This window comes from Dryobates pubescens, unplaced genomic scaffold, assembly GCF_014839835.1.
Source record: "Dryobates pubescens isolate bDryPub1 unplaced genomic scaffold, bDryPub1.pri scaffold_74_arrow_ctg1, whole genome shotgun sequence".
In the NCBI taxonomy this organism is placed as follows: Eukaryota; Metazoa; Chordata; class Aves; order Piciformes; family Picidae; genus Dryobates; species Dryobates pubescens.
In genome coordinates this window covers 21,763-90,576 of record NW_026530793.1, presented here as the reverse complement: position 1 = coordinate 90,576, position 68,814 = coordinate 21,763, and the positions used below count along the sequence as shown (strand labels likewise).

General features: G+C 56.3%; 4 protein-coding genes across 4 annotated transcripts; 1 reads left to right on the top strand and 3 right to left on the bottom strand.

Moving 5' to 3' along the window:
• Positions 1–11,595: 11,595 nt before the first annotated feature.
• LOC104296846 (olfactory receptor 14A16) lies at positions 11,596–12,540 on the bottom strand. The gene has a single exon (XM_009896702.2). The coding sequence runs from the start codon at positions 12,526–12,528 to the stop codon at positions 11,596–11,598; it is 933 nt and encodes a 310-aa protein (XP_009895004.1). The 5' UTR covers positions 12,529–12,540.
• Positions 12,541–20,844: 8,304 nt separating this feature from the next.
• LOC104297595 (gastrula zinc finger protein XlCGF26.1) lies at positions 20,845–44,829 on the bottom strand. The gene is made up of 3 exons (XM_054179518.1): positions 44,588–44,829; positions 39,077–40,113; positions 20,845–21,536 (listed from the first exon to the last, which is right to left on the bottom strand). The coding sequence occupies exons 1-3, from the start codon at positions 44,827–44,829 to the stop codon at positions 20,845–20,847; spliced, it is 1,971 nt and encodes a 656-aa protein (XP_054035493.1).
• Positions 44,830–59,018: 14,189 nt separating this feature from the next.
• On the top strand, positions 59,019–60,908 carry LOC104303256 (gastrula zinc finger protein XlCGF26.1-like). The gene is made up of 2 exons (XM_054179517.1): positions 59,019–59,214; positions 59,332–60,908. Exons 1-2 carry the CDS (start codon positions 59,019–59,021, stop codon positions 60,906–60,908), a joined length of 1,773 nt encoding a protein of 590 aa, XP_054035492.1.
• A 5,810-nt stretch (positions 60,909–66,718) lies between these two features.
• On the bottom strand, positions 66,719–67,678 carry LOC128899814 (olfactory receptor 14J1-like). The gene has a single exon (XM_054179520.1). The coding sequence runs from the start codon at positions 67,649–67,651 to the stop codon at positions 66,719–66,721; it is 933 nt and encodes a 310-aa protein (XP_054035495.1). The 5' UTR covers positions 67,652–67,678.
• Between the last annotated feature and the right edge of the window lie 1,136 nt (positions 67,679–68,814).

The window sequence follows — 68,814 nt, the reverse complement described above, 5'->3', positions numbered from 1 at the left end:
CCACTGCCACCTCTCATTCTTTCAGCCCCAGTGTGGAGCATTGTCCATTACTCCTTTGGGAAGGGCTGAAGAGCAGCTGTCTCCCTCCTGACACCAAGACACTCAGTCACGCTGCTGTCCCTATTGCCCATGCCACCCACTGTCCTCCCATCTCCCAGTGCTCCCAAGAAGAGGGGTCAGTCTCAGCACCAAAGTTCCCCAGGGGGCTGGAGAGGGGTCAGAGATAGCTCTTAGTGACCCTGGGTTTGAGTTTGGTGTCGTCTCTGGAGCAGTCCCAGAGGGAAAGACTGGGCTGGGGGGTGAGGGAGACTGGCAGGTGGCAGTGCTGGGAAATGAGGGGCACTGGGAGATGGGGGAGGAGGGTCTGGGTTTGGGAGTCTTCATGTTGAAGCAGTGAGTGGTCACCATAGGCTGTCCATCTGTCAGCAGTGCTTTATCCACCCTCCCCTCTCCCAGTGCCCCCAGATGCCTGGGCTGCTTGATTTGCAGCTGCCCCATGCAGGAAGCTGGAGAGATGCTAAGGAAGGTGGACGGATCCGTGCCTGAGGTGAGGATGACTCTGTGCCAGGGCTGGGCTTGTTGCCAGGGCTGGTGCCACTGCCAAGCCTGCCTTTGCCCTGGGGGCTCTCAGGAGGAGAAAGGAGGAGTCCTGGGAGGGATAAATCTGCCCCTCACCTTCTCCAGCTTCACCCAGGACTCCGCACACCGCAGAGGAAAATGAAGGTGGCAGTGGTCGGCGTGGCTCTGCTCTTCACCATCCTGCTGTGCACCCCAGCAGATGCCAAGGTGAGACCCCGGTGCCACGGGGAGGGGCTCAAGGCTGGGGGTGGGTCAAGGCTGCATGACACATGGAATGGAATTGCAGTGGTGAGGAGGAAACCCCTTGACTTGGCCTCTCCCTTTCCCAACCAAGAGGCTCCTCCAAGCTCCCCTGCCTCTCCAGCCCCTGACCATGCAGCTCTCTCCCTTCCCACAGCTCCATCTCTTCCCTCCACTTCTTGTGCCCAAGGCCTGAGTTCCTCAGTGAATGCCTGGAGCTGTTCCCTCCCTGGGAAGGTGCAACACAAACACTGGGAAGGCTCCCACCAGTTTCTTATCTTGCTGACCTTGCATCCCTCCCTTCTGCAACCCCCCCCATCCATCCCATGCTTTTGCTCCCCTTGGACATCTCCTGCCTGGGATCTCACCCATGTCCTATCTAATGTCCCCACATGCCCTCCCTTTGATCTCTGCTGGTGCCTGCCTTTCCATCTTGCCCCTCAGCCCTTTGCCTTTCATCCTCTCCATTGCAGTAGTCACCAAAACCCTCTTCCTGCCATAGCCATTCCCAAACCCTCTCCCGGTCCCCTTGGTTTCCTCCTCCCCAGTCCTCTTCCTTCTGCCCCCTCCAACCACCTCTCTTGACGTCCCCATGTCCCCTCATCTTCAATTCTTTCCCCCTCACTTGCATCCCACACTGTCCTGTCCCTTCAACACCTCCAGCCCAGTCCATTTGGGTTCACTAATTCATCCCCAGTGCTCTGCCTTTGGGACCCCTTCCTCCTCAACTTCATCCTCTTTGGAGGCCCTGAATTTCCCACACTCTTCTTGTCTCCATCCCCACCCCTGGTCCCTGCACGGAGAAGCATCCCAGGAGAACCTTAAGCAATGAGGCCAAGGGGAGCAGAAGGAATTTTCCCCTTCAGACCAGAGGGAAGCCATTGGCCTGCTGGGACTGAGGACAGTTGTGCCCCACCCAGAGCCCCACTGAGGTTCCCTCCAGGTCACCTCTTTGCTCTCCCTCCCTAGGCACTGCTGGAAGGCATTGAGGAAAATACTCAACTGGAGGTAAGTAGTGAGGTGGACTTGGAGGGCATCCAGTCTGGGGAACTGGAGGGCATTTTGGTCCTCCCATCTCTTGCTGGGACTGGAGGGATCCCAGTGACCAGTGAGGTCTCATGGTCTCTCTGCAGGTGAACGCAGCCAACCCTGGGCCATTGGAGAGTGTCGAGGTGGGGACCACGAGTTCTGCTGGCCCTAGACCCTCCCTTCCCATGGCCACAACACTCCAGAGCATCCCAGGGTGCTCCAGCACACCCCAGTGCATCCCACTGCAACTCCAGACAATACCCCAGCAACCCCAGGGCTTTCCAAGGGAGGGCCTCTCCCCCAGGGCCCCCTTTGCATCCCCATCCATCCCAGTACACCCCAGGATGCCCCAGGAAACCACCACACAGCCAGCTGGGCCCCTCCTCAGGACCCTCACTGCCTTCTGTGTGCCACCACCCAAGCTCATCTGTCCCAGAAGCAACTTCCCCAAGCATCCCCTTGCTTCCCCCATCCTCCCAGTACACCCCAGTGCACCCAGCCTTGTCCCTAACCTCCCTTTCTCCCCAGCTGCCCGCGGTTGATGCCCTGCTGGAGCGTGTGCGCCAGAAGCGCCTGGCTGTGGCTGCTAAAGCTGCTGTCTAGGTGAGCAGCACCAGGGCATGCCCAGCCCCACAAAGAATCCTGGGCCCTGGGGCATCCCTGAGCCTTCTGGAGCGGGCAGACCTTAGGTGTGGGAGAGAGAAACAGAGGTCACTCTCCCTGATCCATGCCCCAGGGTACACAGCACAGAGCTGGCTCTGTGCCTCTGCTTGAACTCAGTGGAGCTCTACCAGACCCGGAGGGTCACTGTGCAGGCCAAGCATAGCCCACAGGCACAGTGAGAGCTGGGCAGGACTCTGGGAGATTTAGAGGCATCCCAGGGTAACAGCATACTGGGCCAGGGGCTCTGGTGACATCTAGATCTCAGGAGAGCCAAATCCTGCCCAGAGTATATTGAAAGCTGCAATTCCTTTCTCCTTCCTCAGGTCTCTGCAAAGAGACGTGGTGGGGACAAGGTTCCTCTCATGTCCCAGCTCACACTGGGGGTCTCCCTCTTTCAGGACTGGAACTGCTGGTGACACCTCTGTCCTGTCCCCCCTCCAGTGGTATGAGGAGATGATGATCCCTGGATGACCCCACCTGATCCCCTGTGAGCCCTGGGCCACATCCCTCTCGTGATCAATAAACCCCCTCAGCAAATCTGCGCTCTGTGTGTCCAGCTCCATGGTGCCCTTCCTCTGCCACTGCCCCAACACCTGCACCCTCTGGCAGCACCATGGTGAGGAGCAGACTGGCCAAGGGGAGGGCTGGGAGCCTGGATGCCTGGGGGCCTCTGTGCAGAGAAGGTTCCCCTGGAGCATCCTGCCATGAGGCTGGGAGATGCAGGCAGCAGCAGTGCCAGGCCTTGGGCACGTGGTGCTTGGGAGGGGTGAAACACTCTGGTGTTTTGAAGTGAGGGCAGGTGAGGAGCATTGAGAGCCAGCTGGGACCCCTGGGTCCTCTGCCCCACTCTGGCAGGGGTGGTGGTTCCCTGTCCCAGGGGCTCAGCATTCCTGAGCTGACAGGAGAATTCAGAGCCCCATGCAAGGCCCAGGGGCCTTCCTGGGCCTCAGCCCACACTCTTCTCTGGAATACCCCATCACGGGCCAGAAGGGCAGGCCATGGGCACCAGACACTGGTTGGATGTTCCTCTGTCCTCTGCCACTTGTGGCCCAGCTCTGTGGACTTTGAGACACTTAAAGGTGTCCAGAGAAGGGCAACAAGGCTGGGGAGAGGCCTTGAGCACAGCCCAGAGAATGGACACAATGTCCTTCTTAAACTGAGGGGCCCAGAACTGGACACAGGACTCCAGGTGTGGCCTAACCAGTGCAGTGTACAGGGGCAGAATGACCTCCCTGCTCCTGCTGGCCACACTGTTCCTGATGCAGGCCAGGATGCCATTGGCCCTCTTAGCTGCCTGGGCACACTGCAGGCTCATGTTCAGTCTACTGTCGACCAGCACCCCCAGGTCCCTCTCAGCCTGACTGCTCTCCAGCCACTCTGACCCCAGCCTGTAGCTCTGCATGGGGTTGCTGTGGCCAATGTGCAGCACCTGGCACTTGGATGTGTTCAGTCTCATGCCCTTGGACTCTGCCCATCTGCCCAGCCTGTCGAGGTCCCTCTGCAGAGCCTCTCTACCCTCCAGCAGCTCAACTCCTGCCCCCAGCTTGGTGTCATCAGCAAATTTACTGATGATGGACTCGATGCCCTCGTCCAGATCATCAATAAAGATGTTAAAGAGCATGGGGCCCAGCACTGATCCCTGGGGCACACCACTGGTGACTGGCTGCCAGCTGGCTGTGGCACCATTCACCACCACTCTCTGGGCTCGGCCCTCCAGCCAGTTCCTAACCCATCGCAGTGTGCTCCCATCCAAGCCAGGGGCTGACAGCTTGGCCAAGAGTTTGCTGTGGGGGACGGTGTCAAAGGCCTTGCTGAAGCCCAGGCAGACCACATCCACAGCCTGCCCCACATCCACCAGGCAGTCACCTGATCACAGAAGGAGATCAGGTTGGTCAGGCAGGACCTGCCCTTCCTAAACCCATGCTGGCTGGGCCCGATCCCTTGGCCATCCTGTAAGTGCACTCAAGATGCCCTGTTCCATAACCTTGCCTGGCACTGAGGTCAGGCTGCCAGGCCTATATTTCCCTGGCTCATCCAACCGGCCCTTCTTGTGGATAGGCACCACCTTGGCCAGCTTCCAGTCATCTTCCAGTCATCTGGCCACCTTCATCCAGAGGATGAAGATGAGGAAGGCTATTGCTGGGCAGGGGGTGTGCGACCCCCTGAGTGGGCTGTGTGCATGGGCAGTGTTGTGTGAGGTTACATAATGCAATTGCAAAACATGAGAAGGGCTTTGGCTCCAAGCCCCAGCCCAGCCTCCTGTGACTGGCCTAGCCCCGCAGCACAGGACATAGGCTCCTTAAAAAACCCTAAAGGTCACTACTGAGTGTGCTGCTGTTTGCTCCAACAAGCCAAGATTTGGTCTCACAAGGACACCTGCCTGGGTGGCAGGTGGTCAGCTCCACCACTATGTGATCTTCAGTACCGCCGTGGTCATTATAGGGTGTCCAGTTCTGGGCCCCTCAGTTTAGGAAGGAGGTTGACTTGCTGGAACGAGTCCAGAGAAGAGCAACAAAGTTGGTGAGGGGCTTGGAACACAGCCCTGTGAGGAGAGGCTGAGGGAGCTGGGGTTGCTTAGCCTGGAGAAGAGGAGACTCAGGGGTGACCTTATTGCTCTCTACAACTACCTGAAGGGAGGTTGTAGACAGACGGATGTTGGTCTCTTCTCCCAGGCAAGCAGTACCAGAACAAGAGGACACAGTCTCAGGCTGCGCCAGGGGAGGTTCAGGCTGGATGTTAGGAAAAGGTTCTATACAGAAAGAGTGATTGCCCATGGGAATGGGCTGCCTGGGGAGGTGGTGGAGTCGCCCTCACTGGAGGTGTTCAGGAGGAGACTTGATGGGGTGCTTGGTGCTGTGGGTTAGTTGCTTGGGCGGTGTTGGATTGGTTGATGGGTTGGACGCCATGATCTTGAAGGTCTCTTCCAACCTGGTTTATTCTATTCTATGTATTCTATGCTTCTCACTAGGACCCTTTGCTGTGGGCACCTGATCAGAATAACCAAAATCCTGACCAGGAGCAGATAGGTCCATGAAAGATTCAGTCCATGTCATGATGTGTTCCTGGGAATGTTGTGAGTTATTATTTCTTTCAATTGCTCTTCTGATTTCCCTTAGTGTACATGATTTTTAAATCCACTGGTAGACCACATATCAGAGCTGTAAGTCATGCTGGACTGACTGGATGGCAACAGCTGGATACAGCATCTCCCCCAGTCAGATATCCCTCAAGAACGACCTTTGCCAAAGTCCAGGACCAAGTCAGACTTCTGCAGGCTCAGTTCTTGTTTGCTGAGAATGCCAAAGCTTTGTGAGTGTTTGCTTTGAGCTCAAACAGAGGAAACTGAACTCTAGGTCATCCTCCCTGCCAGCCACCTCTCCACCTCTTCTGTGTGTTTGGACATACACCTTTGCTGCCATCAGGGTTGGGGATTCTATCTGGCTCTGGACACAGCTCTGTCTGTCCCTGTTTGTGCGCTTTGTGGTTCCTTCCAGGCACAGCCATAGAAATTGATTTGAATTCAGGATCTCTTGCAGTTACTGACAGCCTTGCCCTCATCCACTCTGTAATCAAGTGGCTGTTTGATTATAACATTCTGCTGAACCACCTTAGGAACTGCATATTGGTTAATGGTAAATGGCTGCTACTTCATCTACTTCTCGCTCTCAAGAAATCCTGACTGGCTGATAAATCATAACCAGCTCATAACTTGGGTTTCCCACATAAGCCTAGAGAGGCAACCTGCTGAGAGACAGCTGAGCAAATGGTTCCAGAGGGGTTGGATTGCTGATGGAACCTCCTCAGGTTTTACTTTGCTTTGCTTCCAAACATCAACAATTCTTCTGTGGCTGTGCAGCCATTTCTCTAAGGAGAGCAAGGGGCAGCTGGTTCCGTGGAGCTCTGAGCTCCGGCTGCACGGAGCAGTGGAGAAGTCTGATGCAAGGAGCAGTGATGTAACCCCACAGGGCTAATGAGAGGCCTGGGGAAGGTGAGGAACAGAGTTGTCCATACAGTGTCAGAGGTGCAGGGACAGATTTTCCTGCAAGTACATAGAATACATAGAATACATAGAATAAACCAGGTTGGAAGAGACCTTCAAGATCATGGCGTCCAACCCATCAACCAATCCAACACCGCCCAAGCAACTAACCCACAGCACCAAGCACCCTGTCAAGTCTTCTCCTAAAAACCTCCAGTGATGGCGACTCCACCACCTCCCCAGGCAGCCCATTCCAATGTGCAATCACTCTTTCTGTATAGAACTTTTTTCTAACATCCAGCCTGAACCTCCCCTGGCGCAGCCTGAGACTGTGTCCTCTTGTTCTGGTACTGCTTGCCTGGGAGAAGAGACCAACATCCATCTGTCTCCAACCTCCCTTCAGGTAGTTGTAGAGAGTAATAAGGTCACCCCTGAGTCTCCTCTTCTCCAGGCTAAGCAACCCCAGCTCCCTCAGCCTCTCCTCGTAGGGCTTATGTTCCAAACCCCTCACCAACTTTGTTGCTCTTCTCTGGACTCGTTCCAGCAAGTCAACCTCCTTCCTAAACTGAGGGGCCCAGAACTGGACACAGGACTCGAGGTGCGGCCTAACCAGTGCAGTGTACAGGGGCAGAATGACCTCCCTGCTCCTGCTGGCCACACTGTTCCTGATGCAGGCCAGGATGCCATTGGCCCTCTTAGCTGCCTGGGCACACTGCAGGCTCATGTTCAGTCTACCGTCGACCAGCACCCCCAGGTCCCTCTCAGCCTGACTGCTCTCCAGCCACTCTGACCCCAGCCTGTAGCTCTGCCTGGGGTTGCTGTGGCCAATGTGCAGAACCCGGCACTTGGATGTGTTCAATCTCCTGCCCTTGGACTCTGCCCATCTGCCCAGCCTGTCGAGGTCCCTCTGCAGAGCCTCTCTACCCTCCAGCAGATCAACTCCTGCCCCCAGCTTGGTGTCGTCAGCAAATTTACTGATGATGGACTCGATGCCCTCGTCCAGATCATCAATAAAGATGTTGAAGAGCATGGGGCCCAGTACTGATCCCTGGGGCACACCACTGGTGACTGGCTGCCAGCTGGATGTGGCACCATTCACTACCACTCTCTGGGCTCAGCCCTCCAGCCAGTTCCTAACCCATCGCAGTGTGCTCCCATCCAAGCCATGGGCTGACAGCTTGGCCAGGAGTTTGCTATGGGGAACGGTGTCAAAGGCCTTGCTGAGGTCCAGGTAGACTACATCCACAGCCTGCCCCACATCCACCAGGCGGGTCACCTGATCATAGAAGGAGATCAGGTTGGTCAGGCAGGACCTGCCCTTCCTAAACCCATGCTGGCTGGGCCTGATCCCTTGGCCATCCTCTAAGTGCTGTGTGATTGCACTCAGGATGACCTGCTCCATAATCTTTCCTGGCACTGAGGTCAGGCTGACAGCCCTGTAATTCCCTGGCTCATCCAACCGGCCCTTCTTGTGGATGGGCACCACGTTGGCAGCTTCCAGTCAGCTGGGATCTCTCCAGTGAGCCAGGACTGATGAAAAATCATGGAGAGTGGCTTGGCAGCTCATCTGCCAGCTCTCTCAGCACCCTAGGATGGATCCCATCTGGTCCCATGGACTTGTGGGGGTCCAAGCTGCTGAGGAGAGCTCCTATCACTTGCTCATGGAACACAGGGAAACCATGCAGCTCCCTGGCTCCCTCTGCCAGCTCTGCAGGCCAGCTGTCTGGTAGACTTTCTTTCCAGCTAGTAAAAACTGAGGTAAAGAAGGTGTTAAGTACCTCTGCCTTTTCCTCATCCTGTGTTACAACATTTCCTTCCATGTCAACCAAGGAGTGGAGGTTGTCCCTGCCCTTCCTCTTGCTATTAATATATTTATAGAAGGACTTTTTGTTGTCCTTCACATCAGAGGCCAGTTTGAGTTCCAAATATGCTTTTGCCTCCCTAATTTTCCTCCTACATGCCCTAGCAACCTCTTTAAACATTCCATGGGTTGCCTGGTATATATATTGTATATATATTGTAGTCAATATTCAGTATCACTAAGGTTGGAAGAGACCTCAAAGATCCTCGAGTCCAACCTGTCACCACAGACCTCATGACTAGAGTAGGGAGGACACCAGTGCCCACTGCAGGCTTGAACTCACGACCCTCCCATTAAGGGTTTTATGTGCTACCAACTGGTGAGAGAGCCTGGGGCAGTGTTACTTGGTGAATTCTCTCCTCTGATCTGAACTGAAAACTACTCAAATATTTTACCTTTGACATAACAAAAAGGTCTTCATTATGTGGAGTTTGACATCTTGAAGGAAATTACAGAGAGTCAAACAGCTCCTTAGGGCACTTGAAGCTCATTACATGAAGCTGAGATACTGAGAGAAGAGTGAAGGAACTGATCAAGAAGTCAGAAGCAAAGCACAAAGTACCTTGAAGTATTAATGGGTCCCACTGAGGGTTGTTACTGCTAAAGTCTCCCAGGGACTTGTTAGAGCAGCTCATTGGAGGTGATAATTGCAGGTAGACAAAGGTAAAGTTCAAGTGAGAAAACCTTGGGTTTCCTTTATGGAGCTGAAAGTCCAAGGACTGACCACAACCTCATGGCAGGCAGATCCTGTCTCATGTGTGGGTCCAGGCTGCACACTACAGTTTGTGCTGTCCTGACAGCTGTTCCTGTTTCCTTGCAGGGTGTAGACACTCATCTCACTTCCCCACCCTGGCATTTCCATACCTTCAGTGACCTCTGTCTGCACTCAAAACCCTGCCCATTTGAACACCAAAGGATGAACTAATCCCAGACTTTTGGAGAACTACTCATACCACAGAACAACCCTTTGAGTGAGGTCTCTTGCTCCTTATATCAAATCTTCACCTGCCCAGCTGCATCATTTGGCAGTGTTTCTCTTCCCTGCTGTTTCCTTGTCCATCTGGGAAAGAACCCTTCAAGCAGGCACCCAACCCATCAGCCCTCCTGTGTCCTTTCAGCTGGTCAGACAGAAGCGGCCTCACCGTGAGCTCCCAAGGCTGTTGGCCTTGCAGCTTCTCAGGTAGACACCACCAAGCCTTGTGCCTGCCCTGGCATGTCATGGACTCAGGCAGCAGAGACCTAGCAACCAAACCATAAGCCCCTTCTTGGAGTGAGCCCAGATCCTTTGGCAGAGGGCATCTCACAGTTACTGTGCCAGCCAGGTGCCTTCTGCTGGCCCGGCAGAGACAATTTCAGATGGGAACTCAAAAGCACATCTGCCAGCCATCAGCCAAGGGCTGCCCTGTCAGCTCCTGCTGCCAGAACTGACCTCACAGTCCCTTTCCCAGCCATGGTGCTGCTGCTGGTCAATCCCCTCCTGATGCAGAAGTGACCTCACAGCCTCTTCACAGCCTTTAGGTTCCTACTAAATTGTGAGTTCCTGAGACACAACTGACCACAAGATCCCATAACCAATCACCACCCTCTTGTGGCCAGACCCTGAGCAGATCAGAGGTTCAGGGAGGTGATCATCCCCCTGTACTCAGCAGTGGAGGGGCCATACCTTAAGTGTTGTGTGCAGTTCTGGGCCTCTCACTAAAGGAAAGACATTGAGGTTCTGAAATGTGTCCAGAGAAGGGTAATGAGGCTTGAGAAGGGCCTGGAGCACATGGCCTGTGAAGGCCATCTGAGGGAGCTGGGGTTGTTCAGTCAGGAGAAGAGGTTGAGGGGAAACCTCATTGCTGTCTACAGCTCCCTGAAGGGAGGTTGGAGCAAGGAGCGGGCAGCCTCTTCTCGTTGGTGACAAGGGCCATGGTTTCAAGCTGCACCAGGCAGCACTCAGCATGTTCTCTGATTACTGATTACTGATTACTGATTACTGATTACTGATTATTGATTCTCAAATATTGGAGTGGTCTGCCCTGCACAGACAAATTCACCATCCTTGGGGGTCTTCAAGCAGTTTGTGGATCTGCTGCTGAGGGACATGGTTTTGCGCTGACCCTTCAGTGATGGGTCGAGGGTTGGACTGGATGAGCTTTGAGATCTCTCCCAACCAGTTTTGTTATGAAGGCAAAAATGGTGACTTTATTGCAATACCATAACACCTCAGGTTTGAACATGGACTAGGACAAACTGGAGGAATGACCCAAAATGTGCAAACTGTCAGTGGAACAAAGTAAAAATCTCCCATGGACACCCAGGATGTGTATTCCCCATGGGAGACTTTCCAGGCTGCCAAGCTGCTTTTGTGTGGAGAGGGAGAGAAGCAAGCAAAGACAGCGGGCAAACAGGCAGCCAGCAGGCCAGCAAGCCTCTCTCCATAGAAGAACTCTACTTATGCCCCTGCCAGTCTGAGCTGGGCTCAGTTTTTGAAAGAACTGGAAGAGTGAGTCCCAGACTGAGGGGCACCAGCAAGCTTGGCTCAAGGTCTATCTGGGCTCTGCTGGGGGTCGGGCAGTTTGCACCTGCCACACACAGATGGGATTCTGGGCTTGATCCAGCAGCTGGCTTCCCACCAACAACCTCATGCATTCCTTCAGTCCAGCTCTCATCAGTCTGGCTCTAAAGAGACTGTGGGAGACCATGGCAAAGCCCTGACACAAAACATCCCCTTCCTGCCCTTACCCATATGGGTTCAGTGATCCCTCTCTTCTCCTGCAAGGCCCTGTTGCAGGGAAGTTTGACCTCTCACCTTCCCAGGGACTGGAATTTGCCACATGCTCCTTCTTGGCCTTCTTGAAGATGCCTTTTCCAAGGACCCAGGACTTCCCTGATGGCTCTGTGCCTATTTCAAGGCACAGTCCAGAAAGGGTAACATGGACAGACAAGGACATTTGCAATGAGCCTGTGCAAAGCACCTGAGATGAATCTCGTTGGGGCAGAGAGGCTCATCAGCACTGCCCTGGAGGAACAATCTCTTGGAAAAAAATATTACTCAGAGGCTCTTTATTTTGTTTAAACAAGCAAGGAACAGAGGTTCTGTTACACAAACTCTTAGTTAGAAAAGCAGAGTGAATTATGAAGGGGATGATGATGATGTTAAAAACAGTAAAAATCCACCCTCACCACTAAACACTTGAGAAGCCAGGCTGGGCCTGCAGTGAGTGACACCAGAACTGCTCTGCAGGAGAAGACAAAGAGTTTATTGTTTCTGAAGGCATCCAGTGATCAGTTTGCTCAGGGCAACCTTCAGCTCCTGGTTCCTCAGGCTGTAGATGAGAGGGTTCACTGCTGGAGGCACCACGGAGTACAGAACTGCGACCACCAGATCCAGGGATGGGGAGGAGATGGAGTGGGGCTTCATGTAGGCGAAGATGCCAGTGCTTATAAACAGGGAGACCACAGCCAGGTGAGGCAGGCAGGTGGCAAATGCTTTGTGGCGTCCCTGCTGAGAGGGGATCCTCAGCACAGCTCTGAAGATCTGCACATAGGACACCACAATGAACACAAAACCTCCCACAAATGGAAAAGTACTAAAAGCAAGGAGCCAAACTTCCCTGAGGTAGGATGAGGAGCAAGACAGCTTGAGGATCTGGGGGATTTCACAGAAAAACTGGTCCACAGCACTGCCCTGGCAGAGGGGCAGGGAAAATGTACCGGCCGTGTGCAGCACAGCATTGAGAATGCCACAGGCCCAGGCAGCTGCTGCCAGGTGGACACAGACTCTGCTGCCCAGGAGGGTCTCATAGTGCAGGGGTCTGCAAATGGCAGCGTAGCGATCGTAGGACATGATGGTGAGGAGATAAAACTCTCCTGAAAGAAAGATGGTAAAGAAAAACACTTGAGAAGCACATCCTGCATAGGAGATGTCCCTGGTGTCCCAGAGGAAATTGACCATGGATTTGGGGACAGTAGTGGAGATGGCACCCAGGTCAATGAGGGAGAGGTTCAGGAGAAAGAAATACATGGGGGTGTGCAGATGCTGGTCACAGGCTATGGTGGTGATGATGAGGCTGTTACCCAGCAGGGCAGCCAGGTAGATGGCCAGGAAGAGCCAGAAGTGCAGGAGCTGCAGCTGCCAAGTGTCTGTGAATGCCAGGAGGAGGAAGTGGGTGATGGAGCTGCTGTTGGACATTGTCTGTCTCTGGGCATGGAGGGCTGTTGAAAGAGGAGAAGGCATCACACAGGTTAGGACATCATTCCTTCAGACAATTCCATGGCTATTTCCCAGACAATCCTCTCAAAATTACTTCTCTTTCCTTGGAGGAACTTTGTGCACTCCCAGCTTCACAGCCTTGCAGTCATCCCAGCAGAAGGCAGATGTCATGTCCTGTGACTCTGATGGTGCAGATGGGAAGCTCTGCTCTGGAGCATCTCCTCCTCCTGCTCCTCTGTAGAAGAGAGATCCCAGAGGCTGTGGGATGTGGCAGCTTTACAAGCTCCAGGAACTGCAAATCCCTTGTCCTGCAGCAGAGACTCACCATGTCCAGGGCTGTGAAGGTTGCTTCTCTTTGAGCTCTCAACACCCCCCCAGTCCTGGCCACCTTGAAGCTCTCTCTGCCTTTCTCATCTCCCCGAGAACCCCTAACAGTGCCCACAGCCCTGCTGTGCTGTGCAAAGGAGCTACTCCTGGGCAGAGCTGCCCATTTGCCAGCACCTCCCTCCAGCCTAGGAGCCTGACCCAGCTCAGCAGCAAATCAAGGTATTTTAAGGACTGGTGGCTTTGGTGTGGAGTCCAGAGCCTCCAAGACTGAGAGGAAGCTGCAGGAATCTCTCAGGAGGTCAGATGCAAACAGCAAATTAAGCTGGAGTGTTAATAGGTCCCACTAAGAACCATCACTGACAAAGCCTCCCCAGGGGCTTGTTAGAGTCAAAACCAGAAGCAAGAACAACAACAGGGAGCTCAAGGCAATGTCAAGATCATGCTGATGCCGAGGAAACCTGGATGGGTTTTGTCAAGCCAAAAGGCCAATCCTTGGCCATCCAGCCCATAGGAAAGGAAATCCTGTTCCTCACACATGGCTCAGGGCATGGCTTCCATCCTGAGTGGGATGTGAGGATGTACAATGGCTGGAGCAGGTCTATGGTGTGACACTGCTGGGTGGGGCAAGGAGGCAATGAATTCTTTGTGAATAAAGCTCAGCTACCTTCTGGTTGCAGAGAACAATGGCCACAGCCATGGTGATGAGGGCTTTCGGCTTTGCCACAGCCCTCGCTTGTTTCCACCACAAGCTGACCTATGTTGTCCAGTACCTGTGCCTCTTTCTTTGAAGACACCAAATCCTCTCTTCAAGTCTAGCTCAAGATCTCATAACTTTCACTGATATCTCTCTGTCCTTCCTGCCTATTTCTTAAGAGAGAAAGCCATGGGCTGGGGCAGCCTCCCTCTGAATGCCCTCTTGTACCACCTCACTGCCCTTGTGTGGTGAAGGCACATTATGCCCAGATACTGAATCTTGTCCCAGCATGTGGACAAGTTCCCCCTCCTTCAGGAGGAAGACAAAAGCCAAGGCATTAGCCAGGCCAGCTGTGGTGAAGAGGGAGGTTATTGCTTTATTACTCATGATTTATGAAAATTAATTTTTTAATTATTATTATAAAATTGTCAATAACCGATGAATCACCAACTTATATACATGTTCTAGTGCACGTTCGTGAAATATATCCCAGAACTGGCTTAGTATTATGATTAGAACTTATTTGAGCTGATTACAAGCTATTTCTGTATTTATATGCAAGAAGGGTGCAGTTCCGCCGCTTGGCCACTAGATGGCGACTCGACGGGACGTGCACGGCTCCTGGTCGAGCTCAGACGGAGCTCTGTCCTGTGTGCCGCCGGTTCGAGACTGGGGTCTCGCAGAGCTGGCTTGCACGAGAGGATGATCTCCTTCTATGATCAGGTGACTGCCTGGTGGATGTGGGGCAGGCTGTGGATGTAGTCTACCTGGACCTCAGCAAGGCCTTTGACACCGTTCCCCATAGCAAACTCCTGGCCAAGCTGTCAGCCCATGGCTTGGATGGGAGCACACTGCGATGGGTTAGGAACTGGCTGGAGGGCCGAGCCCAGAGAGTGGTGGTGAATGGTGCCACATCCAGCTGGCAGCCAGTCACCAGTGGTGTGCCCCAGGGATCAGTGCTGGGCCCCATGCTCTTTAACATCTTTATTGATGATCTGGACGAGGGCATCGAGTCCATCATCAGTAAATTTGCTGACGACACCAAGCTGGGGGCAGGAGTTGATCTGCTGGAGGGCAGAGAGGCTCTGCAGAGGGACCTGGACAGGCTGGGCAGATGGGCAGAGTCCAACGGCATGAGATTGAACACATCCAAGTGCTGGGTTCTGCACATTGGCCACAGCAACCCCATGCAGAGCTACAGGCTGGGGTCAGAGTGGCTGGAGAGCAGCCAGGCAGAGAGGGACCTGGGGGTGCTGGTCGACGGTAGACTGAACATGAGCCTGCAGTGTGCCCAGGCAGCTAAGAGGGCCAATGGCATCCTGGCCTGCATCAGGAACAGTGTGGCCAGCAGGAGCAGGGAGGTCATTCTGCCCCTGTACACTGCACTGGTTAGGCCGCACCTCGAGTCCTGTGTCCAGTTCTGGGCCCCTCAGTTTAGGAAGGAGGTTGACTTGCTGGAACGAGTCCAGAGAAGAGCAACAAAGTTGGTGAGGGGTTTGGAACATAAGCCCTACAAGGAGAGGCTGAGGGAGCTGGGGTTGCTTAGCCTGGAGAAGAGGAGACTCAGGGGTGACCTTATTACTCTCTACAACTACCTGAAGGGAGGTTGTAGACAGACGGATGTTGGTCTCTTCTCCCAGGCAAGCAGTACCAGAACAAGAGGACACAGTCTCAGGCTGCGCCAGGGGAGATTCAGGCTGGATGTTAGGACAAAGTTCTATACAGAAAGAGTGATTGCCCATGGGAATGGGCTGCCTGGGGAGGTGGTGGAGTCGCCATCACTGGAGGTTTTTAGGAGAAGACTTGACGGGGTGCTTGGTGCTGTGGGTTAGTTGCTTGGGCGGTGTTGGATTGGTTGATGGGTTGGACGCGATGATCTTGAAGGTCTCTTCCAACCTGGTTTATTCTATGTATTCTATGTATATGTATTCTATGTATGATGGAATGGCAGGGCTGGTCCGGAGACGAGCTGGCCCTCAGAGTTGATCCGCACCGCACGGCGGGACGGCGATCGCCGGCAGGCTTGCCCGGGGGACGCGGCAGTACGCGGGTCTGCAGGGGCGGCCCCGGGAGTGAGGAATATCGGCGGGGTGGACCCGGCTCGGCAAGTCCTCAGGCAGCAGCTTCTCGTCTGCTGGGCTCAAAGCAACAGCAGGATACCCGGAGCGGTCCGGGGGGAGTTCAGTGCAGTGTAAGCACGAATGCTGCTGAGGAATCCCTGGAGTTAACAGGGCTCGGAGCGGCACGTGGCGCTCTTCTCTCCACTGTGGTGGGGTTAAGCAATTGCGCGGGGACCTGGCACGGTCAAGTCCCTTCTCCCCGATAATTAGGCAGATCTTACCCTCGGGGGTTGATCCAGTCCAGGCAGTAGCGACGGGGGGGGGGTTCCTCTCCCGGTCAGTGGGACTGGCTGTGGCAACGCTAGCTTCTCAGCTTAGCGTGGTATCCTTCCTCTATGGAAGTAATTCCTCCAGTCGCTTCTCACATGCAGATGCCTTGATATGCGTGCATGTATGTAACAGAAGCTAAACAATAAACTCAGGTGCAGAGGCAGTGGCTCGGACTTAACTCTCGAGCTAGCACAGAGACAGAAATGGAGGAGGAAGGCAGGAAGGCAGGAAAAGCACTTGTTTACTCACTGGGGTAATACTTATAGAATACCTCAAGGCTGGGTTTGACCAATGGGCATTCTCATAAACAACTGGCTTCAGCCTATGGGAAAGCATGAAGCTAGAATTCTTCCATATTTGGAGAATGCACGAGCACAGCATGCACCAGCAGCGTGCTAGCCTGGCTTTTGTCTTCCTCCTGAGGGAGGGGGAGCTTGCCCACATGCTGGGGCAAGATTCAATGTCTCGGCACAATGTGCCTTCACCACACCAGCGCAGGCAGTGCTCGTGCAAATACCAAGTATGGCATAATTCTAGCTTCACGCTTTCTATAGGCTGAAGCCAGTTGTTTATGAGAGTGCCCACTGGTCAAACCCAGCCTCGAGGAATCTACAAGTATCACCCCAGTTGGTAAACAAGTTGCCCCCTCGTTCGCTTTGTCTCTGTGCTTGCTCGAGAGAGCAACTCTCGAGCCATAGCCTCTGCCATTGAGCTGATTGTTGTTAGCTTCTGTCACACCTGCATGCATATTGAAAGCCTCTGCACCGTGAGAAGCAATCGTGAGGATCATCTCCAGAGGGAGGACCTTCGCTGAGCCCAAGAAGCCCAGCATCACCACAGCCAGTTGTACCGACCGGGAGAGCCCACCGTGCCACCGGAGGACTGGACCAGCCCCCGAGGGTAAGACCTGCCCAGCTGCCGGGGAGAAGGGACTTGATCGACACCGAGTCCACATATGCCTAGCCCTGCCGTAGCGGGAGAGGAGCTGCCACGTGTGCCACGTATGAACAGGGCACTGCCAACACCAGGATTAATCCAATCAGCAATATTCCCAGCCCAGTTTGTAGTACTCTTATGTCTATGTTTAGAATGATCACTTCAGTGTGTACAACACAGACCACCACATTCTGTCCAGCCCTGACCGGGAGCTGAGAACAAAGAACCAACAGCAGCTCGATTTTGCAGCCTGGCAGGGCTGACACTCTCCACATCAGTGGCTAATTCAAGCAACACTTTTGATGTTTCCTTGTCTTGTTTTGCAACCCAAGATGCCAGTTCCCTTAGCTGAGCTGGTGCTTTGCTGTAGCAATTTGAAGCAAGATTATCCTGGCTGCTATGTGTTCAGCTTTGTTCTCCAAACCTCCATGATCATCTCATTCAGCTGTTAGGCTAAGCCTGCATGGCTTTAAGGCAAAGTGAGTGTGATTAGAGATCATAGTACTGTATCAGCTCCAGATGTATGCTGCAGGTACACACAGCTTTCTGCTTGTAAGCTCCCTAAAATATCTACTTCTTGGGGCTCTAATGGGGCAAAGAGCAAATTATCATCCCACACATCCTGATGCTCAAAACACCTTACTGGTCTGTTACAATTTAGTTTTGACAGGCATTTAAATTCCAGGTTTGAGGGGAGGTTTAGGTTGGATGTGAGGAAGAAGTTCTATACAGAGAGAGTGATTGCCCATTGGAATGGGCTGCCTGGGGAGGTGGTGGAGTCACTGTCATTGGTGGTTTTCAGGAAGAGACTTGATAGGGTGCTTGGTGCCACGGGCTAGTTGTTTAGGTGGGGTGGATTGGTTGAGGGGTTGGATGCGATGATCTTGAAGGTCTCTTCCAACACAGTTTATTCTATTCTATTCTATTCTATTCTATTCTATTCTATTCTAATGCATGCAGCAGTGCTGCCCAAATGTTTTGCTATCCCATGGAGTTAGTTGATGGGGGCTGAGGGCATTGTTTCCATTGATCGTGCTCTGGAGTAGTCCAAACACAACAAACAGAGACCCGCTGGACCCTGGCATCTGTGGAAACACAAGCACAGCCATGGCCCCAGGTCACAAGATCCCAGGGGCCTTCCCAATCAAGGGTCTGTAAATTGCAGACCAGCATCAGGGCCTTTTGTGCCAAAGGATTGCTCACAGACTGTAATGACAAGAAATGAGTTACTGTGACAGGGTTCATACCGCTCTGAGAGGTGGTTAAGCAATTCATCCACTACAGTGAGTGAAACGTCTGTGGTGACATCCACTCCAGCACTGCCGCTGGTTCTTGCTTGCAACTGACCCCATAAGCCTGAAAGGTGCCGTGGGGAGGCACTTGTGCCTGTGTGCAGGCTCCCATGGTGCTCTGCTTCCTGTTTCCTGAATTATTTCTCGGGTGAGGAGGTTGTCTTGGGTTATTAAACTCAAAGCAGCCATCTTTAGGGAGGTTTCATTCTTGCCATATTGTGCACAGGGGGCAGAGAGGAACAGGCTCCCATGCCCTTTATTGCCATTAGCTTTTCGTGGACAGGACTTCTTCTAATGTCCCAGCTGCCCACATCTGAAACAAGGTTTTCATACACGAACAGCAGCAGCAAACGATTTCACCAAAGCCTCCACCTGACAAGCAGTGGTGGTGTAGGAGAAGGGTTATTTTCAGATAGCATTGGGACAGCTATGGTTTGTCTTGAGTCCAGGGATGTACACCTTATCAGGGACTGAAAAGAAAGACCAGGCAGGATTGGGCTGGATCTGTTCAGAAGCTGTTTGCTAGCGTTAAGCTATTGTATGCTTTGCTTAAGTGCATGTCAGTAGAAATGTAACCAATCAGAGTGTGGCAACACTGCATTAGAAGAATCTGTAAGTTAACTGTAACACAAGAAATGGCTTTGCTGGGCTTCACAATAAAGGTCTTCACTTGGAACCATCTTGGCTTGGAAGCCATGCTTGTGGTGACCCTGTGCCACCACAAACTGACCCTGTGTGTTACTACACCAAGGGGCTTTCCACTACCCTGTCAGTGGCTTTGCTGTTTACTGTGGACACTGTGCTTCCAGCAGGAATTCTGCTGCCCCACTGATGCCCTTCAGTCATTCCAGGGAGTGTGAGGCAGGAGACTGAAACCTGAAAGGTGTTCTATCTCAACCTTCTGTCACAGCAGTGAAGGTTCTTTTAAGGATCCCCCCAAATAAAACCAAGATGGAACCAAGGAGCTGTTGTCAAACACACTTTAATCTTATCTTTGCTTCTCAGTGCCAAGGGAAAAGTGAGAAGTATAGGAAAGGAGGAGAAGCTGGGAATCCTAAAGCATGGCATTCATGGCATCAGTAGAATCCAGCCCTGTGTACAAACTAAAGCATGCTCCAATCAAAGGTGCCAGCACGTCTGGCTTATGCAGGATGTTGTTCTTGGCTCACACAGGAAAACAACTTTGCAGCTTGGAGTTGGTCAGCAGAGAATCAGAGGCTCTACACACGGCCCAGCGACTGCCCTGGTTTGCAGAACAGCAGCTGCAGGACAGGAGAGGAGGAGAGGCAGGGAATTCTAAAGCAAGGGATCAGCAGCACCTGGCATCCAGCGCTGGCTCACCAGCCCTAAAGGCTTCCCACGGTGGGACAGCTCTCACAGTTTCATAGTAGCATCAAAGTATCAGTCAGGGTTGGAAGGCACAACAAGGATCATCTAGGTCCAACCCTCCTGCCATGGGCAGGGACATCCCACACTAGATCAGGCTGGCCACAGCCTCATCCAGCCTGGGCTTAAACACCTCCAGGGATGGGGCCTCAACCACCTCCCTGGACAACTCATTCCAGGGCTTCACCACTCTCATGGGGAAGAACTTCCTCCTCACCTCCAGCCTGAATCTCCCTACCTCCAGCTTCATTCCATTCCCCCTAGTCCTGTCACTACCTGAGATCCTGAGAAGTCCCTCCCCAGCCTTCTTGTAGGCCCCCTTCATATACTAGAAGGCCACAATTAGGTCACCTTGGAGACTTCTCTTCTCCAGAGTGAACAGCCCCAACTCCTTCAGTCTGTCCTCATAGGAGAGGTGCTCCAGCCCTCTGACACCTTCCAGCACATCCATATTACTCTTGTAATAGGGATTTGAGATTAGTTTGAGAGTTTTCCAGTCCCACCTGCAGTGACAGTGGGTGGAAAGCCTGGGGGAAGCCCCAGGTCAGCAGGAATGCATCAGGAACACTGCTGAGCTAAGGAGAAGGCTTTTGGAAGCCCAAGGATTACTGGGAAGCAGCTGAGTCCCTTAGTGGGAAGCTGACAGAAGCTTTCCAAGCGCTTCCAAAGAACTCCCTGAGATCCCCTCTACACCCTCCAATGATTCTGAAAATCAATCCTAGAACTCTCCAGGTCCCCCAAAACACCTAACATCCCTTGACACAATGAAAAAACACACTCTGAGATGTCCCTGAGAACAATCCCAGCAAGACACGCTCAAGACTCTTCTGAGAACCTCACTTTTACCTTCCTGAACTGGGCACACAGTTCCAGCCCCATTCCTAGGGAGCAAATGCCCTCAGCATTTAGGCATTGTGGGCAGGAATGTCTGAAACACAAACAAACAGGCAGGATTTGGGTAACTTTAGCCTTGTATCAACACAACTGGGCAATGGACAGAGGGATTTTTACCCCAGGAAGACAGAAACTGGGGAGGAGCCAGACAAACCCTGGCAAAGCTCAGCCCAGTTCTAACAGCAGCTCCAGCTGTGCTGACTCAGCACTGTAATTGTTCTCATCAGAACTAATTTGGTGTTCAGGAGGGCAGGAGGTGTTTGTCCCTGCTGGAGCCCCCAGCCTCTGAGAAATGCAGAGGAAAGAGAGGAGAGTTTGGTGTTGAGAAAAGGCCTCTCAGGTGGATCACGATGATCCCAACAAAATCTGGGTGGATCTACTTATGCTTCCCAACCAGTGTGGCCTGATCACCGGCGCGGGTGCAGCGGTGCTTGTTGAAGTTTCCCTTCTGGGTGAAGCTCTTGCCGCAGGCAGCACAGGTGAACGGTTTCTCACCCGTGTGCACACGACGGTGCTGGGTGAGATAGGAGCTGCAGGTGAAACTCTTGCCGCAGTCAGGGCAGGTGAAAGCCTTCTCTCCGCCGTGCACAAGACTGTGCCTGTTGAGGTTGGAGATCCGGTTGAAGCTCTTGCCGCAGTCGGCGCAGCTGTACGGTTTGTCCCCGCTGTGGGTGACTTGGTGCCGCATGGCTGCAGTGGTTGTGGTGAAGCTCTTGCCGCACTCAGCACAGGGGAACAGCTTCTCTCCCGTGTGGATGCGGCGGTGGATGGTGAGATTGATGCTGGTTTTGAAGCTCTTGCCGCAGTCCCTGCAGGTGAAGGACTTCTCAGTGCTGTGCACACTGCGGTGCTGGCTGAGGGCAGAGCTGTAAGTGAAACACTTACCGCAGTCAGCACAGCTGTATGACCTCTCCCTCCTGTGGCTGCGGCGGTGCCGGTTGAGAGTGGAGTTCCTGCTGAAGCTCTCGCCACACTCACCACAGATGAAAGGCCTCTCTCCAGTGTGGGTGAGGCGGTGCCGGATCAGCTCAGAGTTCCATCTGAACCACTTGCCACAGTCACCACAGAAGAAGGGCCGGGTGCCAGGGTGGGGGCAGTGGTGCTTCACCACCTTTGAGCCAGGAGGGAAGCTCTGCCCATACTCAGGGCACTGATTCAGCCAAATCGGTGGCGCTGAGGGACCTGCTCTGGCTTCATCCTTGTCCTCATCCTGGTCACCTTCATCTTCCTCCTTCTCATACTCATCATTCTCATAGTTATCATTCTTCTCCATCCTGTCCTCCTCTTCCTCCTCCTCTCCCTTGGGGCTGCACTTGGGCTCCTCCAGCTTGATCTCTGGGTGGTGCTTCTCCTCCCACATCTTCTCTGGGTCCTTCTGTGAGGCCATATTGTGGCAGGAAGGGGTCACAGCTGTGCAACAAAAGAGATGGAAGCACCTGAGCCCAGGACCTAAAACCTTCAGATCCTGCCTGGGTGATGACTGTGCCTGACTCCCAACACCTCCCAGCACCCACCTGGAGGAAAGGATGCAGAGGGGACCTCAAAGCTTCAGTTTCTGCCACAGTGTGGGCTCAGACCTCTAATACCTGTGCTGAGACCCCAGGTTCCTGTGATCAGTGCCCTGAGGTTCCCTGGGGCTAACAAGTGGTCTTCTCCCACTCTCCTCAAGCCTGGCAGCATTGGCAGGGTGGCTCCTGGCCCAGGCCCTGTCCTTTGATCTCTTCTAGCTCAATAGAGGCAGCAGCACTGTCCAGGGAAGACCAAACCACCTCCAACCCTCTCCCACCACCCTCCATATCCCAACCCCAAACATCACCTTTGACACCATCCCCCACAGCAAACCGCTGGCTAAGCTGTCAGCTCATGGCTTGGAGAGCAACACTCTGTGCTGGGTTAGGAACTGGCTGGAGGGCCGAGCCCAGAGAGTGGTGGTGAATGGTGCCACAGCCAGCTGGCAGGCAGTCACCAGTGGTGTGCCCCAAGGATCAGTGCTGGGCCCCATCCTCTTTAACATCTTCATTGATGATCTGGATGAGGGGGTTGAGTCAGTCATCAGCAAGTTTGCAGCTGACACCAAGCTGGAAGAAGATGTTGGGCAGCTAGAGGGCAGAAAGGCTCTGCAGAGGGACCTCGACCCACTGGACAGATGGGCAGAGGCCAACGGGATGGCATTCAACAAGTCCAAGTGCCAGGGGCTGCACTTTGGCCACGGCAACCCCATGCAGAGCTACAGGCTGGGGTCGGAGTGGCTGGAGAGCTGCCAAACAGAGAGGGACCTGGGGGTGCTGATTGACAGCTGCCTAAACATGAGCCAGCAGTGTGCCCAGGTGGCCAAGAAGGCCAATGGCATCCTGGCTGCATTAAGAATAGTGTGGCCAGCAGGAGCAGGGAGGTCATTGTGCCCCTGTACTCTGCACTGGTTAGGCCACACCTTGAGTACTGTGTCCAGTTCTGGGCCCTTCAGTTTAAGAAGGACATTGAGACACTTGAATGTGTCCAGAGAAGGGCAATGAGGCTGGGGAGAGGCCTTGAGCACAGCCCTGTGAGGAGAGGCTGAGGGAGCTGGGATTGTTTAGCCTGGAGAAGAGGAGGCTCAGGGGAGACCTCATTGCTGTCTACAGCTACCTGAAGGGGGATTGTAACCAGGAGGGGGTTGGTCTCTTCTCCCAGGCAACCAGCACCAGAACAAGGGGACACAGTCTCAAGCTGCACCAGGGGAGGTTTAGGCTCGAGGTGAGGAGAAAGTTCTTCACAGAGAGAGTTGTTTGCCATTGGAATGTGCTGCCCAGGGAGGTGGTGGAGTCACCATCCCTGGAGGTGTTCAAGGGGAGATTGGACGTGGCACTTGGTGCCATGGTCCAGTCATGAGGTCTGTGGCGACAGGTTGGATTTGATGATCTTTGAGGTCTCTTCCAACCTTGGTGATACTGTGACACCTTGTTGCAGTTTGGGCTGGGTGCCCTCTGCTACCTGAGGTGCTTCCTGTGTCCAGAGATCCAGCCCAGTGGGCAGACACAGGAAATTAGGTATTTCCTACCATAATTCTTTGCACCACTATAAGATCCAGTGCGGGGTCTGGCACTTCCTCTTCCTTCCTCCTCCTTCAGCCAGTTACTGGGGGAGATGCCTCCCGGCCTTGGGCCTGGCTAGGCCCAAGGCCAGGGGGGATGGGCAGTCTCAGATCTGGCCAGCTGAGACTAGCCTAGCAGTGGGGGAGCAGGGAAGAAGGAGCCCTGGGGGGTCTTGGCTGTACCCTCAGGTGGGGATGAGATGCTCTTGGGACTGTTTTGGGATCTGGTCTTTGTCACTGTGCTTCTGGCTCTCTGTACACACTCACTGCTTTCCATTTAACCTTTCCATCACTTTTGCAATCCGTTTGCCTGAGTTGTCATTTCTGCCCGTGGTGGGGAGGGGGGCTGCCTCAACCCATCACATAGCTCCTGCCACACAACTGACCCCCACCAGCCTGGAGAGTTCTGAGGTTCCCACCACAGCTGATGTCCCTCAGAAGCCCTGGAAAGGTGAAATAAAGTGGCCAGGAGAAGATGGAGGAGGTTGAGAGGTGCCCTGGGGGCTGGGGTCCTGCTGTTGCCCCACTCTGGGGTCCTTACCTGCTGGGTTGCTCCAAGGGGCAGATCTGCAAACGCTGCTCTTCCACAGCACACAGCGGCAGGGCTGATGCAGAGAGAGGGACTCAGCCCCTGACAGGGAGAAGGAAAGGGCTCAGAGGAGAGCACTGACCTGCAAGGGATGGCTCAGCACTGCCAAGGACCAGGCAGCACAGCTCAGCCTTCCTGGGGGCAGCTCCCAAGCCCAGCAGCACAGGCACAGCACACAGCCAGGGCTGCTCAAGATGGGAGGCCTCAACAAGAGCAGATTCAGCTCCTCACCCCCCCACCATACCCACTGTGCTCAGCTCTGCCCTGCACACACCTCTCTGCTGCCCACTCTTGCCCTGATCCTTTCTGTGCTCAGGAGGCCTGCAGAGAAACTGAGAATCAGTCTGCAACCCCCCAGGGAATCTTTGTGCCTCAAGAGCTTGCAGAGCACAGAGGCCTCGGATGCCACCACCCTCAGCACAGCCAAACCCAGCTGAGCCCAGCCCCAGGCGCTCCTCAGCTCAGGCTCAGCACAGCCCCCACGCCTGACACCCCCACGGCACCCAGCACACAGCCTGCCCACAGCTCCCCCCCGCGCCTGGCCCTCGGCCCAGCCGCTGCCCTTCGGCACAGCAGCCGCCCGGCAGCTGCCGGCACAAAGCCTCCGACCCCCCAGGGCTCCCCCACACCCCCCCACAGCAGCCTCTGCTGCCAGCCACCCCCCACGCTCACCACCACCTCTCCTGCACACAGCAGCCCCCACAGCGCCGCTGCCAGCTCAGCTCTGCTGCCAGCCCAGCCCCCAGCACAGGGACACAGGGCCAGGGCCAGCCCCTGCAGCCCACCCATGGCTCCGCCTGCAGCACAGCAGCAGCCACAGGGGGCCTGCAGCTGCCCCGAGCAGGGGGAGGCAGCAGCACAAGGAGCCCCCACCGACCCCCCACCCCAACCCCACCCGTGGCCCCGCAACCGCACAGACCCCTCCCAGAACAGCACAGACATAGAATACATAGAATAGAATACACAGAATAAACCAGGTTGGAAGAGACCTTCAAGATCATCGTGTCCAACCCTTCAACCAATCCAACACCACCCAAACAACTAACCCACGGCACCAAGCACCCCATCAAGTCTCCTCCTAAAAACCTCCAGTGATGGCGACTCCACCACCTCCCCAGGCAGCCCATTCCCATGGGCAATCACTCTCTCTGTGTAGAACTTCTTCCTAACATCCAGCCTGAACCTCCCCTGGCGCAGCCTGAGACTGTGTCCTCTTGTTCTGGTACTGGCTGCCTGGGAGAAGAGACCAACATCCGTCTGTCTACAACCTCCCTTCAGGTAGTTGTAGAGAGTAATAAGGTCACCCCTGAGTCTCCTCTTCTCCAGGCTAAGCAACCCCAGCTCCCTCAGCCTCTCCTCACAGGGCTGTGTTCCAAACCCCTCACCAACTTTGCTGCTCTTCTCTGGACTCGTTCCAGCAAGTCAACCTCCTTCCTAAACTGAGGGGCCCAGAACTGGACACAGGACTCAAGGTGTGGCCTAACCAGTGCAGTGTACAGGGGCAGAATGACCTCCCTGCTCCTGCTGGCCACACTGTTCCTGATGCAGGCCAGGATGCCATTGGCCCTCTTAGCTGCCTGGGCACACTGCAGGCTCATGTTCAGCCTACCATCAACCAGCACCCCTAGGTCCCTCCCTACCTGGCCGCTCTCCAGCCACTCTGACCCCAGCCTGTAGCTCTGCATGGGGTTGCTGTGGCCAATGTGCAGAACCCGGCACTTGGATGTGTTCAATCTCCTGCCCTTGGACTCTGCCCATCTGCCCAGCCTGTCGAGGTCCCTCTGCAGAGCCTCTCTACCCTCCAGCAGATCAACTCCTGCCCCCAGCTTGGTGTCGTCAGCAAATTTACTGATGATGGACTCGATGCCCTCGTCCAGATCATCAATAAAGATGTTAAAGAGCATAACAAACTCAAACACCAAGGGAGGAAGGAAAGCCTCAAGCCTGAGCTCCGCACGCCCCTTGGGAATACTTTTGGGGTGCCAGGGCAGGAACTGAGGGTCCCAGGCAGGCAGTTTGGGGTCCCAGGCTGGGGGTTTGGCTCCCTGGGGGCCATGCTCAGGCTCCTGGGTTCTCACTTTGGTGTCCTGGGGGAACATTCTGAGCTCCGGGAGGCATTCTGGGGCTGTGCCTTTGCTCCTCCTGCTTGTGGCAGGGGCCAGCCTGGGCTGCCTGGGGGGGCACAGGGGGTCCGGGGAGGCTGTTTGGGGCTTCAGGGCTGGAACTCCCCCCAAAGACCCCCACCCAGCCTCACAGGAGCCCAAGCCCCCCTCAGCCCCAGGGCATCCTGATCCCAGCCACAGCTCTCCCCCGGGGCTCCCAAAGGATCCAGATCCCAACCCCCAGCCCCAAGGGATCCCACACAAGGACACCCCAAACACACCCACCCTGACCCGACCCCACCCATGCACACACCCCTCCCACAACCCCACCCACGACACCCACCCACCCCCAACACCTCTGCCCTACCCCGCACACCCCCCACAGACACACACACCCCCCACAACTCCCCACACCACCCCCAACACCACACCCAACACCACACCCCCCCACAGCTCCCCACACCCTGCCCACAGCCACACACAGCTCCCCACACCCGCACCCACCCCCTCGCAGCACCCCAGCGCTCCCCACTCCAAGCCTCCCCACCCCACAGCCACACACAGCCTCCCCCAGCACCAACAACTCCTACCCCCAACCCCGCACAGCCCCACGGGCTCCTGCCCAGCCCCTCACACGCCCCTCTCGGCCCCCAAGCCCCCACCCAACCGAACAGACGTCCCCACAGCCGCACGGACCCCCACCGACCACCCCCCCCACAGCCCCACGGACGCCAGCCCCACCCCTCACGGCTCCCTCCTCCAGCCCAGCTCCAGGACACAGCCCTCAGCCCCAGGGCATCCCAATGCCGACCCCAGGAGCCGCTCCCCCGAGCCCCAAGGGATCCCCACCCCAGCATCCCCCACTCTGCCCCGCGGCTGCCCACACCTACCCCACAGCCCAGGCCCGAGGGGCGCGGAGCAGCAGCGAGAGGCAGGAGGCAGAGCTCGGAGCAGAGGCAGCTGCCGCCTGCCGTCCCCTGCAGCCTCCTGGCAGCCTGGGCGAGCAGAGAGCGATGCGAGGGAGGCCCCGAAGCGGCCACGTTGCAGCCCGGCGGAGGCGGGGGCTGGGGCCGCAGAGGAAGTCCCGCCCACGGGCGGGCGGCCTTAGCCAATGAGAGGCGGCGGGAGCGCGGCAGCTCCTCCCCCTGCTGGCTGCCGAGGCACAGCGAGGAGCTGCCGCTGCCGGCCGCGGCCGCCATTGTTGCTGCCCCGCGGGGAGCGGCAGCGGTGCTGGGGCCGCAGAGGAAGTCCCGCCCACGCCCGGGCGGGCGCAGCCAATGAGAGGCGGCGGGAGCGCGGCAGCTCCGCCCCCTGCTGGCTGCCGAGGCACAGCGAGGAGCTGCCGCTGCCGGCCGCGGCCGCCATTGCTGCTGCCCCGCGGGGAGCGGCAGCGGGGCCGGAGCGCGGCAGAAGTGCCGGAGGTGCTGGCGGGCGAGCGGCAGCTGCCGGCTGGGGAGCTGCGGCGGGGCGGGAGGGGCTGAGGGGGCCGGGGAGCGAGGCCACGGGGACGATGCTTTTTGTCCCTCCCCCACCCCTCCGAGCCGCCGTCGCCTTCGTATGGCGTCACGCAAGGGAGGGCAGGGGAGGCGGGAGGGGGGGCCTGGGGGCGCGCGGCTCTCGCGAGAGTTCGCGGAGGCAGCGCCGGGAGCGGCACCGGCGGCGGCCCCGGGGCAGGGAGCGGCACCGGCGGCGGCCCCGGGCCCGGCGCCGGCATCGAGAGCAGGGCAAGGAGCGGGAGCAGAGCGAGGGGCGGCCGGGAACCAGGCCGGGCCCGGGATGGGGACAGGGAGCGGCAGCGCTGCCGGGATGGGGCCCGGGGCGGAGCGGAGCCGCCGAGGGTGAGGAGGTGGCGGCAGGGAAGCAGCGGAGCCAGCCGTGACCGAGCCCCGGGGCGGCTCCGGGGCAGGGCTGGGACCAATCCCACAACACCAACGCCAGGCCTGCCGCGACCCCCCCCCCCCCGGGCTGCCCCGGGACACCCCCTGCCCCCCTCCACCCCCCCCCCCGGGCTGCCCCGGGACACCCCCAGCCCCCCCCCCCCCCGGGCTGCCCCGGGACACCCCCAGCCCCCCCCCCCCCCCCTCCCCGGGCTGCCCCGGGACACCCCCAGCCCCCCCCCCCCCCCCCCCCCGGGCTGCCCCGGGACACCCCCAGCCCCTTTTAGTTCATTCCAGGTCCCTCTAGGACACCCCCAACCCCCCCACAAACCACCCTGGGACACCCCCAGACCCTTTTACTTCATCCCAGGTCCCTCTAGGACACCCCCAGCCCCCCACAAACCACCCTGGGATACCCCCAGACCCTTTTACTTCATCCCAGGTCCCTCTAGGACACCCCCAGCCCCCCACAAACCACCCCAGGACACCCCCAGACCCTTTTACTTCATCCCAGGTCCCTCTAGGACACCCCCAACCCCCCACAAACCACCCTGGGACACCCCCAGACCCTTTAAGCTCATCCCAGACCCCTTTGGGATTCCCCCAGCCCCCTAAAAACTACCCTAGGACACCCCCAGACCCTTTTACTTCATCCCAGGCCCCTTTGGGATTCCCCCAGCCCCCTAAAAACTACCCCAGGACACCCCCAGACCCTTTTACTTCATCCCAGGTCCCTCTAGGACACCCCCAGCCCCCCACAAACCACCCTGGGATACCCCCAGACCCTTTTACTTCATCCCAGGTCCCTCTAGGACACCCCCAACCCCCCCACAAACCACCCTGGGACACCCCCAGACTCTTTAAGCTTGTCCCAGGCCCCTTTGGGATTCCCCCAGCCCCCTAAAAACTACCCCAGGACACCCCCAGACCCTTTTAGTTCATCCCAGGTCCCTTTAGGACACCCCCAGCCCCCCACAAACCACCCCAGGACACCCCCAGACCCTTTTAGTTCATCCCAGGTCCCTTTAGGACACCTCCAGCTCGTCTCAAACCACCCCAGGACACCCCCAGACCCTTTTACTTCATCCCAGGGCCCTCTAGGACACCCCCAGCCCCCCTCAAACCACCCTGGGACACCCCCAGACCCTTTTACTTCATCCCAGGTCCCTCTAGGACACCCCCAACCCCCCCACAAACCACCCCAGGACACCCCCAGACCCTTTTACTTCATCCCAGGTCCCTCTAGGACACCCCCAGCCCCCCACAAACCACCCCAGGACACCCCCAGACCCTTTTACTTCATCCCAGGTCCCTCTAGGACACCTCCAGCTCGTCTCAAACCACCCCAGGACACCCCCAGACCATTTTACTTCATCCCAGGCCCCTTTGGGATTCCCCCAGCCCCCTAAAAACTACCCTAGGACACCCCCAGACCCTTTTACTTCATCCCAGGTTCTTCTGGGACACCCCCAGCCCCCCACAAACCACCCCAGGACACCCCCAGACCCTTTTACTTCATCCCAGGTCCCTCTGGGACACCCCCAACCCCCCCACAAACCACCTCAGGACACCCCCAGACCCTTTTACTTCATCCCAGGTCCCTCTAGGACACCCCCAACCCCCCCACAAACCACCCTGGGACACCCCCAGACCCTCTAAGCTCATCCCAGGCCCCTTTGGGATTCCCCCAGTCCCCTAAAAACTACCCCAGGACACCCCCAGACCCTTTTAGTTCATCCCAGGTTCTTCTGGGACACCCCCAGTCCCCCTCAAACCACCCCAGGACACCCCCAGACCCTTTTACTTCATCCCAGGCCCCTTTGGGATTCCCCCAGCCCCCCACAAAACACCCTGGGACACCCCCAGACCCTTTTACTTCATCCCAGGTCCCTCTAGGACACCCCCAACCCCCCCACAAACCACCCCAGGACACCCCCAGACCCTTTTACTTCATCCCAGGTCCCTCTAGGACACCCCCAGTCCCCCTCAAACCACCCCAGGACACCCCCAGACCCTTTAAGCTCATCCCAGGCCCCTTTGGGATTCCCCCAGCCCCCTAAAAACTACCCTAGGACACCCCCAGACCCTTTTACTTCATCCCAGGTCCCTCTAGGACACCCCCAGCCCCCCACAAACCACCCCAGGACACCCCCAGACCCTTTTACTTCATCCCAGGTCCCTCTAGGACACCCCCAACCCCCCCACAAACCACCCTGGGACACCCCCAGACCCTTTAAGCTCATCCCAGGCCCCTTTGGGATTCCCCCAGCCCCCTAAAAACTACCCCAGGACACCCCCAGACCCTTTTACTTCATCCCAGGTCCCTCTAGGACACCCCCAGCCCCCCTCAAACCACCCCAGGACCCCCCCCCCCCCCCCCCCAGCCCCTTGTAGTCGACTCCAGGTCCTTTCAGGACCCTCCCCCCCCAGCCCCCTAGACACCAGCCCAGGACTCCCTCCTCGCCCCCCCAGACCTTTTTCACCCTTTCCAAGACCTCTTGGGGGGACCTTCCCCTCCCCCACAAATGGCCTTTTGAGCCCCTCCCCCCCCCCCCTCCCCCCAGCACCACCCTGGCCGGCAGCAGCTGCTCGGAGAGGGAGAGGAGCAGCGAGGCCGAAGAGGCTGAGGAGAACCAGCTGAGGCTGAAGGCTCCACCACCAGAGGGGGGGGGGAGGGGGATGTGTGTGTGTGTGTGTGGGGGGGGGGGGGGGGGTCTATATTTGGAGGGCTACCCCCTCCCCAAACCCTCTCTCTGTGACCCTCTCACCTCCTCTCCCCACCTAGGCCGAAGAGGAGCGAGGCAGCGCCGCGGGCAGCGAGGAGGAGGAGGAGGAAGAGGAAGCTGATGGTTGGCCTGCCAAGAAGTCCAGGCATGGAAGCTTCATCCTGAAGTGAGGCTTTAAAGGGAGAGGATCTTGAGGATACCAGGGGGGGGGTCACACCACATACCTTGAGGGGGAGGGTCTCTCACCACTGTACTCTTCCTCACCCCTTAGATGTTGATGATGAGGATGAGGATGAAGAGCAGTGAGAGGATGGAGCTGAGGACATCCTGGGGAAAGGTGAGGTGCCCTCCCCCCCAAGAAAAGGCCTTTGGAGATGTTTTGGGGGGTGGTCCTTTGGGGTTTGGAGGACCACCTCCTGCCCTCCCCCCCCCCAGGGTTTTGTGGCCTTCTGTGTTTGGGTCTCCCCTAACCCAGGGCTTTCAAAGCCTCTTAGGGCCTTGGGACCCTCCCCTAGAGCTTTAAGACCCTCCCCTCCCCCCAAGGGTTTTAACTACCCCCCCAGGACTTTGAGGTTCTTCTTCAGGCCTCCCCCCAGGGATCTGGGAGGGCTTTGGTGACACCACCACCCCCCTCCAACCAGGGTTTCAGGGCCCCCTTCAGGGTTTTGGGCTCCCCCCAGAGTTTTAAGGTCCTCCCAAAGGCTTTGAGGACCTCACTTAGGACTTTAGAGACCCCCCCCCCTCCCCCCCAAAGCTTTCATTCTACCTCCCCCTTCCCCACAGAAGCAGCTTTTGGAGTGGGCACAAAGCCCTCTCCCTTTGTCCCCACCTCTCCAAATCCACCTTGTGTGGGGGGAAGGGAGCAGAGGGGGAATGGAGGGTTTGGGGGGGGGGTGGGGTGTCCCATCTGCTTTTATCCTTTTCCCCTCACCCCCTCCCCTTTTTTCCATCCCTTTTTTCCCCCCTTCCCCTTTTCCTCCTTTCCCACCCCCATTTTCTCTTCCCCCCCCCCACCCCATTTCCCAGTTTCTCCCTTTCTCTCCCCATTTCCTGCAGTGTCTGTGGTGGCTCAGAGGAGCTCTCTGATGACATCACTCAGCAGCAGCTGCTCCCAGGGCTCAAGTGAGTCCAGGGCTGCTTTTTGGAGGAGGGGGGGCCCTGGCACTGGGCAAACTGGGACCTGGCCCCCTCCCTTAATGGTGGCTTCTTGGTGCTCCCCACCCCTACAGGGACCCCAACCTCTGGACTGGGAAGTGCAAGGTGAGTACTGGGGGGAGGGGAAGGGCACAGCCAGACCCTAAATGGCCCTTTCTGGCCCTAAATTTGCCCTTTTTACCCCTAAATTAGCCTGTTTTGGCCCCAAATTTGCCTTTATTGGCCCTTTTTAGCCCAAACTTGACTCTTTCTGCCCCCAAGTTGTCCATAATTGCCCCTTTTTAGCCCCAACTTGCCCCATTTTGCCCCCAAATTGGCCCTTGTTAGTCCATTTTTGCCACAAATTGCTCTTTTGGGCCCCAAGTTGGCCTTTATTGTCCCTTTTTAGCCCCAAATTGGCCGGTTTTGGCCCCAAGTTGGCTTTTATTAGCCCTTTTTAGCCTCACATTGGCTCTTTATTGTCTGCAGATTGGCTTTTCTGGTCCCAAATTGGCTTTTATTGGTCCTTATTGGCCTCAAATCAGCTCCTTTAGGCCCCAAGTTGGCCTTTATTGGCCCTTTTTAGCCCCCAAATTGCTCTACTTGGCCTTTATTGTCCCTATTTGGTCCCAAATTTGCATTTATTGTCCCTTTTTAGACCTAAATTGACTCTTTGTCCCCAAGTTGGCCTTTATTGGCCCTTTTTAGACCCAACTTGGCTTTCATTGCCTCCAAATTGGCCTTTGTTTGCCCTTTTTGGCCTGATATTGGCTCCTTTTGTCCCCATGTTGGCCCTTATTGTCACTTTTTGGCCCCAAATTGACCTTTTTTGACACCAAATTGGCCTTTATTGTCCCATTTAAGCCCCAAATTGGCCCTTTTGGGCCCCAAATTGGCCTTTATTGGCCCTTTTTAGACCCAAATTGGCCCTCTTTGGCCCCAAGTTGGCCTTTATTGGCCCTTTTTGGCCCCAAATTTGCATTTATTGGCCCTTTTTAGACCCAAATTGGCCCTTTTGGGCCCCAAATTGGCCTTTATTGGCCCTTTTGGGCCCCAAATTGGCCTTTATTGGCCCTTTTTGGCCCCAAATTTGCATTTATTGGCCCTTTTTAGACCCAAATTGGCCCTCTTTGGCCCCAAGTTGTCCTTTATTGGCCCTTTTGGGCCCCAAGTTGGCATTTATTGGCCCTTTTTGGCCCCAAATTTGCATTTATTGGCCCTTTTTAGACCCAAATTGGCCCTCTTTGGCCCCAAGTTGGCCTTTATTGGCCCTTTTTGGCCCCAAATTTGCATTTATTGGCCCTTTTTAGACCCAAAGTGGCCCTCTTTGGCCCCAAGTTGGCCTTTATTGGCCCTTTTGGGCCCCAAATTGGCCTTTATTGGCCCTTTTTGGCCCCAAATTTGCATTTATTGGCCCTTTTTAGACCCAAATTGGCCCTCTTTGGCCCCAAGTTGGCCTTTATTGGCCCTTTTGGGCCCCAAATTGGCCTTTATTGGCCCTTTTTAGACCCAAATTGGCCCTCTTGGGCCCCAAGTTGGCCTTTATTGGCCCTTTTAGCCCCCAAATTGGCCTTTATTGGCCCTTTTTGGGCCCAAATTGGCCTTTATTGGCCTTTTTTAGACCCAAATTGGCCCTCTTTGGCCCCAAGCTGGCCTTTATTGGCCCTTTTTGGCCCCAAATTGGCCTTTATTGGCCCTTTTGGGCCCCAAATTTGCATTTATTGGCCCTTTTTAGACCCAAATTGGCCCTCTTTGGCCCCAAATTGGCCTTTATTGGCCCTTTTTGGCCCCAAGTTGGCCTTTATTGGCCCTTTTTAGACCCAACTTGGCCTTTATTGCCTCCAAATTGGCCCTTGTTTGCCCTTTTTGGCCTGATATTGGCTCCTTTTGTCCCCATGTTGGCCCTTATTGTCACTTTTTGGCCCCAAATTGGCCTTTTTTGACACCAAATTGGCCTTTATTGTCCCATTTAAGCCCCAAATTGGCCCTTTTGGGCCCCAAGTTGGCCTGGCCCCAAATTTGCATTTATTGGCCCTTTTTAGACCCAAATTGGCCCTCTTTGGCCCCAAATTGGCCTTTATTGGCCCTTTTGGGCCCCAAATTGGCCTTTATTGGCCCTTTTTAGACCCAAATTGGCCCTCTTTGGCCCCAAGTTGGCCTTTATTGGCCCTCTTTGGCCTCTTATTTGCTCTTTCTGGCCCTAAATTGGCCTTAATTTGCTCCTTTTAGCCCCAAATTGGCCCATTCCAGCCCCAGTTGGCTTTTATTGGCCCTTTCTGGCCCCAAGTTGGCACCTCTTGGCTCTTTGTGACCCCAAACTGGCCTTTCCATCCCTGGAGGTGTTCAGAAAAGATTGGATGTGGCACTTGGAGCCATGGTTTAGGTGTCAGGGGGTGTTGGGTGGTAGGTTGGACTTGATGATCTCTGAGGTCTTTTCCAACCTGGTTGATTCTGTGTTTCTGTGATTAGAAGGTGAAGGGAAGAGTCTGAACACAGCTGGGGACCAAACCAATGTCTGGTGACGAACCCAAGAGATTCCAAAACACATAATGAAAGGGGAGGAGAACATCTCCTGCCCAGCTGATGGAATGAGAAACTCAAGAGTCTCCCAAAAGCAACAGAAAGAAGGGAAAAGAACCTCAGTAAAGTCTTGCTCAGTGTTGCTCTATGAACTGCAGACAGGCCTTAGGCTTGGTCCTTGAAATGGGAGCTTAGGAGAAGACAGAGGCTTAGGGCCTGCTCTTGAAGGTGACATTTGCCCCAGCTCTTCCCAGAGAGGTCCTTGCTGTCTGCTGCTCTGCTCCCTGAAGCAGACCAGCACTCACACATGCCCTGCACTCTTAACAGCCATGCAAACAAAGGGGAACCAGCTGAGGGTTATTGCTCCAACCAACTTCTTGAGACTGAAGCCCAAGGCAGGAATCCACAACCACAGCCAGGCCCAGAGCTCTGAGAAGCCCCAGGTGGTGTCTTCCTTTTGCACTTCATGCAGAATCTGCTTGGTTCCCCTGTCTCACTGATCATAACATGGGCTGGGTTAGAAGGGTTTCTTGGCCAACCTTCCCAGGGACATCCTCAACTAGATCAGGTTGCCCAGAGCCCTGTCAAGCCTCCCGTTGAAGATCCCCAGGGATAGGGACCCCAACCCCCCTCCCTGGGCAACCTGTTCCAATGTTCCACTACCCTCATGGTGCAGAACTTGTGCTGGCTCCTCCTTCCTGCCCAATCCTGTGCCTGTGCCTATGGTGCTATGGGGTCATGATGTGGGGGATGACCACGAACCCCCATTTTTAGAGGGGGCCATTGCGGTGCACGACACCCTCCAGTTAACATGGAAAACAAATCCCCCTGTCTGGGTGGATCAATGGCCCCTACCATTGGAAAAGCTTTGTGCACTCCAAGAACTAATCACAGAGCAATTGGGGAAAGGGCACACTGTACCCTCCAGGAGTCCATGGAACTCTCCTGGTTTTGTCATCAAAAACCAAACAGGTGCTCCACGATCTCAGAAAGAGTAATGATGTTCTGGAAGACATGGGGAGCCTTCAACCAGGGCTACCCTCACCCACAATGATACCAGGATATTGGCATTTAACTGTTATTGACCTAAAGGGTTGCTTCTTTAGCATCCCTTTACATCCAAGTGATGCTCCTAAATTTGCTTTTTCAGTTCCAGACCAACTCCCTGCTGGCTACAACCCCCCCTTCAGGTAGTTGTAGACAGCAATAGGGTCTCCCCTGAGGCTCCTCTTCTCCAGGCTAAACAACCCCAGCTCCCTCAGCCTCGCCTCACAGGGCTGTGCTCAAGGCCTCTCCCCAGCCTTGTTGCCCTTCTCTGGACATGTTCAAGTCTTGACATATCTGTTCAAGTCTGGACATGTTCAAGTCTTGATGTCCATCCTAAACTGAAGGGCCCAGAACTGGGCACAGGACTCAAGGTGTGGCCTAACCAATGCAGAGTCCAGGGGCACAATGACCTCCCTGCTCCTGCTGGCCACACTATTCTTAATGCAGGCCAGGATGCCATTGGCCTTCTTGGCCACCTGGGCACACTGCTGGCTCATGTTCAGGCAGCTGGCAATCAGCACCCCCAGGTCCCTTTCTGTTTGGCAGCTCTCCAGCCAATCTGCCCCCAGCCTGTAGCACTGCATGGGGTTGCTGTGGCCAAAGTGCAGCCCCTGGCACTTGGACTTGTTGAATGCCATCCTGTTGGACTCTGTCCATCTGTCCAGTGGGTCGAGGTCCCTCTGCAGAGCCCTTCTGCCCTCTAGCAGACAAATCTGCTCCCATCTTGGTGTCATCTGCAAACATGCTGATGACTGTCTCAATCCCCTCATCCAGATCATCAATGAAGCTATTAAAGAGGATGGGGCCCAGCACCGATCCCTGGGGGACACCACTGGTGACTGGACATTGCCAGTGCAGGGATTGCCAGATCGTATTGCACAAGAGCCAGGCTTAGCCATCCTTTGTTCCACCAGAACACAGGAGGACTGAAACAGCAGTTTGGCTCTGTCCTCCCAGCGAGCTGCTAACACCATAGCTGCGTGTCCTGACTGTCAGAAACGTGCTTTTCCTTCCGTTGCAGGAAGAGTTAACCCAAGAGGGTTGCAGAGTTTACAACAGAGTTACACACTCTTCTGAATTTGGTAACCACAACTCCATTGCAGAGGGACCTCGACAGGCTGGGCAGATGGGCAGAGTCCAACGGCATGAGATTGAACACATCCAAGTGCCAGGTGCTGCACATTGGCCACAGCAATCCCATGCAGAGCTACAGGCTGGGGTCAGAGTGGCTGGAGAGCAGTCAGGCTGAGAGGGACCTGGGGGTGCTGGTTGATGGTAGACTGAACATGAGGCTGCAGTGTGCCCAGGCAGCTAAGAGGGCCAATGGCATCCTGGCCTGCATCAGGAACAGTGTGGCCAGCAGGAGCAGGGAGGTCATTCTGCCCCTGTACACTGCACTGGTTAGGCAGCACCTCGAGTCCTGTGTCCAGTTCTGGGCCCCTCAGTTTAGGAAGGAGGTTGACTTGCTGGAACGAGTCCAGAGAAGAGCAACAAAGTTGGTGAGGGGTTTGGAACACAAGCCCTACGAGGAGAGGCTGAGGGAGCTGGGGTTGCTTAGCCTGGAGAAGAGGAGACTCAGGGGTGACCTTATTGCTCTCTACAACTACCTGAAGGGAGGTTGGAGACAGACGGATGTTGGTCTCTTCTCCCAGGCAAGCAGTACCAGAACAAGAGGACACAGTCTCAGGCTGCGCCAGGGGAGGTTCAGGCTGGATGTTAGGACAAAGTTCTATACAGAAAGAGTGATTGCCCATGGGAATGGGCTGCCTGGGGAGGTGGTGGAGTCGCCCTCACTGGAGGTTTTCAGGAGAAGACTTGATGGGGTGCTTGGTGCCGTGGGTTAGTTGCTTGGGCGGTGTTGGATTGGTTGATGGGTTGGACAGGATGATCTTGAAGGTCTCTTCCAACCTGGTTTATTCTATGTATTCTATTCTATGTATTCACTCCTCCAGTGATCCCTTTCCTGGAGCCTTGTGTGCTTCCTGTCACCCAGGAGAAAAGCCACGCGACGCTCGCAGACATTTTGTACGAGCCTTTGCCACATCAGGCCTTCCTGCTCAGATGAAACCAGGCCAGCATGTGTTTCTGCAATGCTTAAACCATTTCTTGACTCTTGGGGAGTTGTTCACACCACAGGGATTCCTCGTTCCCTCACTGGTCAGTCACTTACTGAGCGTTCTCACCAAAGGCTGAAGCGCCTTCCCTAACAACAGAAAGGGGGAATGGGAAATGCAGCAGCGGAGGAAAGGTTGCAGAAAGCTCTGTATGTATTCAAGCTTTTAAACTGCTCCTTGGTAGATAGTAACCCTCCTATCATCAGACATTTTACCAGTAATGCTGCTTTGGAAACATGAGAAAAAGCAGCAGTGCTAATTTGAGACCCTGAAACAGGAAAGATTTTAGGCCCATACCCTTGAGTAACATGGGGCAGAGGATGTGCTTGTGTTCCCACAGAGAGAGGCCCTCGGTGGATTCCAGCCAAGAACATTTGACCTTTTTGAGAGCCTTGATCATCTCCAAAGGAGGAAGCTGAAAAGGAGTGTGGCCAGCAGGAGCAGGGAAGTCATTGTGCCCCTGTACTCTGCACTGGTTAGGCCACACCTTGAGTCCTGTGTCCAGTTCTGGGCCCCTCAGTTTAGGAAGGACACTGAGACACTTGAACGTCCCAGGTCTCAATTTTACAGTATCACAGTATAACCAAGGTTGGAAGAGACCCCAAGGATCATCAAGTCCAACCTGTCCCAACAGACCTCACAGCTAGACCATGGCACCAAGTGCCACGTCCAATCTTCCCCTTGAACACCTCCAGGGACGGCGACTCCACCACCTCCCTGGGCAGCACATCCCAATGACGAATGACTCGCTCAGTGAAGAACTTTTTCCTCACCTCGAGTCTAAACCTCCCCTGGCACAGCTTGAGACTGTGTCCCCTTGTTCTGGTGCTGGTTGCCTGGTTGCTGGTTGCCTGGTTGCTGGTTTTCCTTTGTTGCTTGCTGAAACCCTGATAAGATAAAGGTACCCCTGTGATGTATTTTCTGTAACCAATTACAAACTGCTGCTTTGTTGTGTTAGCTTTTAGAAAGAAAAGATTTTGCATGATAAAGTGGACACCTAGCCTGAATCAGGTTGAGCCCTGGCTCTCAATCATGGCAAGGACACCCTCCAAACACCTAACATCCCTTGACATCCCCTCAAAAAACACCTCTGAGATACCCCTAGCAAGACACTCTCAAGACTCTTCTGAGAACCTCACTTTGACCTCCCTGAACTGGGCACACAGCTCCAGCCCCATTTCTAGGGCACACATGTCTAAAAGAAAAGCAACCAGACAGGATTTGGTGAGCTGGGATTTTTATTGCCACAACTGGGCAAAGGACAGAGATTTTTTTACCCCAGGGAGACACGAAGAAAGGGGGAACCAGACAAGCCATGGGTGGATTTATTTGTGCCTCCCCTGCAGCGTGGCCTGTTCCCTGAGGTGGGTGTGGCTGTGTTTGGTGAGGTGTCCCTTTTGTGTGAAGCTCTTACCGCAGGCAGTACAGGTGAATGGCCGCTCACCGGTGTGGGTGCGGCGGTGCCTATCGAGGTGGCCCTTTTGGGTGAAGTTCTGGCCGCAGTCCGCGCAGGCGAAGGCCTTCTCACCGGTGTGGGTGCGGCGGTGTTGCGTGAGGTTAGAGCTCTGGGTGAAGCTCTTGCCGCACTTAGAACAGGTGAAGGGCTTCTCGCCGCTGTGCAGCCGCCGGTGCATGGCGAGGGTGGAGCTGCATGTGAAACTCTTACCGCAGTCGGCACAGCTGTGAGGTTTCTCACCGCTGTGGATGAGTTGGTGCTGGATTAACGAGGTGCTCGTGGTGAAGGTCTTGCCGCACTGAGCGCAGGGGAACAGCTTCTGCCTGGTGTGGATGCGGCGGTGGACGGTGAGAGTATCACAGCGTTTGAAGCTCTTGCCACAGTCCCCGCAGGTGAAGGACTTCTCGGTGCTGTGCACACTGCGGTGCTTGGCACGGTCAGCCGTGGTACTGAAGCGCTTGCCGCAGTCAGCACAGCTGTATGACCTCTCACCCGTGTGGGTGAGGCGGTGTCGGCTGAGATGAAAGCTGCGGTTGAACCTCTGGCCACAGTCGCCGCAGGTGAAAGGCTTCTCGCCGGTGTGGGTGCGAGTGTGTTGGACGAGGTGAGAACTCCTGCTGAACCTCTTGCCACACTCACCACAGAAGAAGGGCCGGGGGCCAGGCTGGGGGCAGTGGTGCTTCACCGGCTCTGAGCCAGGTGGGAAGCTCTGCCCACACTCAGGGCACTGATTCAGCTGCTTGGGTGGCACAGAGGGACCGGCTCTGACTTCGTTCTCCTTCATATGTTTCTTCTCATCATCCTGGTCACCTTCATCCTCATCATTATCCTCTTCATATTCATCATTGTCACAGTCATCATTCACCTCACCATCATCATCCTCCCTCTTGTCCTCTTCTTCCTCCTCCTCCTTATCCTCTCCCTTAGGGCTGAACTTTGGCTGGTCCAACTTGTTCTCTGGGTGCTGCTTCTCCTTCCAGCTCTTGTCGGGGTCCTTCTGTGAGGCCATACTGTGGGAGGAAGGGGTCACAGCAGTGTGATTGGGAAGATGGAAGCACCTGAGCCCAGGACCAGAAACCCTCAGATCCTGCCTGGGTCATGACAGTCCCTGACTCCCAACATCCAGCTGGAGGAAAGAATGAAGAGGGGACCTCAAACCTTCAGTTTTTATCACAGTGTGGGCTCAGACCTCCAATACCTGTGTTGAGACCCCTGTGACCAGTAGCTTGAGGTACCCTGGGACTTAAAAGTGGTCTTGTCCAACTCTCCTGGAGCCTGGTGGCACTGGCAGGGTGGTTCCTGGCCCAGGCCCTGTGCTTTGATCTCTCCTGGCTCAGACAATGGAGGCAACAGCACTGACCGAGGAAGACCAAACCACCTCCAATCTTGACCCACCACCCTCCACATCTCGGCCCCAAGCATCACTTCCTGCACACAACTGACCCCCCCAGCAGCCTGGGGAGTTTCCAGGTTCCCATGACAGCTGATGTCCCTCAGAGCCCATGGAGAGGTGATATGTGGTGGGCAAGAGGAGCTGGAGAATGTTGAGAGGGCTGGGGTCGTGCTGTTGCCCCACTCTGGGTTCCTTACCTACTGGGTTACTCCAAGGGGCAGATGTGCAAATTCTGCTCTTCCACAGCACACAGGGGCAGGGATGATGGAGAGAGAGGGACACAACTCCTGCCACAGAGAAGCAAAGGGCTCAGAGGAGAGCACTGACCTGCAAGGGATGGCTCAGCACTGCCCACAACCAGGCAGCACAGCTCAGCCTTGCTGCGGGCAGCTCCCAAGCCCAGCAGCACAGCCACAGCACACAGCCAGGGCTGATCAAGATGGGAGGCCTCAACAACTGCAGACTCAGCTCCTTGCCCAGCACACAGCCCCCAGCACACAGCTGTAGGCCAGCACCACAACACAGCTGCCTCCACACAGCCTCTCCCAGGCCTTGCCTCAGCTTCCTCCCACTGCCTGCCCAGGGCTCTGCTGCCTGCAGCTGCATTTGCCAGCACATCTTCCTCTGGTCCCAGCTCTCCTCCCTGGCCCTGCCCCCACCACACCCACTCTATGCTCACCTCTGCCCTGCACACACCTCTGCAGCCCACTCCCCAAGAGATCAGAGTAGCCCTGAGAACACAAAGGGAGGTTCATGATCTCTGGAGATGCAGCAAAGGGGGAAGGCACTTGGGCAGCTTCTTGCTCAAACTCTTCAGCCCTTACAGGGATGCTGGAGGAGTCTCTGGCTCCTGCCCAAACCTCACACCTCCAGCACCCTTCACACACCTGCAGCCCAAAGAGACTCAGTGCAAAGGGTTTGGCTTCCTTCTCTCCCTGACCATTTCTCTCAGCTTGCTCTTTGCAGCTCTCCTGGAGCTGCCACTCCACAGCCCCAAGAGAAAAGGAGGTTGGATGGGAGGGCACAGTGCCCAGGGGCTGCTGTTCATCTCCCAGCTGACCCATGCAGAGCTGCAGCACAATTCACTCCTTTCACCTCCTGAAATGCTGCCAGATTCTGCCATTCCCTGCACACACCTTTGCCACCTGGGCCCTGGATCCTCTCCCCTTTTTTGGGGGACAAGGCCTAATTCCTGCATGAGCACTACCAGGCCCTTCCTTCATTCCCAGCCAATTCATGTCCCTGCTGCCTTGGCTGTCCCATGGCCCTGGGTCCCCCACCTCCACTGCCACTGCAGCTGGAAGGGTGGAGTGGGAAATGCTGTGGCTGAGGAAGCATCTAAGGAACAGGGCTGGAAGCAGGAGTTAGCTGTGGGTTTTCATTCCTTCTTAGTGGGGGAGGGAAAACTTGGGCCTTTCTCTCTCAACCCACCACAGATGTGCTGCCCAGGGAGGTGGGTGGAGTCCCCATCCCTGGAGGTGTTCAAGAGCCTGGATGAGGCTCAAGTTCCTTCCACACAACTCACCCCCACCTACCTGGGGGTCCCACAGCCTCCTCCCACAGCTGATGTCCCTCAGGACTGGTGAAATGTGATGGGCAGGGGGAGGCCTGGAGGAGGTTGGGAGGTGCCCCAGGACCTCATCAGCAATGGTCTGGGGTCCTGCTGTTGCCCCCCCAGTCTGGGTTCTTTACCTGCTGGCCTGCTCCAAGGGGCAGCTGTGCAAACTCTGCAGACCCCCTGCAGCCTCTGCTCTTCCCCAGCCCAGAGGGGCAGGGCTGATGGAGAGAGAAGGACCCAGCCCCTGCCAGAGAGAAGCAAAGGGCTCAGAGCAGAGGACTGAACTCCAAGGGATGGCTCAGCACTGCCCAGGACCATGCAGCAGAGCTGCACCTTGCTGGGGGCAGCCCCCAAGGCCAGCAGCACAGGCACAGCAGGCAGGGAGGAAGGGCTGCTGGAGATGGGAGGCCTCAACAAGTGCAGGCTCAGCTCCCTGCCCAGCACACAGCTGCAGGGCAGCACCACAAGGGAGCTGCCTCCAGGCAGCCTCTCCCAGGCCCTGGCTGCAGCTTCTTCCCCCTGCCTGCAGCTGCATTTGCCAGGAGCTGTTGCTCTGGCTCCAGATCTCCTCCCTGCTGCTGCCCACAGACCCCAACCCCACCAGCTCTGTGCTCAGCTCTGCCCTGCAGGCCCCCCCCCTGCCAGCAGGGCCCTCTCTGTGGTGCCCACTCCCCAAGAGACCACCAGAGGAGCCCTGAGGACACAGAGCAAGGGAGGTTCCTGCCCTCTGGAGATGCAGGGAAGGGGGAAGGGACTTGCCCAGCTTCTTGCTAAACCTCTTCAGCCCTCACTTGGATCCTGGGCAAACCCTGGCAGCTCCAGCACCACCCCCACACACATGGAGCATAAAGAGCCTCAGCTGAAAGGGTTTTTTGTTGCCTTCTCTCCCTGCCCCTTTCTCTCTGGAGCTCTCCTGGAGCTGCCACCCCACATCCCCAAGGGGAAGATGAGGTTGGATGGGAGGGCACAGTGCCCAGGGGCTGCTGTGCATCTCCCAGCTGCCACCTGCAGAGCTGCAGCACAATTCACTCCTTTGGTCCCCTGCAGTGCTGCCAGGTTCTGGCACTTCCTGCACACACAGCTTCCAGCTGGGCACTGGATCCCTTCCCCTTTTGGGGGGGACAAGGCCTAATTCCTGCCTGACCACCCCCAGGCCCTTCCCTCACTCCCAGCCCATCCCTGTCCCTGCAGTCTTTGCTGTCCTGTGGCCCTGGGAGGGGAAAATAAATGTGGTGGCTGAGGAAGCCTCTAAGGGACCTGGGCTGGAAGCAGGAGCACAAGAATGGAAGGGCTGAAGGCTGGGATGAGCTGGAGGGCTCCAGCCAAGGGAGAGGGTTGCAGAGGAGGGGTGGGGAGGGACCCTGCAGCCCCCTCACACAGGAACTGATGAAGGGGGGAACAGAGAGGGAGTGAGAGCTCAGGTGACTCCTGCCCCTGGGATGTGGGGTGAGGTGTAAGGAGTGGTCTGAAGAGCATCATCTGCCTCATCACTGCCATCAGGAGCCAGGACACAGCCAAAGCATAACCTGGGCACAGCCTGGGCACAGCCAAGGCACAACCTGGGCAGAGCCAAAGCATAACCTGGGCACAGCCAGGGCACAGCCTGGGCAGAGCCAGGGCACAGCCAAAGCATAGCCTGGGCTCCCCCCTGGGCCTGGCCCTCAACCCAGGCACTGCCCTTTAGCACAGCAGCTGCCAGCACAAAGACTCCAACCCCCCAGGGCTCCCCCCAGAGCCACCCCAAGAAGAGCCTCTGCTGAACCCCAGCCCCCACGCTGCCCACGACCCCTGCTGGCCACAGCAGACCCCAAAGGGCAGCAGTGAGCAGGGGGGGGGGTGTGGTGTGTCCAGGGCCAGCCCCTGCAGGGCACCAATGGCTCCGCCTGCAACACAGCAACAACCAGAGAGGGTCTGCAGCTGCCCCTAGCAGGGGGATTCAGCAGCACAAGGAACCCCACCGACCCCCCAACCCCACCCGCGGGCCCGCACCCCGCAACCGCACAGACCCCTCCCAGAACAGCACAGACGACGCTCACCGACCCTGCACTCCTCTGCCCTACCCCACAGCCCCTCTCGACCACCCCCAACACCGCAGACCCCCACAGCCGCACAGAGGTCCCCACAATCACAGCGACCACCCCCCCCAAACCGCACAGGCCCCAAGCGCCAAGCTTGCAGAGCTCCCCCGGACCTCACAGACCCACCCCCACCCCGTACGCCACGGACACCCCCCCCCCCCATATCCCCAGAAGCCCCCAACCAAACCCCACCGATTCCCCCTAGATCCCCGCAGAGGCTCTCCCCGCCCCAGCCCCACCGACCCCTGCCCCACAAACCCTTCCCCAACCCAAGCGACCCTCCCGACCCCTCGCAGCCCCCCAGAGAGCATTCCCTCATTCCCCACCCCACGACCCCCAACTCAGCCCCAGAGACTCCCTCACCCCACCTGGACCCCGGGACAAGTGCGAAGCAGAGCAGGAGGAGGAGGAGGAACAGGAGGAGGAGGAGGAGGAGGAGGAAGAGCTCAGCGCACAGGGAGCCGCCGGCCCCGGCAGGCTGCTGCCGAGCAGAGAGCGCTGGGAGGGAGACCCCGGCCCGGCCCCTCCGGCTGCTGCGGCCACGTGCGACGGGGAGCAGAAGCGGCTCGCAGCCTGCAACGGAAGTCCCGCCCACGGGCGGGCGGCCGCAGCCAATCGGAAGCTCCCAGAGCGCGGCAGCTCCTCCCCCCCGGGCGCTGCCGAGGCACAGCGAGGAGCCGCCGCTGCCGGCCGCCATTGCTGCCGGGCAGCCGCAGCCAATCAGAGCCGCCGAAACAGCCCAACCACGCCCCCCAGGAGCCTGGGGGGAGAGGCTGAGGGAGCTGGGGGTGGCTTAGCCTGGAGAGGAGGAGGAGGCTCAGGGGAGACCTCATTGCTCTTCTACATCTCCCTGCAGGGAGGCCGTAGCCAGGTGGGGGTTGGGCTCTTCTCCCAGGCAAGCAGCACCAGAACAAGAGGCCGCAGTCTCAAGCTGTGCCCAGGGGAGGTTTAGGCTGGAGGGGAGGAGAAAGTTCTTCACCGAAAAGAGTTCTTTGCCGTTGGGATGTGCTGCCCAGGGAGGTGCTGGAGTCACCGTCCCTGGAGGTGTTCAGGTCAGGATTGGATGTGGCACTTGGAGCCATGGTTTAGTTAGCCATGAGGTGTTGGGTGACAGGTTGGACTTGATGATCTCTGAGGTCATTTCCACCCTCTGATACATCAGAACTGAAACCAGAGACTCACTTTTAGACAAGAAAACCCCTGGCTAAGGGAGCTGTGAGGAGCTGCACATCTTCTGGAGTGTTAAAGGTTGGACTTGATGATCTCTGAGGTCATTTCCACCCTCTGATACATCAGAACTGAAACCAGAGACTGACTTTTAGACAGGAAAACCCCTGGCTAAGGGAGCTGTGAGGAGCTGCACATCTTCTGGAGTGTTAAAGGTTGGACTTGATGATCTCTGAGGTCATTTCCACCCTCTGATACATCAGAACTGAAACCAGAGACTCACTTTTAGACAGGAAAACCCCTGGCTAAGGGAGCTGTGAGGAGCTGCACATCTTCTGGAGTGTTAAAGGGATCTCAAACTGCAGTCACCAGGAGCCAAAACCCAACCCCAGCACCTGGCACTTGCCAACAGCACAGCCAGAAACAAAAACCTCTGGCTCCCAAATCTCATCCAGAACACCAAAGACAAACCAACAACAAACCCAAGCCCCCAACAGTTCAAGGAGGACCTGACAAACTGATGCAGCACACCCACAGCTAGGTCAGGCTTGGTGCAGTGCCTGTGTGAGCATCCCTCTGGAGCCCTGCTGGGAACTGCTCCTAGGCAGGAGGCAGGGGAGGGAACTGGATGTTGGCATTGCTGTGCTCCTGAGAACAGACTCCAGGGACCAGTGGCTGTGGCACCACTTAAACCCCCAGAGAGTCAGTAAATAAACCTGAGACAAATAGCTGCTTCTGCTGAAATTCAGTCTGCAGCTCACACTTGCTGACACAGAGCCTGCTGCTGCCTCTCTGGAGACCTGGGGATGGATCTGCTTTGGTGCTAACAAAAAAAACCTCCAAAACCCCAGCCCAGAATGCCCCCAGGGACAGCACAGCAGCAGCCTGAGAGCTCAAAATGCCTCCCTGGGACCCTCAGTGACTTCCCTGCACCCCAACACGATCCCAGAGGGACCAAGGATGTCCCCAAAGGAGTCCCCAGATGGAGCAGAGAGGGAAGAACAGGAGGGAACTAAAACCTTGCTGCCACCAGCAGTTTTCTTTACCCCAAGCCAGGAAGGATCCAACCCGGTGCTGCCATGGCCCTGCTGCTCAGAACCCCTCCAGAACCCCCAGCCCTGGGTCCCTTGGGGATTCTGGGGGGATCCTTTCCTGCCCCCTGGGGCTTGGAGGCCATTTCTGGTTCCTTTGGGATACTTTTGGGGTGCCAGGGCAGGAACTGAGGGTCCCAGGCAGGCAGTTTGGGGTCCCAGGCTGGGGGTTTGGCTCCCTGGGGGCCAGCTCAGGCTCCTGGGTTCTCAACTTTGGTGTCCTGGGGTAACAATCTGAGCTCCTGGAGGCATTCTGGGGCTGTGCCTTTGCTCCTCCTGCTTGTGGCAGGGGCCAGCCTGGGCTGCCCGGGGGGGCACAGGGGGTCCGGGGAGGCTGTTTGGGGCTTCAGGGCTGGAACTGCCCCCGCAGACCCCCACCCAGCCCCACAGGAGCCCAAGCCCGGCCCCGAGATCCCTCCCTCAGCCCCAGGGCATCCTGATCCCAGCCACAGCTCTCCCCCGGGGCTCCCAAAGGATCCAGATCCCAACCCCCAGCCCCAAGGGATCCCAACCCCACCCCCCCCAGCCCCACCGCTGCCCCCTGCCCCACACCCCAGCCCTGCCAGACCCCACAGCTGCCCTCCCCACAGCCTCCCCACCCCACCCCCCACAGCTCCTCCTTCTGCCCCTCCAGAGGCTACCCCCAGCCCCCCCCACCCCGACCCCACCGACCCTGCCCCGGCCCCACGGAGCCCCCGCGCCCCTCCCGCCCCCCAGCTCCGCACACGCCCCCGGCAGCCCCCCGCAGCCAGAGCCTTCCCCGCTCCGCTGCCGCCGCCCGCAGCGCTCCCCGGCCCCCTCAGCCCCTCCCGCCCCGCCGCAGCTCCCCAGCCGGCAGCTGCCGCTCGCCCGCCAGCACCTCCGGCACTTCTGCCGCGCTCCGGCCCCGCTGCCGCTCCCCGCGGGGCAGCAGCAATGGCGGCCGCGGCCGGCAGCGGCAGCTCCTCGCTGTGCCTCGGCAGCCAGCAGGGGGAGGAGCTGCCGCGCTCTCGCCGCCTCTCATTGGCTGCGCCCGCCCGCCCGTGGGCGGGACTTCCTCTGCGGCCCCAGCACCGCTGCCGCTCCCCGGGGGAGGAGCTGCCGCGCTCCCGCCGCCTCTCATTGGCTGCGCCCGCCCGCCCGTGGGCGGGACTTCCTCTGCGGCCCCAGCACCCCGCGGGGCAGCAACAATGGCGGCCGCGGCCGGCAGCGGCAGCTCCTCGCTGTGCCTCGGCAGCCAGCAGGGGGAGGAGCTGCCGCGCTCCCGCCGCCTCTCATTGGCTAAGGCCGCCCGCCCGTGGGCGGGACTTCCTCTGCGGCCCCAGCCCCCGCCTCCGCCGGGCTGCAACGTGGCCGCTTCGGGGCCTCCCTCGCATCGCTCTCTGCTCGCCCAGGCTGCCAGGAGGCTGCAGGGGGCGGCAGGCGGCAGCTGCCTCTGCTCCGAGCTCTGCCTCCTGCCTCTCGCTGCTGCTCCGCGCCCCTCGGGGCTGGGCTGTGGGGTAGGTGCGGGCAGCCGCGGGGCAGAGTGGGGGATGCTGGGGTGGGGATCCCTTGGGGCTCGGGGGAGCGGCTCCTGGGGTCGGCATTGGGATGCCCTGGGGCTGAGGGCTGTGTCCTGGAGCTGGGCTGGAGGAGGGAGCCGTGAGGTGTGGGGCTGGCGTCCGTGGGGCTGTGGGGGGGGTGGTCGGTGGGGGGCCGTGCGGCTGTGGGGGCGTCTGTTCGGTTGGGTGGGGGCTTGGGGGCCGAGAGGGGCGTGTGAGGGGCTGGGCAGGAGCCCGTGGGGCTGTGCGGGGTTGGGGGTAGGAGTTGTTGGTGCTTGGGGGAGGCTGTGTGTGGCTGTGGGGTGGGTCGGGGTGGGGAGGCTTGGAGTGGGGAGCGCTGGGGTGCTGCGAGGGGGTGGGTGCGGGTGTGGGGAGCTGTGTGTGGCTGTGGGCAGGGTGTGGGGAGCTATGGGGGGGTGTGGTGTTGGGGGTGGTGTGGGGAGTTGTGGGGGGGGTGTGTGTCCGTGGGGGTGTGTGGGGTAGGGCAGAGGTGTTGGGGGTGGGTGGGTGCCGTGGGTGGGGTTGTGGGATGGGGTGGGTGGGGTCGGGTCGGGGTGGGTGCGTTTGGGGGTTCCTTGTGCTGCTGCCTCCCCCTGCTCGGGGCAGCTGCAGGCCCCCTTTGGCTGCTGCTGTGCTGCAGGCGGAGCCATGGGGGGGCTGCAGGGGCTGGCCCTGTGTCCCTGTGTCCCTGTGCTGGGGGCTGGGCTGGCAGCAGAGCTGAGCTGAGCAGCTGGCAGCTCAGCCTCTGTGCCCAGTGTGCCCAGCTTGCCCCTTTGGCCAGTGCCAGCTGGCAGTGGTGTCCCCCCCAGCCAAGCCTGGTGGGTGCCCAGCAGCACCTTGGCAGCCTGGATGGGAGCCTGGGGTGGTGCTGAGCTCTCTGATGATTATTCTCTGTCCTCTCTTTGCCTTTTCTTCTCTCTCCTCAGCTGCTCTCAGCCCTGCACAAGCTGCAGGACATCTCCTTGAGTGCTGCCCTTGCTGGGGGGGTCCAAGGAAGAGTCCAGGGGGGTCCAGCAGTGGCTTGGTGCTGGACTCAGCTTGGCTGCAGGGCACCTCAGAGCCTGGCCTGGCCTGGTCTGTGAGCCCAGGGCTTGGGGCTGGGGTGGCCTCCTGGGCAAGAGCTCTAATTTGGGGACAAAGGCTACTGGTGAGAGGAGGACAGGAGGTTGGGGCAGGGTACCCCAATGGTCCCCAACTTTGAGGGGCACTGGAGGAGTGCCCAGCTGGAGTGGGGAGGGAAGAACAGGAGGGTCCCCAAATGTGCCCCAGCTGTGGGGCGGTTTGGCTGTGCTGGGGGTGGTGGCACCCGAGGCCTCTGTGCTCTGCAAGCTCTGGAGGCACAAAGATTCCCTGGGGGGGTTGCAGACTGATTCTCAGTTCCTTTCCAGGCCTCCTGAGCACAGAAAGGCTCAGGGCAGGAGGAGCATTTTGCTGTGTGGCTGCAGGCTGAGACTTGTGCAGAGCTTTTGTCAGCTCTGCTGGCAGCAAGCATGGTCAGAAGCAGACTGCTCTGCTGCAGCTGCTCTGCCTCTGGGGAAGTGCTTGCTGGCAGGCAACCAAATGAGGCTGAGCTGTTGAGTGTCTGCTTGTGGCTGAGGAGCTGCATTGACCTGGACTGAAAGGTTTGGCTTGGGCTGGGGGCAGCCTGTTCTGGATGGCTTTGGTGGTGAGAAGTCCTGCAGCTTCCTTGGAGGAGCTTCAGCAGGAGACAAAGCAATTCCCTTGCTGCTCTGTGCTGTGCAGTGAGCTGGGAAGGGAAGGAAATGATTGCTGCAAGTGAGCAAAGCAATTGCAGTGCTCTGCAAGTCTCAGCTGTGCTGTGTCCAGGAGGGCCAGGGCAGGGATTGTCCTCCTGTCCTGGGTCCTGGGGAGGCCACCCCTGGATTGCTGGGGTCAGTTTTGGGCCCCTGACTGCAAGAAGGACTTTGAGGCTCTGGAGCAGGTCCAGGGAAGGGCAAGAAAGGTGGGGAAGGGTCTGGAGAGCAGGGCTGAGAGGAGCAGGTGAGGGAGCTGTGGGTGTTTAGTGTGGAGGAGAGGAGGCTGAGGGGAGACCTCCTTGGCCTCTGGAGCTGCCTGCAAGGAGGCTGCAGTGAGGTGGGGGTTGGGCTCTTGTGCCTAGTCTCAGGTGCTAGCAGGAGAGGAAGTGGCCTGAAATTGTGGCAGGGGAGGCTGAGGTTGGAGAGGAGAAGGAGTTCCTATGCTGACAATGTTGGGAACCACTCTCAGATGTAGTCCCCCAGACTGGTGGCTCCCAAGTCCCATTCCTTGAAGCTACCCCAAACAGCAGGGTCCTCATCTGGCCTGGGGGCAGCTGGGTGCATCTCCAGCAGTTAGATTAGTTTGCAAAGCCAGTTCCTGACTAACATTTCAGTAGCTGTTTCCTTCCCATCCCTCAGCAGTGCTCACCAACCAACAGGCCACAGCTATGGATGCAGCTTGAGCTGCAGGGGGCCCTGGGATTGGAGTTTCCATTCTCCCACTGAAGCCTTCTTGCCTGGGGTGTGCTGGATCCAGGCAGCTGCTTCCTTGGTTTCAGTGGCTGTGAAGGATGTCAGCAACACCTGGTATGGTCCTGTCCCCTTGGGCTGCAGAGGGGGTCTCTGAAAGAGATCTGACATGGACACAGTCTCTGGGTTCCACATCAGGGCCTGGTCTCTCCAACCCTCTCACCTGGGTTGCAGTCACCTGGTTGGTAACAATGCTCAGGCTCTCATCCATCTGCTGAGCTTCCTTGTTCAGCTTTGCCTCTCTGCATGGCCCTGGTTCAGAGGGCTTCATAGCTCCTACTGCATGAGGTCTTCCAAGCAGGATTTCAAATGGGCTCAACCCCTCCTTTGTCCTTTGCTTGGTTTGAATTCTCAGCAGGGCACTTGGTGATGCTTGTGACCAAGGGAGGTTTGCACCCTGCCCAGTGTTGACTGTCTGGGGTTTGATTAAATGGTTCATTTCCTCCACTTGCCCACTGGAATGTGGATGATAGGGCTGTGGAGTTGCCAATCCATCCCTAAGGTTTTACTTACTTGCTTAGAACAGAGTACACCAGGTTGGAAGAGACCTTTGAGATCATCACATCCAACCCATCACCCAACACCACCTAATCAACTAAACCATGGCACCAAGCACCCCATCAAGTCTCCTCCTGAGCACCTCCAATGATGGTGACTCCACCACCTCCCTGGGCAGCACATTCCAATGGTTAACCACTCTCTCTATGAAGAACTTTCTCCTCACCTCCAGCCTAAACCTCCCCTGGCACAGCTTGAGACTGCGTCCTCTTGTTCTGGTGCTGCTTGCCTGGGAGAAGAGCCCAACCCCCTCCTGGCTAGTCTCCCTTCAGGGAGTTGTAGAGAGCAAGAAGGTCTTTCCTGAGCCTCCTCCAGGCTAAGCAACCCCAGCTCCCTCAGCCTCTCCTCCCAGGGCTGTGCTCCAGACCCCTCCCCAGCTTTGTTGCCTTTCTCTGGACACCTTCCAGCAAGTCAACCTCCTTCCTAAACTGAGGGGCCCAGAACTGGACACAGGACTCGAGGTGTGGCCTAACCAGTGCAGTGTACAGGGGCAGAATGAGCTCCCTGCTCCTGCTGGCCACACTGTTCCTGATACAGGCCAGGGTGCTGTACCACTTTGGCCACAGAATGAGGTCCTGTGTCTGGGAAAACAGCAGCAGGTGCCCCAGAGCGAGGGATTGCCTCTTGTGACTCTGTTTCAGTAACCTCTGGAGCTTTGTTTGTGCCACAGGGAAATGCTTCCAGCCAGGCAAGGGGAGGTGTCAGTACCAACAGGTACCTGGATCCCCCTTTCTTGGGAGCTCAGTGACATCCATTTGCCATTGTTGTCCTGGATCATTTCCTTTGCTGATCTGTGCCAGCCTAACTCCTCTCCTTACCCTGGGCTTAGCTTTCAGGCACTCCTCACACTGTTGGTTACCTGCTCTCCTGGGGTGGATAATTCTCACTCCTGAACCAAGTTTCCACACAGAGCTTCCACTCCTCTCTCATAGTCTTCCTCACTCATAGTCTTCCTCTGTTCCAGAATGGGGTAGTTGGTGATCTGCTTAGCCATTTGGATCCCCACAAGTCCATGGGACCAGATGGTATTCATCCCAGGGTGCTGAGAGAGCTGGCAGATGTGCTGGCCAAGCCGCTCTCCATCATTTTTCATCAGTCCTGGCTCACTGGAGACATCCCAGCTGACTGGAAGCTGGCCAACGTGGTACCCATCCACAAGAAGGGCCGGTTGGATGAGCCAGGGAATTACAGGCCTGTCAGCCTGACCTCAGTGCCAGGAAAGATTATGGAGCAGGTCATCCTGAGTGCAGTCACACAGCACTTAGAGGATGGCCATGGGCTCAGGCCCAGCCAGCATGGGTTTAGGAAGGGCAGGTCCTGCCTGACCAACCTGATCTCCTTCTATGATCAGGTGACTGCCTGGTGGATGCAGGGCAGGCTGTGGATGTAGTCTACCTGGACCTCAGCAAGGCCTTTGACACCGTCCCCCATAGCAAACTCCTGGCCAAGCTGTCAGCCCATGGCTTGGATGGGAGCACACTGCGATGGGTTAGGAACTGGCTGGAGGGCCGAGCCCAGAGAGTGGTGGTGAATGGTGCCACAGCCAGCTGGCAGCCAGGCACCAGTGGTGTGCCCCAGGGATCAGTGCTGGGCCCCATGCTCTTTAACATCTTTATTGATGATCTGGACGAGGGCATCGAGTCCATCATCAGTAAATTTGCTGATGACACCAAGCTGGGGGCAGGAGTTGATCTGCTGGAGGGTAGAGAGGCTCTGCAGAGGGACCTGGACAGGCTGGGCAGATGGGCAGAGTCCAAGGGCATGAGATTGAACACATCCAAGTGCCAGGTTCTGCACATTGGCCACAGCAACCCCATGCAGAGCTACAGGCTGGGGGCAGAGTGGCTGGAGAGCAGTCAGGCTGAGAGAGACCTGGGGGTGCTGGTTGATGGTAGACTGAACATGAGCCTGCAGTGCACCCAGGCAGCCAGGAGGGCCAGTGGCATCCTGGCCTGCATCAGGAACAGTGTGGCCAGCAGGAGCAGGGAGGTCATTCTGCCCCTGTACACTGCACTGGTTAGGCCACACCTTGAGTCCTGTGTCCAGTTCTGGGCCCCTCAGTTTAGGAAGGAGGTTGACTTGCTGGAAGGTGTCCAGAGAAGGGCAACAAGGTTGGTGAGGGGCTTGGAGCACAAGCCCTATGAGGAGAGGCTGAGGGAGCTGGGGTTGCTTAGCCTGGAGAAGAGGAGACTCAGGGGTGACCTTATTGCTCTCTACAACTACCTGAAGGGAGGTTGTAGACAGGCAGAGGTTGGTCTCTTCTCCCAGGCAAGCAGTACCAGAACAAGAGGACACAGTCTCAGGCTGCGTCAGGGGAGGTTTAGGCTGGAGGTTAGGAGGAAGTTTTACACAGAGAGAGTGATTGCCCATGGGAATGGGCTGCCTGAGGAGGTGGTGGGGTCGCCGACGCTGGGGGTGTTCAGGGCGAGGCTTGACAGGATGCTTGGTTGTATGGTTTAGTTGATTAGGTGGTGTCAGATGATAGGTTGGACACCATGATCTCAAAGGTCTCTTCCAACCTGGTTGATTCTATTCTATTCTATTCTATTCTATTCTATTCTATTCTATTCTATTCCCCAATGAGTCTTTGCCTGCTGCACCTGAGCACAAGCCCAGAGGAGGTTAGTAGGTGTGATTAACTTCCCATCAGGTGTCCTGGCCCAGCCCTTTCCTACCCTAGTCCCTAAGAGGTCTTTGATTCATTTCTGCTGCTCAATTGAGAGTTCACCATCAGGGATCAGAACAAACTCTGCCACCTTCCTCCCCTCCCTGGCCACCCTTTGAGCTGTTTGTCTGCCAGTCCATTGCTTCTTTCTTGACTGGTGTTCCCCTTCTGGTGTGCTTTGCAGTGCATGGTGGCTGCCTTGCTTGGCTTTTGCCCTGCTGCCAGCAGCCTCAGTGTCTCTTCCCCATGTTTAATACCTGTTCCTTGAGCTGACAACAGTCCTGGTTCTTCCCAGATGGCTCCCTGGGCAGGTACCACCCCAAAGGCATACTTGGAGTCAGTCCATATGTTTGCACATTTCCCTTGGGAAAGCTCAGGGGCTCTGGTTGGAGCTGACATTGCCATGCCTGTGACATCCCAGTTCCCTCAGCCTGCCCTGATCCAGCAAGAGCCTGCACCTGGCATCTGCAGCATTTTGTGGCTGCTTCAGTGGTAGGTTAGGGGCAGCAGCATCTGTGGGCAGCAGTGTAGGGTGCCTCAGGGGCCTAAGCTGCTGTTAGAGCAGGAGCAGCCCCTGGCATGGTTGTCCCAGTTGGGTGACTTTCTGAGAGGCCAGAGGTATTCAGGTGGCATTTGCCCTTCCTTGCAGCATCCCTCCTGGCTCTGCCTGAGTCAGTGGTGTGGCAGCCTGGGGCTGGCTTCTGCAGCAGTTTGTGACCTCACAGGTGGCCATGTCAGTGGTCCCTCTGGGGCAAGCATCCTCTTTGTGCAGTGATTCAGGGTTCATCAGGGGCCTGAGTGGTTGGGGGGGGGGGCAGGAGCAGGACCTGTGCAGCTCCTGATGTCATCCTGTCAGCGACATCAGGAATCAAACTCCTGCAGGCTGGGTTTGGCACTGGCAAGCAGCCATTGCTGCAGTACAGAGCTGCACAAGCTGGGGTGCTGAGGGCATTGCCACAAAGACAGCACACAGCTGAAATTCCTGGTGGATGCTGATCCAGTGCAGGGCATGAGCTATGCCTGATGGCAACACCTGCTGAGGCTCCATTGCTCAGTCTCTTGCTGGCTTCCACTCAAGCTCCAGCTGCTGTTCAGTTCCCTGTGTATGTGCAGGGGGTGGGTGGTTTATTCTGGGCAGGGGTCTCCCAGCTAGGAGCTGTGCTTTGTAGCATGCTAATGAGGCTGGTTTAGTCCAGGACACTGTTTCCCAGCCCAAAGCTGACTGCATGCCATGGTGATTAGGATGAATTTGGGCCTGTGGTGTGGCTCAGTTGGTAGCACATAAGACCCTTCATGGGAAGCTTGTGAGTTCAAGCCTGCAGTGGGCACTATTGTCCTCCCTACTCTAGTCATGGGGTCTGTGGTGACAGGTTGGACTCGATGATCTTTGAGGTCTCTTCCAACCTTGGTAATACTGAAATGAGGTTGACCATGAGCCAGCAATGTGCTCTTGTGGCCAAGAAGGCCAAGGGCATCCTGGGGTGGATTAGAAGGGCTGTTGTTAGTAGGTTGAGAGAGGTTCTCCTCCTCCTCTACTCTGTCCTGGTGAGGCCACACCTGGAGTATTGTGCCCAGTTCTGGGCTCATCAGGTCAAGAAGTACCTCAGGGAACTTCTAGAAAGAATCCAGCACAGAGCCACAAAGATGCTGAAGGCAGTGGAACATCTTCCTTATGAGGAGAGACTGAGGGAGTTGAGGGCTCTGTAGCTTGGAGCAGATAAGCCTGAGAGGTGACTTCATTCCTGCTGATAAAGATGTGCAGGGTGAGTGCCCAGAGGCTGGAGCCAGGCTCTGCTGGGGGATGCCCAATGCCAGCACAAGGGGCAGTGGTGGAAGCTGAGGCAGAGGAAGTTCCATGGGCACAGAAGGAAGAATTTTAGGTGTTCAAGAGGGGATTGGATGTGGCACTTGGTGCCATGGTCTGTGGGTGACAGGTTGGACTCGATGATCTTTGAGGTCTCTTCCAACCTTGGTGATACTGTGTGATACTGTGTGTGTGAATTATCAAATAGGAAGTAGTAATAATATTATTTATTACTATTGACATTATCAGCCTTTCAACACTACATACCCACTTGCAGTTTCTAGTGTGTGGGCATGGCTACAATTCCATGAAGTGCTGGAGTTGGACAATTTGAACCAAATGAGAAAACTGAAGAAGAGCTTTTCAGTGAGAGAACTGGGCTGCAGTCTGCCCTTTGTCCACCAGGGGGCGACTCAACAAGACACCTGGCAGCTGAATGCAGCTGGTGAGGCTGGGTGTCAGGCACAAACAGTTCAAAGAACATTTCAAAGGGACTTGAGGCAGTTTTCACTCACCTAATATGGCTCAGAGCATCAGCTGGGGTGCTGCTTTACCACCCACAGGTGACAATGCCTCGTGGGCTGAAGTGCAGGGACTGTAAACAGAACCCAAATGGATGTTCAATGTGTGAGCACTGAAAAGAGAGAGAGAGACTCATAGAATCAGTCAGGGCTGGAAGGGACCACAAGGATCAGCCAGTTCCAACCCCCCCTGCCATGGGCAGGGACACCTCACACTAGATCAGGCTGGCCAGAGCCTCATCCAGCCTGGGCTTAAACACCTCCAGGGATGGAGCCTCAACCACCTCCCTGGGCAACCCATTCCAGGGCTTCACCATTCTCATGGGGAAGAACTTCCTCCTCACCTCCAGTCTGAATCTCCCCACCTTCCAGCTTCATTCCATTCCCCCTAGTCCTATCACTACCTGAGATCCTGAGAGCCCTCCCCAGCCTTCTTGGAGCCCCCTTCAGATACTGGAAGGCCACAATGAGGTCACCTCGGAGCCTTCTCTTCTCCAGACTGAACAGCCCCAACTCCTTCAGTCTGTCCTCACAGGAGAGGTGCTACAGCCCTCTGCTCATCCTCCTGGCCCTTCTCTGGACACCTTCCAGCACCTCCAGATCCCTCTTGTAACAGGGGCTCCAGAAGTGGAGGCAGTATTCCAGGTGGGTTCTCACCAGAGCTGAGTAGAGGGGGAGAATCACCTCCCTTGACCTGCTGGCCACACTTGATGCAGCTCAGGATCTGATTGGCTTTCTGGGCTGCAAGTGCACATTGAGAGCTCCTGTTGAGCTCCTCCAACTTGTTCTCTGGGGTATTCTCCTCCATGCTCTCATTCAGGGGCTTCTCATGGGCCATGATGGATGTGTAGATCAGCCCTGGGGACTCTCAGAGGGCAGAGAGAGGAGATGGAGCAATGGGTGGAGGGTGAAGGCTGCAGGGGGTGGGAGGGCTTAGTCCAGCAGCTGTGTGGCTCTGCCTGGCTCCTACCTCCAATGGTGCTGGCAGCAGCTGACCCCAGAAGCTCAAAGCCCCAAACCCTGCCTGGCTCAGGACAGTCCCCTGGCCCCTCCTGACATCCAGCACAGCCCAGGCAGGCACTCAGGGCTCCTAGCCACACAGCCCAGCCATCCCCCATGGCAGGAGTCACCTGAGGTCTCACTCCCTCTCTGTCCCCCTTGCTCTCCTCAGTTGCTGCCTGAGGTGGCTGCAGGGTCTCTCCCCAGCCCTCATCTGTAACCCCCCTTGGCTTGGTGCTGTTCTTTCACCCTCCAGCTGATCCCAGCCTTTAGTCTCAGGCCCCTTCCATTCTTGTGCTGCTGCTTCCAGCCCAGTTCCTTAGAGGCTTCCTCAGCCACAGCATTTCCCACTCCACCCTTCCAGCTGCAGTGGCAGTGGAGGAGGGGGACACAGGGCCATGGGACAGCCAAGGCAGCAAGGCCATGGATGGGCTGGGACTGAGGGAAGGGCCTAGGAATGGCCAGGCAGGAATTAGGCCTTGTCCCCCCAAGAAGGGGAGAGAATCAAGGCCCCAGGTGGCAAATGTGTGTGCAGGGAATGGCAGAATCTGGCAGCATTTGAGGAGGTGAAAGGAGTGAATTGTGCTGCAGCTCTGCATGGGTCAGCTGGGAGATGAACAGCAGCCCCTGGGCACTGTGCCCTCCCATCCAACCTCCTTTTCTCTTGGGGCTGTGGAGTGGCAGCTCCAGGAGAGCTGCAAAGAGCAAGGTGAGAGAAATGGTCAGGGAGAGAAGGAAGCCAAACCCTTTGCACTGAGTCTCTTTGGGCTGCAGGTGTGTGAAGGGTGCTGGAGGTGTGAGGTTTGGGCAGGAGCCAGAGACTCCTGCAGCATCCCAGTGAGGGCTGAAGAGGTTGAGCAAGAAGCTGCCCAAGTGCCTTCCCCCTTTGCTGCATCTCCAGAGATCATGAACCTCCCTTTGTGTCCTCAGGGCTGCTGTGATCTTCTGTTGGGGAGTGGGCAGCAGCAAGGTGTGTCCAGGGCAGAGGTGAGCATAGAGTGGGTGTGGTGGGGGCAGGGCCAGGGAGGAGAGGAGGGTCCAGAGCAAGATCTGCTGGCAACTGCAGCTGCAGGCAGCAGAGCCCTGGGCAGGCAGTGGAAAGAAGCTGCAGGCAAGGCCTGGGAGAGGCTGTGTGGAGGCAGCTGTGTTATGGTGCTGGCCTGCAGCTGTGTGCTGGGGGCTGTGTGCTGGGCAAGGAGCTGAGTCTGCAGTTGTTGAGGCCTCCCATCTTGATCAGCCCTGGCTGTGTGCTGTGGCTGTGCTGCTGGGCTTGGGAGCTGCCCCCAGCAAGGCTGAGCTGTGCTGCCTGGTTGTGGGCAGTGCTGAGCCATCCCTTGCAGGTCAGTGCTCTCCTCTGAGCCCTTTGCTTCTCTCTTGCAGGGGCTGAGTCCCTCTCTCTCCATCATTCCTGACCCTGTGTGCTGTGGAAGAGCTGAGTTTGCAGATCTGCCCCTTGGAGCAGCCCAGCAGGTGAGGACCCCAGAGTGGGGCAACAGCAGGACCCCAGCCCCCAGAGCATCTCTCAGTCTCCTCCATCTCCTCCTGCCCTCCACATTTGACCTCTCCAGGGTCTCTGAAGGACATCAGCTGTGATGAGAGGCTGGGAACACTCCAGGCTGCTGGGTGTCAGTTGTGTGCAGGAGGTGATTTTTGGATTGAGATGTGGAGGGTAGTGGAAGAAGGTTGGAAGTGTTTTGGTGTTCCTTGGTCAGTGCTGCTGCCTTCGTTGCTTGAGCCAGGGGAGATCAAAGCACAGGGCCTGGGCCAGGAACCACCCTGCCAATGCTGCCAGGCTCGAGGAGAGTGGGACAGGACCACTTGTAAGCCCCAGGGTATCACAGGAACCTGGGGTCTCAGCACAGGTACTAGAAGTCTGAGCCCACACCATTGCAAAAACTGTAGGTTTGAGGTCCCCTCTGCATTCTCTCCTCCAGCTGGGTGTTGGGAGTCAGGGACTGTCATGACCCAGGCAGGATGTCAGGTTTTGATGTCCTGGGCTCAGGTGCTTCCATCTTCCCTACTGCAGAGCTGTGACCAATTCTTCCTGCCACAGTATGGCCTCCCAGAAGGACCCAGACAAGAGCTGGGAGGAGAAGCAGCACCCAGAGATCAAGTTGGAGCAGACAATGTGCAGCCTCAAGGAAGAAGAGGATGAGGAGGTAGAGGACAAGATGGAGGATGCTGCTGCTGAGGAGAATGGTGACTATGAGGAAGATAAGTATGAAGAGAAATATAAGGATGAGGATGAAGGTGACCAGGATGAGAAGGAATGTATGGAGCAGGATGAAGCCAGAGCAGGTCCCTCAGTGCCACCCATGCAGCTGAATCAGTGCCCTGACTGTGGGCAGAGCTTCCCACCTGGCTCAGAGCCACTGAAGCACCACTGCCCCTACCCTGGCCCCCGGCCCTTTGTCTGTGGGGACTGTGGCCAGAGGTTTAAACGGAGCTGTGACCTCACCCGGCACTACCTCACCCACATTAGAGGAAAGTCTTTCACATGTGCTGCCTGTGGCCACAGCTTCACTCGGCGCGCTCATCTCACCCGGCACTACCTCACCCACACTGGGGAGAAGGCCTTCGCCTGTGCCATCTGTGGCAAGAGATTCAGCCAGCGCTCTCAACTGAGCCAGCACCACCTCACCCACAGCAGTGAAAAGTCATTTAACTGTAGGGACTGTGGCAAGAACTTCAAAACCAGCTCCAGTCTCACCATCCACCGCCGCATCCACACTGGAGACAAGTTGTTCCCCTGTGCTGAGTGCGGCAAGAGCTTCACCACGAGCACCAAACTCATCCGACACCAACTCATCCACAGCGGTGACAAACCCTACAGCTGTGCCGACTGCGGCCAGAGCTTCGCCTACCGCTCAGGGCTAGCCCAGCACCATCGTGTGCACACCGGTGAGAAGGCCTTCATCTGCAATCAGTGTGGCAAGAGCTTCACTCACATGTCCACTCTCAGGCATCACCAGAGTGTGCACAGCACTGGGAAGTCCTTCACTTGCAGGGACTGCAACAAAACCTTCAAAACCAGCTCCGGTCTCACCATCCACCGCCGCATCCACACTGGAGACAAGTTGTTCCCCTGTGCTGAGTGCGGCAAGAACTTCACCAAAAGCACTGCGTTTATCCGGCACCAACTCATCCACAGCGGTGACAAACCCTACAGCTGTGCCGCCTGCGGCCAGAGCTTTGCCTCCAGCTCTAACCTCACTAAGCACCGCCGCACCCACACCGGCGAGAAGCCCTACAGCTGTGCTGACTGTGGCAAGAACTTCACTCACAAGTCCTCCCTCACCAAGCATCTCAGTGTGCACAGCAGCGAGAAGTCCTTCACCTGCAGGGACTGTGGCAAGAGCTTCAAAACCAGCACCACTCTCACCATCCACTGCCGTATCCACACCGGAGAGAAGCTGTTCCCCTGTGCTGAGTGCGGCAAGAACTTCACCAACAGCACGAAACTCATCCAGCACCAACTCATCCACAGCGGCGACAAACCCTACAGCTGTGCCGACTGCGGCAAGAGATTCAGATCCATTTCCAACCTCATCCAGCACCGTCCTGTGCACATTGGTGAGAAGCCTTTCACCTGTGCCGACTGTGGCAAGAGTTTCACTCGGAAGGGAGGACTCACCCAGCACCGTCTTCTGCACACGGGCAAGAAGTCTTTCACCTGTGCTGACTGCGGCAAGAGTTTCACTCGGAAGGGAGGACTCGCCCAGCACCGTCTCCTGCACACAGGCGAGAAGCCTTTCACCTGTGCTGACTGCGGAAAGGGATTCACCCAGAAGAGGTACCTGAACCAGCACCATCGTGTGCACACCAGAGAGAAGCATTTCATCTGTGCTCACTGCGGGAAGGGCTTCACCCTGAAGGGACACCTCACCAATCACTGCTGCAGCCACACCAGTGAACAGGCCACAGTGCAGAGGAGGTGCAAATAGATCCACCCAGGGTTGATTGGGGTAATCCTAACCTGCCTGAGAGCCTTTCCAGTAGATTGAACCAAAATCTCCTTTTTTTTCTTCTGCATTTCTCAGATGCTGGGGGATCACAATATCACAGTATCACAGTGTCACCAAGGTTGGAAGAGACCCCAAGGATCATCAAGTCCAACCTGTCCCAACAGACCCCACAACTAGACCATGGCACCAAGTGCCACGTCCAATCTCCCCTTGAACACCTCCAGGGACAGTGACTCCACCACCTCCCTGGGCAGCACATCCCAATGACGAACAACTCGCTCGGTGAAGAACTTTTTCCTCACCTCGAGTCTAAACCTCCCCTGGCACAGCTTGAGACTGTGTCCCCTTGTTCTGGTGTTGGTTGCCTGGGAGAAGAGACCAACCCCTTCCTGGCTACAACCACCTTTCAGGTAGTTGTAGAGGGCAATGAGGTCACCCCTGATCCTTCTCTTCTCCAGGCTAAACAATCCCAGCTCCCTCAGCCTCTCCTCATAGGGCTTGTCCTCAAGGCCTCTCCCCAGCCTCGTTGCCCTTCTCTGGACACATTCAAGTGTCTCGATGTCCTTCTTAAACTGAGGGGCCCAGAACCGGACACAGTACTCAAGGTGTGGCCTAACCAATGCAGAGTCCAGGGGCACAATGACCTCCCTGCTCCTGCTGGCCACACTATTCCTAATACAGGCCAGGATGCCATTGGCCTTCTTGGCCACCTGGGCACACTGCTGGCTCATGTTCAGGCAGGTGTCAATCAGCACCCCCAGGTCCTTCTCTGTTTGGCAGCTCTCAGCCACTCTGACCCCAGCCTGTAGCTCTGCCTGGGGCTGCTGTGGCCAAAGTGCTGCACCTGGCACTTAGACTTGTTAAATGCCATCCCATTGGACTCTGCCCATCTGTCCAGTTGGTCGAGGTCCCTCTGCAGAGCCTTTCCACCCTCTAACTGACTAACATCTGTTCCCAGCTTGGTGTCATCTGCAAATTTGCTGATGACTGACTCAATCCCCTCATCCAGATCATCAATGAAGATGTTAAAGAGGATGGGGCCCAGCACTGATCCCTGGGGCACACCACTGGTGCCTGGCTGCCAGCTGGATGTGGCACCATTCATCACCACTCTCTGGGCTCGGCCCTCCAGCCAGTTCCTAACCCAGCACAGAGTGTTGAGGTCCAAGCCACAAGCTGACAGCTTAGCCAGCAAGCTGACAGCTTAGCCAGCAAGCTGACAGCTTAGCCAGCAGCTGACAGCTTAGCCAGCAGCTGACAGCTTAGCCAGCTGTCAGATCCTGCCAGATCTGGCAGGAACAAACACCTCCTGCCCTTCTGAACACCAATTAGTGCCGATGAGAACAGTTAAAGTGTTGATTCAGCACAGCCAGAGCTGCCATTGGAGCTGACTTGAGCTTTGCCAGGGTTTTGGGGGGGAATTTCCCCAATCCTTTGTGTCTCCCTGGGCTAAAAACTCTCTGTCCATTGTCCAGTTATGTTGATACAAGGCCAAAGTTACCCAAATCCTGCCTGTTTGCTTTTATTTCAGACATTCCTGCCCACAATGCCCAAATGCTGAGGGCATTTGTTCCCTAGGAATGGGGCTGGAGTTGTGGGAGTTGTGTGCCCAGTTCAGGGAGGTCAAAGTGAGGTTGTCAGAAGAGTCTTGAGAGTGTCTTGCTGGGAGTGTTCTCAGGGACATCTCAGAGTGTTTTCTTCATTGTGTCAAAGGATGTTAGGGGGGTGTGTGGGGACTGGAGGATTCTAGGATTGATTTTCAGAATCTTTGGAGGGTGTAGAGGGGATCTCAGGAAGGTCTTTGGAAGCTTCTGTCAGCTTTCCACAAAGGGACTCTGCTGCTTTCCAGCAGGCTTGGGGCTTCCAAAAGCCTTCTCCTTAGCTCAGAAGCATTCCTGATGCATTCCTGCTGACCCTGGGCATCCCTCAGCCTTTCCACCCACCCAGAAATGGGAAGAGATTGCTTTGAGTGTTGAGGAGTTTGCAGGACCTTTAAGTGTGAAATCACAGCAAGAAAGGATGCTGTGCCTCAGCACTGTGCCCAGAAATACTCCCCCCAGGATGTCTGTCTTACCCTTGGCTCTGAGCTTAGCTCTGCAGCTCTAAGCACTGTGCCTGGCAGAACTGTGAGCTGTTGCTATGCAAGCTGGAGCTGGCTGAGCTGCTGCACAAATCCACAAGTTCTGTGCTCAAGATGCTGCATTGGGAGCTGAAAGTGCCTGTGCAAATGTCATGGTCTTCAGCTGGAGAGACCTCTCCCCACAAATAACTGCCACAGGCACAGTCTGGGGCTATCCAACGTGCAAGGAACCCCAGAGGGGCACTTGGGCAAGGAACTGGGAAGCAACTAAGGAAGTGCAACTGAAGGTGGGACTGGGAAACTCTCAACCTGTGAGAGCAACTTGGGGGTGTGGAGTGCTTTAAAAGATTGATTCTGTTGAGATTTAGAGGGAAAATCTAGATGCCTTTAGCTGTGGCTGGGGTTTGTTGGTTAAGGAATTGATAGGGAATTTAAACAGTTGCTATGGAGCAACAGAGACCATTGGGGGGTGAGGGCTGCTGGGGACTTCTGGCAGCTACTTGTGTTAAGGGCTTCTGGGCCTTGTGTTAAGGCCACTCTGAGACTCTGTCAGACTGTGGATTTCTGCCAAGGCTGCAATAAAGGACTCCTGAGAGCACTGTTGAGATTCTCTCCTCTCTGCATTTCTGAAACTCATTATCCAAGGAAACTCATTATCCATTTCTGAAACTCATTATCCAAGGTCAGGGTTCATCCATTCCTCCCCCAAGGGCAGCCTATTCTCAGGGGCTGCTGGGACTCCATCAGCACCTTGAAATGGGGCTGTGACAGCAGCAGGCCTGGCTCCCTCTGATTCACCTGCCACTTGTGGCATATTACAGCATCACAGTGTCACCAAGGTTGGAAGAGACCTCAAAGATCATTGAGTCCAACCTGTCACCACAGACCTCATGACTAAACCATGGCACCAAGTGCCACATCCAGTCCCCTCTTGGACACCTCCAGGGACGGTGACTCCACCACCTCCCTGGGCAGCACATCCCAATGACGAACAACTCGCTCGGTGAAGAACTTTCTCCTCACCTCCAGCCTAAACCTCCCCTGGCACAGCTTGAGACTGTGTCCTCTTGTTCTGGTGCTGGTTGCCTGGGAGAAGAGACCAACCCCCACCTGGCTACAACCACCTTTCAAGTAGTTGTAGAGAGCAATGAGGTCTCCCCTGAGCCTCCTCTTCTCCAGGCTAAACAATCCCAGCTCCCTCAGCCTCTCCTCACAGGGCTGTGCTCAAGGCCTCTCCCCAGCCTTGTTGCCCTCTCTGGACACATTCAAGTGTCTCAATATACTTCTTAAACTGAGGGGCCCAGAACTGGACACAGGACTCAAGGTGCGGCCTACCCAATGCAGAGTCCAGGGGCACAATGACCTCCCTGCTCCTGCTGGCCACACTATTCCTAATGCAGGCCAGGATGCCATTGGCCTTCTTGGCCACCTGGGCACACTGCTGGCTCATGTTTAGGCGGGTGTCAATCAGCAGCCCCAGGTCCCTCTCTGTTTGGCAGCTCTCCAGCCACTCTGACCCCAGCCTGTAGCTCTGCATGGGGTTGTTGTGGCCAAAGTGCAGCCCCTGGCACTTGGACTTGTTGAATGCCATCCCATTGGACTCTGCCCATCTGTCCAGTTGGTCAAGGTCCCTCTGCAGAGCCTTTCCACCCTCTAACTGACCAACATCTGCTCCCAACTTGGTGTCATCTGCAAACTTGCTGATGACTGACTCAACCCCCTCATCCAGATCATCAATGAAGATGTTGAAGAGGATGGGGCCCAGCACTGATCCCTGGGGGATGCCACTGGTGCCTGGCCGCCAGCTGGATGTGGCACCATTCACCACCACTCTCTGGGCTCGACCCTCCAGCCAGTTCCTAACCCAGCACAGAGTGTTGCTGTCCAAGCCACGAGCTGACAGCTCAGACAGCAGTTTGCTGTGGGGAACGGGGTCAAAGGCCTTGCTGTAGTCCAGGTACACCACACCCACAGCCCTCCCCACATTCACCAGGCAGGTCACCTAATCATAGAAGGAGATCAGGTTGGAGAGGCAGGATCTGCCCTTCCTAAATCCATGTTGGCTGGACCTGAGCCCTTGGCCCTCCTTCAGGTGCAGTTATTGCCTCCAGGATAATCTGCTCCACCATTTTCCCTGGCACTGAGGTCAGGCTGCCAGGCCTGGAGTTTCCAGGTTCCTCCATCCGTCCCTTCTGGTGGATGGGGACCACATTGGCCAGGTTCCAGTCATCTGGGACCTCTCCAGTGAGCCAGGACTGGTGGACACAACATGAGAGAACATAACATGCTTGTGCTACTCTTTGGGGAGGGGACATAGCTGCGCTCCTAAGTTGAAGCCACTAAACCTGTTGTTTAAATTTAACCACTGGAGAGCATTATTTAACTCTGCTATTCTGGTGAGTGAACACACAAGCCCATGGAACATGTTTCCTCATCACACCAAAATCAATCAATCATTAGACTCACTCAGACCCCTGAGGTATCCCAGACGACTTGATGACCCCTGTGAGATAGCTCAGAGATCATTGGTTCCAGGGGAGAACACACAAAGCTTATATACTCTTAGCAGCACTTGACAGCAGGCCTCATTCTAGAAGGACTTTTCCACTTCAGCCACACAAAACTCATCTAAAGGGTCATTGGTCAAGCATTTCAAACATGTGCACCACACAGGTCAACCACAGATGTCCTTTACCTTGTCTGCTCTCTACCCTACCGCCTCCCAAGGTTCCATTTCACAGAGGGTGTCTGGTTCTTTATCAGAAAGCTGTGTTTCAGGCTCTGAAGTGATTAATTCATCTCCTTCAATCCCACATCTCCCCCTTCTTTATACATAAAAAAAAAAGCCTCTTTCAAAGCACAATGAACCATTGCCTGCACGCATCACAACAGACAGGGAATCACAGAATCACAGAATTTCAGGGGCTGGAAGGGACCTGGAATGATCATCCAGTCCAGCTCCCCTGCCAGAGCAGGATCACCTACACCACTTTACACAGGAACTCATTCAGGTGAGTTTTGAGTGTCTCCAGAGAGGGAGACTCCACAACCTCCCTGGGCAGCCTGTTCCAGTGCTCTGTCACCCTCACAGGGAAAGTCATTTTCCCTCATATTTAAGTCAAACTTCCAATGCCTCAACTTCCACCATTGCCTCTTGTCCTGTCATTGGGCACCACTGACAGGAGCCTGGCTCCATCCTCTTGGGACTCACCCTGCACATCTTTATAGACATTGAGGAGGTCACCTCTCAGTCTCCTCTAAGCTAAAGAGCCCTCAGCTCCCTCAGCTTGTACAGATGATGTTCCACTCCCTTCATCATCCTCATAGCTCTGCGCTGGACTCTTTCAAGCAGCTCACTGTCTCCCTTGAACTGAGGGGCCCAGAACTGGACACAATATTCCAGATGCAGCCTCACCAGGGCAGAGATTCTCTCCTCTCTGCATTTCTGAATCTCATTCATCCATTCCTCACCCAATGGCAGCCTCTTCTCAGGGGCTGCTGTGACTCCATCAGCACCCTGCACAGCTGCTCCTGTCTGCAGCCTCTGGGTCACAGCAGACAGGACAACACTGAATCAGAAATGGTCTGAGGAAAGACTCTGTTGGGGAAACAACTTTCTCACAAGGGTCACACAAACAGCAGCATCCAAACAGAGAGAAACCAGACTGTGAGTGACATCAGAACTGCTCTGCAGAAGACGACAAAGAGTTTATTGTTTCTGAAAGTATCTGGTGGTCATTTTCCTCAGGGCATCCTTGAGCTCCTGGTTCCTCAGGCTGTAGATGAGAGGGTTCACTGCTGGAGGCACCACTGAGTACTGAACTGACACCACCAGGTCCAGGGATGGGGAGGAGATAGAAGTGGGCTTCAGGTGGGCAAATATTACAGTGGTGACAAACAGAGAGGCCACAACCAGGTGAGGGAGGCAGGTGGCAAAGGCTTTGTGGCGTCCCTGCTGAGAGGGGATCCTCAGCACTGCCCTGAAGATCTGCACATAGGACACCACAAGCAACACAAAACCCACAAAGTATAAACAGGCACTGACCAAAATGAGCCAAAGTTCCCTGAGGTAGGATGTGGAGCAGGAGAGCTTGAGGATCTGGGGGATTTCACAGAAGAATTGGTCCACAGCATTGCCCTGGCAGAGAGGCAGGGAAAATGTATTGGCTGTGTGCAGCAGAGCATGGAAGAACCCACAGGCCCAGACAGCTGCTGCCAGGTGGAGACAAACTCTGCTGCCCAGGAGGGTCTCATAGTGCAGGGGTCTGCAGATGGCAACGTAGCGATCGTAGGACATGGTGATGAGGAGAAAATACTCTGCTGAAATTAGGAAGATGAAAAAGAAGAGCTGGAGAACACATCCTGCATAGGAGATGTCCCTGGTGTCCCACAGGGAATTAATCATGGATTTGGGGACAGTGGTGGAGATGGCACCCAGGTCAAGGAAGGAGAGATTTAGGAGGAAGAAGTACATGGGGGTGTGGAGGTGGTGGTCCCAGGCTATGGTGCTGATGATGAGGCCATTGCCCAGCAGGGCAGCCAGGTAGATGGCCAGGAAGAGCCAGAAGTGCAGGAGCTGCAGCTGCCTTGTGCCTGGGAATGGCAGGAGGAGGAAGTGAGTGATGGAGCTGCTGTTGGCCATCTGCTGCCTCTGGCCATGGAGTCCTGTCCAAGGAGGGAAAGGCAGTGACAACTTAGGGCACACTTCTCTCAGCCTCATTGTAACCTCCCTCCCTGAGCTGCATGAGGAATGGATCAGCTCAGTCCCATCACTACCAACCCATGGCAGAGTTCATCACAGCTTCAAATGCAGCAGGGACCCAGAATTGCCAGGAAGATTCCTCTGGTGTCAGAACAGAAAGTGACCAACAGCCCAGTCCCAGAGAACAAGAGTCCCTTTGTGGTGGGTTGACATTTCCCCCCAGCATTAGCTTTGCCAGAGCAGCTCAGTTGGAAGCAAATGAAGCTGTATTGACAAGCAAGAACTACACTCTGCAATGGAATGCAATGAACAGGTACAGAACATACAGGAGTGACAATATTAGGTATTTACAACTACCAAATGACACTAAATCCCCCTGGGTCAGAGACCAGGGAAGCTGTTCCACTGCCCCTAACCCCTACCCCACTGATCCAAGAGAGAAAAGGAGGAGTGGAGAGAGAGAAAAAGCAGTGGGTTAGACTTAGCCAAGGCCAGCCAAAGCAGGTGATCTCTCCCCAGCTAAGCAAAACAGCTGAGATGAGAAGAGAAGAGAGAGAATTGTTATGGCACAGCTCCTCTGATTCCAGATATTTATCCAATGAATTTGTTCAGAATAATCTTTTCTTTTCCTTTTCACACCCAAGAGTGATCTATTTATTTTGTTTCTACTTTTCTGCTCAAAATCTGTAACTGAATTTTAAAGGCTTAGCCTAAAACCACCACACCCATGGAGAGGTGGAGAAACAGGGAGCAGGCCTGCAGTGCTGCAGAGACAGTGAAGGGAGGAGAGAAAGGCAGAGGGGCTGGGGGTGAAGCCTTCTCCTTCCCCAGCTCTGCTCACTGCTGCTCACAGGATGGAACTGAAGGGCTTTGGTCCTCCTTCTGTGTGCACACTCCAGGAGCCTTCAGCTGAGCATCAGCAGCTGAGATGGAGATGCCTCCAGGAGCTACAGCTGCAGTGTCCTGGACCCACAGCCTCACTGTGCCTGTGACAGCAGTGACCTCTCTTATAGTTTGCTCTCAGCATCTTCCCAATCCTGGATACTGTGAAGCTCTCTCTGCCTTCCTCATCTCCCTGAGATCCTCTGGCAGTGTCCTCAGCC

What these genes read in the sequence shown, in the direction of transcription:
- LOC104296846 (XM_009896702.2), bottom strand. Translation starts at nt 12,528, where the DNA reads ATGTCCAACAGCAGCTCCATCACCCACTTCCTCCTCCTGGCATTCACA.
- LOC104303256 (XM_054179517.1), top strand. Translation starts at nt 59,019, where the DNA reads ATGGCCTCCCAGAAGGACCCAGACAAGAGCTGGGAGGAGAAGCAGCAC. An exon ending in ATATAAGGATGAGGATGAAG is followed by an intron (nt 59,215 to 59,331) that starts GTGACCAGGATG and finishes CACCTGGCTCAG; the next exon opens with AGCCACTGAAGCACCACTGC.
- LOC104297595 (XM_054179518.1), bottom strand. Translation starts at nt 44,829, where the DNA reads ATGGCGGCCGGCAGCGGCGGCTCCTCGCTGTGCCTCGGCAGCGCCCGG. An exon ending in GCCGGGGCCGGCGGCTCCCT is followed by an intron (nt 40,114 to 44,587) that starts GTGCGCTGAGCT and finishes TTCCTCCCACAG; the next exon opens with TATGGCCTCACAGAAGGACC. An exon ending in CACCGGTGAGCGGCCATTCA is followed by an intron (nt 21,537 to 39,076) that starts CCTGTACTGCCT and finishes CCCGGCCCTTCT; the next exon opens with TCTGTGGTGACTGTGGCAAG.
- LOC128899814 (XM_054179520.1), bottom strand. Translation starts at nt 67,651, where the DNA reads ATGGCCAACAGCAGCTCCATCACTCACTTCCTCCTCCTGCCATTCCCA.